Source organism: Nestor notabilis, unplaced genomic scaffold (assembly GCF_000696875.1).
Source record: "Nestor notabilis isolate BGI_N333 unplaced genomic scaffold, ASM69687v1 scaffold11982, whole genome shotgun sequence".
NCBI lineage: Eukaryota > Metazoa > Chordata > Aves > Psittaciformes > Psittacidae > Nestor > Nestor notabilis.
Window position 1 is genome coordinate 1,074 of NW_009918772.1, and position 65,960 is coordinate 67,033.

General features: G+C 40.3%; 1 protein-coding gene across 1 annotated transcript; it reads right to left on the reverse strand.

Moving 5' to 3' along the window:
* Nucleotides 1-535: 535 nt before the first annotated feature.
* Nucleotides 536-60,097, reverse strand: PTPRR (protein tyrosine phosphatase, receptor type, R; the record flags this gene model as incomplete). The annotated part of the gene is made up of 10 exons (XM_010009898.1): nucleotides 536-693; nucleotides 1,853-1,963; nucleotides 8,558-8,695; nucleotides 9,673-9,752; nucleotides 16,268-16,352; nucleotides 22,839-23,025; nucleotides 42,330-42,586; nucleotides 48,931-49,041; nucleotides 56,500-56,649; nucleotides 59,984-60,097. Coding segments are annotated over 10 exons (1,391 nt in total), but the record flags the coding sequence as incomplete, so codon positions are not given.
* Nucleotides 60,098-65,960: the final 5,863 nt, after the last annotated feature.

The following is a 65,960-nucleotide window of genomic DNA, read 5'->3' on the forward strand; positions in this document are numbered from 1 at the left end:
GGCTCTGTCCAGCCTGGCCTTGAACACCGCCAGGACTGGAGCATTCACAACTTCCTTGGGCAACCCATTCCAGTGCCTCACCACTCTCACTGTAAAGAACTTCTTCCTTATATCTAACCTAAAGTTCCCCTGTTTAAGTTTAAAGCTATCCCCCCTTGCCCTACCACTACCATCCCTAATGAAGAGTCCCTCCCCAGCATCCTTGTAGGCCCCCTTCAGATATTGGAAGGCTGCTATGAGGTCTCCACACAGCCTTCTCTTCGTGACTAGGAAACAGAAGCAAAATAATTTTCTAGCTGGTCTTGCAGGAACAGTGTTCATTAGCAGAAACAGAGAATGGTTCAAAAACAATTTGCTAGCAACAAGGGAATTCTCTCCAAAACACAAATCCAGAAATATGAACTGAAAAAAGTCAATTAGCATGAAGAGGATCTGGGGAATTTTACTCTTCCCCAAATAACTTCTTTGTTTAGGAGGATGTGATGTGTTGTGGCCTTGCTTTGGGCATTCATTTCAGAGAGGGATTACAAATTACCTGCAGTGCACAATGACAGGCCCTCTGCCCGGTGATTCCACCCTGTCCTCTTCTACATCCAGCATGAGCTGCAGCAGAGGCTGAGCACTGTCAGGGGTTTTGTGGTCCGGCCAGGATGTGTACCAGTAGTGTTTCACACTCCGGGACTGACTCCCTTGCTGAAATTAACATGCAGATTTTATAAGCACACTGGTAGTGAACAATTCTTTTTATTTTTCTAATGTTATAGTAAAAAGACAGTAAAAATGCTAAGAGAGATTTAACTTGTTTCTTTATTGGACTCTGAGGATGCAATTGTAGGTAACAGGTGTGCTTCCAGGCACCCAATTGTAAGAAGGGTTTTGTGCACCTGAAAACTTTTCTGATTTTCCGGCTAAGTTCCACTCTGTCCATCTGACTGCTGACCTGCTGACTGTTGTTGTCAATTGGGAATTGCCAGAGGTCTGCGTTAGATCAGTAAGAAGATCTAGAGAGATTAGCTTGATCCGGGCTTCTCCTACTTATTATTTATTTCTGCTGCCTTTTAAGGACATCATCATAAGGGTCTGATACTAAAACTACAAGAGTATTTAAGTTAAAGGTGCAGAAGAACTGCCCTCCCAAATTAATCAAACACCTCGGTTTGTCCAGTTATTCTCTCCAAGAGAGGCTGCTACCATTTCAACAAGCAAAGGAGCTAAATATGGGCTACTGTAATTTGTGTTGGACATTATGACTTATGCCCACTTCTTAATGCCTGGGCTGAAACACCAAACAAATTTTCCTAGTTCATTACTGATTGTAATGCTTTGCCAGCAGAAAGAACAATCCAAAAGCACATAAGTGTAATATGGGAAGTAACTCAGAGAAGGAGCATCTGCCTTATTTTACAGAGTTAATGTTTAGTCAGAACCATTAAAACGTGAAGCTTTCCTTATACACTCCTTATATTTTTAGTTTCTCAAATGGGCTATGGATGCAGTCAGCACACAATACAAGCAGCTTATCTTTTTCAGAGTGATGCTATGCTAGTTCGTTCATTAACTAAAATCCCTTTACATTGCTTTGGCCATGCTTAAAAGGCCTCAAAGCAAATGTAATTCAAGGGAGTGGAACTTGCACTCTTTTTGAAGACTTTTTTATTGTCAGGGTGATACAAAGCAGCAGTAGGGTAAGTGTTGCAGTACTTTGGTCTCAATCATATCTTGCAGCTGTGAGCTTCATAGCTCAGTTACTCCTTCTGTAAAAATTTATGACCCTTAAAACCAGCTTTTTAACTTCATTAACATTAAAAAAAGACAGTAATAGGAACAACGCTTCTTGGATGCAGATTGTTACCTTTATTGTAAGCTGACGGATAGTATAGTTCTTGCATTCTTGCACACTGTTAACAAGGACTTCCACCTTCCCATAGATTCCTCTTTTTTCTGGCCAATAAAGCACACATTTCTGGAAAGCAAGCATCAGTGTCATCAACAAGCTGGATCCTGGACCCATATTCATATCTAATTTTTACATAGAATGTATTTGTCTGGAAAGTTCGGATGAACTCAACCAAGGTGTTACTCATGTCAGAAGCATACCCAAATAGGACATTGCAGGGTTCTTAAAGAATGACTTAGGCCTGATTTTCAGGATCTGAGTGTTTCAAATATGGATCTCTATCACTGACCACTTTGAACAGCTGTTTTTATTCGTAAAAGGTCAATGAAATTCAGTTAAAGGAATTATTTTCCACATTCAAAATTAAAGATTTCTTTTTCCTAGAAAATTCTTTAATTCATAGAATTAAATTTATAAAGTTTACTCTTTCCAAATGAGATTTTCTTCTGCGCAAGAGATTCAGAGTTTGTCCTCTCCTTACAAGACTTTCTATATTCTTTACTCTCCTGAGTGCTGATACAACAAAGCATGTAAATGTGCCCTTAGATCTTACTGAATTCAATGGGACTTGATGTGCATGTTAAGGTATATTGCAGAATTGGAGTTGTCTACTATATAACTTACTGGAAATGAAAGTTAAAAAAAATCTACCAGTCTTGCTAGAGCTACACAAAATTATATACAGAGTTCTTAATGAATCAGTAGTGTTACAGTATTTCAGCAATGTACCTGATAAGCATCTACTAGAAAGGAGATGAAGAAATAGTACCTACAATACGAACCATTTTATTTTTCCCTTGCAATAGTTTGCTTATCTTCAAGTCAACTGCAGCTTCACATTCATTTCCATGAAAGTATCTCTATAGTCTACCTGAAAGCAAAGCATCCCTGTCGTATAAATACTTTTCTAAAAATAGATGCTTATTATCTTAAGAGCGTAAGGTGTTTGAAAGCCACATTTTCTGAAATAATGCTGGCCAATCTGACGTGTTCATTCAATAAAAAGAACCCCAATAATTAAAGAAAATATTCTTTTTAATATCCAGTGCACAAGTAAAAAAAACCCAAACCCCAAATGCCCAGAAAACACAGTTCTACAGTAATAGGAATCCCCGAAAAAATTGTTTGTATTTCCTCACAAACTCTTGCTGAAGAAACTAGTACATATTTAGACAGCAGTCTACATTACACAGCTAAAAGAAACAATGCCTTCAATATAACTAATTGCCATAAAGCATAACTCCCAGTAAATCATGCTAAAAATGATCCAAAATTAAATATCAGTGAAATGCAAGGCTTTACTGCCAGGTGTGATCTTTAAGCTGCTACTCGATAACACAACAGCTGACTGAACTGAATCATCTCTGTTGTATAAATACTTTTCTAAAAATAGATGTTCATTACCTTAATAGTGTAAGGTGTGTGAAAGCCACATAAAGCTGGCCAATCTGACTGGTTTCATTCAGATCCTGTCTTTTGCAGCATTACTCGAACATCCTAAATTTGCTGTCTCCCCGAAGACATCAAGAATGGCAATAAAATACTCAGAAATTTGTACGAAAAGAAAGGTGTTCACAAGTTCCACAGTCCCCCCATGTGACACATATAGCTACTATCATCTGCCAGATCTGCAATTCATGCCCCTCCCTGGGAGTGTAGTTTTCAGTGCTAACATGGGGAAAAGAAAACTCTAAATACACAATTGTACCCTGACAATCAACAATAGTTGAGTCAACCCCTGAGACTTTTTGATAAATGTGAGCATACAACACTCACTACAAAGCCTTCAGGCACTTCAGAAGAGTGTTTTTCTTGACTCTTGCCCAGAACTGGAATTGGCAACTTGCTCTGGGTGGACAATGAAATGGGGCTGTTCATTAAAATAACTTTCATTTAACAGTCTGTCTACATTTAGTGAGATACAAAGTAGTATTTTTAACACAGTCTCCGTTCATCTTTTAAAAATACCATTTGTTACTGCTTTAAAAAAAGCTTTGAAAATAGAACTGGGATCAGCTTTCTCGGGCACTTCTAAGAAGACAGATATTTGGGGGAATTAACATGTTTTCGAAAGTTAATTATAAAAAAGGGATAAAGCTGAAGATGGGAGGGATAAAGGTATCAGACATATAGAAAATAAAATAGTAAATCCCAGGAGCATTAGCAAAAATGAGTAAATTGCCTCAAGCCATTACTTGAACCTGAAAGAAAACTCCACTGGTCCCAAATAGGTATATTTTAAACCTGTTCAGAAGCCAAACAGAGTGGCTGAGAAGTCTGCTCTCTAGTCTTAGGTCTGTGATCAGTAGAAGCTTATTGCAAATAGTATGTATCAGAAAAAAAATGAAGAATTTACTTGTTCTTATCATCACATTCTTCTACCTCCACTCTTTCTGCTGGTCCTGATTCTGTTCCCTGTGCTTCTTTCAGGCCACATAGTTTCCCTTTCAGCATATTCATTTATTACAGGACTTTCTAAATAGTTCACACATTTTGTGAGCTTGGGGTTGAACATACAATCCTCTATGTAGCGAGAAAAAAACCAAAACAAAATATCCCAGACAACTTCCATGGCAGCTAAAAGCCTGGGAAACTTATTACTTCCATGCGGAAATTCTAACCTTCCTGCCATCTTTCAAATTCCCCCCTCAGATTCATTTCCATTGGTTAGCTTTTTGCTAATAAATGGTTATTTGTTTCTGATCTGCCTCACAAAAATGACATTCCCTGACCCAAGCAGGAAGTTTATACAAGAAACAGTATCTCGCATGACCTTTAATTGATTTCAGCCTTTGTCCTTCCCCCTGCGACAGGTCTGCAGGCTTAGGCTCCCCCCATCCCCTGTTCTGTCTCCTTGCATGCCCCATCCCACACCCACCAGGTGCCAGGCTTCATGGGACTGCTCCTGAGGTGGATCTCTGTAACTGAGTAGGATTTGGCCCTGCCTTGAATTGTGGCTGGCACCTGCCAGAGCATTTGCCAGAAGTGCTCCTGTTGCAGCCTAGTCCCCCCATTCTGCCGAACAAGGGGCCTCTCAGCTGATCTGTTATTTACCTGTATTACTTTCCCTGGATTTGGACCCTGAACAAAAAGAATTTAACAATTCTCAAATATTTGTGAAGTTGCTTACTTTGGCTGCTTATTTTTCCATACAGCTATGCCAACAAATGCACATATTATGTGTCCCAGTAACCAGGCCAACACACAATAGTAATAAATAATTATAACAAAGCTCCAATTCCAGAATCCCTTTTTACTCCTGCCCTCTATTTACTGTCACTGCTAACTGAATCATGAGGTATACTTTAAAAGGGCTTGCACAATTTGCCTTCATGTACTAAAATCCTCAAAACTAGGACCAAATCTTAAGTTTTTCCAAAACCCAAGGCATATCTATGGTACCAATACTCAACTAATAAGCAATCTCCAAAGAGGCTTAGACAAACACTGTAAAAGGTAGGATTTCTGAGTTCCATAGTCTATTTTTCTGCATGTAGATAAGCATGCTGATAAAGTGAGGAAAAAAATGTTCCATGAAGAACAATATGAGCTTTAAACAGTGAGTTAACAAGATTGTCCTAGATAATTACTGACAACAAGATTTACGTTATCTGAGTTGAATAAACATGCATTGTTTAATGCATCAGTCGGTACTAGTCCTTTCTTCTTGTAGAATGCCACACAGTATTCTTTCTTTATGCTTCCCAAAATATGTTTCCTGGTTAACAGGTCATGTTGCTAGTAAGCTTTTAAGGCAAACTAAATGGATATTAGCTATGGAGTACATAGCATAATTACGAAAAACAGCTGATACAACAGAAGTCTATAAATTTCTCTGTAAAATTATATAGAAGTTTATAAAATTCTTACACTCCACATATTTATCTAAATTCCAGTTGACTAAATTCTGTAATATATGAAGTTTGCATGTGCCTCAGGGATAAGCTTTGCAATAACCTGTCCTAAAATATTACTACAGAATTAGAGACAGTCACCTTCAGTGGGTGATTTATTTTGTTCTCTTTAGAGTGGGATGGGTCACTCTGTGGAAGTGACTACTGCTCTTCAGTGACCATGAAGGGTACCTAAATCACTAGATGAGATGTGATTTTCCTCATATTAACCCTAAAATTATAGCCTAGAATTCCAAGTTTCTCATTATTTGTGCAGGCAGAAGCTCCTTTCTGTGGACTCTCCTTGCACGGGTAGATTTCCAATTTGTTCAGACATTGTGTAGTGTTGAGGGCAAGTTTTACAGATTCTGCTTAAAATACCCACAGCACCCATAGTTCCTTCAGCATTATTCTTGCTTACAAACCAATCTCCTTTTTTTTATCAGTCTTTAAAAAGAAAGAAAATCCAGTAATTGAATGCTCCATGTTTTCTTCATACAGCTGAAATGAGTATTTTGCACAGCGCTCTACTTTCATATTATATCTTCATCCATCTTACAAGAACTGTTACTGCAGCAAGTCTTAACCATTTTTTCCTCTCATGGAAGGAAGTAACTCTACAGAAACTTTTGTTTATCAACATTTCACACAATTCCCATTTTGATTGCAAATTCATCACGAGTATACTGCACTAGGACACTAATGTCCCAAGTAATTTTACTTATGCTAAATAAATGAATTTGTTGTTGAGATTAAGGATTTTTGTGTGTCTCTCATTTGAGAGCTCCCTCGTTACACATTACTTTAGACATGATAGTACATTATAGCTCAAATAGAGGCTGACTGATGTTACACCAACTGAGGAATAAGGCCTGTAACTGATAGTCAGGGGTGGATGTGGATGAGTATGCTTTCAAATATGAAGGAATTTGTATGTGTGTATGTTGCAGATGCACTTCTCTGAAAATGATGGAAATAAAGCAGACAACAGAGAAGAAAAAAAATATCAACTGCTATTATGCTAAATAACATCTGCTCTTACCTTCTCTATAGAAAGCACAGCCACTAGCTAAGCTGTTTCCTTTCCAAGAGCAAGCAAGGTTTCAGGAGGATCCCGCTAACAGCAGGAGAGTTTCTAGGGTTTCTAGACAGGCCACGACAGCTTGTGCAAACACAGCCTCTCTATATAGCCTGGGAACGATTTGAGATTCCCCACCCTTTCTATTAGGAGGAAATTACCACTGCCAGGCCACAACAATGCGGATAAACACCAATGCCTAGAGCCTGCGTAACTCAGGTAAACACAGGGCTTCCTGACATGGTGGAAACCACTGGGCACTTCTTTCAAGTCATTCTTCTTACACAGTGTCAGATGTGAGTGTTTAAACAGTCAGCATTTCCTCAGTGAAATACTTATCCTTTTGGCCTATTAGGCCAGGGTAAATTTTCTATGTTTTCAGGAGTAATCTTTTTAACATAGGCTTCTGGACACTTGTTTGAACAGTCTAGTGCAAAATGCCACCCGGTTTGGAAATATGGCTTGGGATATCTTACAGGACTAACCTTCTTTTTACACAGAGCTTTCTTAAAATCCACTGGATTTTAAGTTCATGTTAGAAGCCCAAACTCATGGTGACAAAGAGCCAAGCAGCAGTCAAGAGCAGAAGAAAGAAGAGAATGTCTACTGAGTCCACATTTACATGGGGCAGTGAGTTTGAGCCCTGGGAATGCACTCAGGATCTCAGTCTCCTGACCACTCAGACTGTGAACTTTGCCTGAATAAACTCTCTTTCTCCATCATCACATGTGTCTGAATTTGAAGAGCAGGGCTGTGAGTGAAGCCAGGGCAATATGGTCCTGGTGCTTGCCTGGCAAGGTCCTGAGATCTGGTTGAGGTACCTAACTGGAGTTGGGAACTGATACCATCTAGCAGTTTAGACTCAAGAAAAAAGTCAAACTCCTTCATGTCTGTCTCTCTCTTGTCCACAAGCCTTGTAAACCACTTCTTTAAAGTTCATTCTTCCCGAACACAGCTTTGTGTTGGCCCTTTGCAAGGGAGAGTGATTTTTGTTCCTAATGTACAGCAGTCACAAATATGGACTCTGGCACTATTAAGGAAAACCTGGCAACAATTTATATGAATACTATATAAAGCTATTAAAGATGTAGTTCGGAATTGATCCAAAAGTCACATATGCATAACAGGCAGTTAGATGGCCATTAGCAATTAAAATACAATTGTCATCTCTACTTGGTACTAAGGTAAATAGCCACATATTTTCATTCTGGCCAAGTCCCTCTCGCGGTATTGGCATCTGGGAGCCAAAACTGTATTTCTGGAATGGTCCAGAAGATTTGTAATTTCTGGAGTGGATTCAAAACCTGCTATTATAGCAAAGTGAAAACTTCGACCATGTCAGGAAACCTCTAACTGTAACACTAACCATCTCATCTTTATATACCAAAAATTAACAAGAAGTACAGAGGTGACCAACAGTTAAATGAGGTGTTTCTTAAAAAATTATGAAGCCAACAGCACACATCTAGAAAACGAAATTACTTTTTGTCTTTTTTTTTAAATACAGCTCTTATGATGGCTATGCAATTGCAGTTGGTGCATTTGGCTACCCCTACATTACTTATCACACTGCCCATTACCAGATTATTTAAGAGCCAGTTATCTGCTAGGTTCCTTCCATATCTGCTAAGGTTCTTTCTACAGTACGCAGCCATAGAAATAATTTCTCAGTTTGGCTAGTTGTCATACCTCATTTTTTTCTTTCAGCTTTGTGATCATAACAATGACAGGGCTGTCTTCTTGCCAAACCATCTGCCAGAAATCATTCACGGTATTAATCATGGGTCCCTGAGTTGCAATGAAAGCCTTCTCTTTACCTCCATATCCCTGGTTTAGAAACAGACACAAAAGCATTTACTTTAAATCCATGTGGTCAACCAAAATTGCAGGTGGATGTTCTAAAAGAGTAGAAAATTTAATCTGGAATTTAAAAAAAACCAAGTTAGTTGAACTGAAACCAGTTATGACTAAGAGTAGAGCAGATCAGAAATTGTTCAGTATAACAGTTTTTCCTCTCGAAACTGGATGGGCTGAAATGGTCCTGAGAATGCATCAGTCCCTCTCAAATTTCCCTGCTTACTTGGCTTCTTCTAGCTTACTCTGTTCTCCAAGTTTTTGGGGCTTTCCATCATCCAGTGGTACTTTAATCCATACTGCTGCAGTGTTTACAAGATAGTTTATAGTCAACAAGCCACAGGAAAAACATGAGAACTATGAAACTGGTTTCTATGAAGATTCATAACAGGAAAAAAGATTTAAAATACATGAATGCTTGTGGAATCAAAGACTCTGCTATATATCTTTGCTAAGGGAGAAGCACCTTTATGAGACCCTATAGGAAGGCTGGCATATCAGCATAGGGAGTACCAAGACACACAAGTGTACAGAAGGTCAAAGAAATGTCAGGCAAACTGCAGGGAAGCAGAGGAAAGGGAAAGGCAATAACTGGTATCTCTTTCACTGTTAAAAGGTAACTCTAATTTCCTTACTATAAGGCAGAAAGACAATATTAAAAGGTAAATACTGATGTAAATAAATAGTAATGTATGTGTTTCTTAATATTTTTATAAACTATTTGATAAATTGTTTTCTTACAGCAATCATTTTAGTACATTCATGGCTATGTGGTCTTTGTTACAAATAGCTCATGAAACTACTACTGTCATACCAATGTAGACAAAAAGATTAGGAATTATCAACGAAGATGGGTAGGAATAAAATGAGCGGCACCTTGGCAAAAACAGGTATTCACTGGAAAATCAAATATTGTTTCAAAAGCACATGAAGAGTGTACGTTTACTTACCCTAATGTAGTTAGCATTTATGTAGGTACTCAGGGAGTCAGATGGATTTTTTGGTTTCAAATACACTCTGCTTAGAGGATCTAAGAGCACAAGGAAGATGGAAATTGAAAAGAAAATCTGTAATTAGAAGGTTTCTCTAGAAAATTGAAGACTTTTTGAAGAAAATAATCTACTGTTCTTTGGGGCTGTCAAGCACTAAAGTATTAGGCACACAACTCTTTCCTCTGCAAAGGATCATTGTGTGTAACTAAGGTAACCTGTATGCACAATGCTGGCTGTGAGAAGTATCCCAGCTAGCTGTGGGCATTGAAGCAACACTATCAGGTCCAGGCAATATCCAGCAAGGTTTAGTCTGCCTATGCTGAGTATCATGCTGACCTGCCTAGACTGTCTCTGAAACTTGTGTCATATCATTTTATGATGCTAGATAAATACGCCAAGTCTTTTGGGTTCAAGTTTGATATCTTTGCCTGAAGTTGTACTGTTCTAATGACTACAGTTGGATTTACATCAAGAAAAGCTTCCTCTCCCTGGGATGAAATCAGCTATGTGTTTTTATACTAATTTAAGTTCACTGTAATGTGCTGGACCAGGTAATACCTATCCTTCCCTTCAGTCCTGTGTTCCATATGATGCAACCTGTGACCATTCATGTGTACCAGGCCGGAGATGCAATGTCAAAATATGGGAACATTTTCCTTCATGCTCTTCTTTCCTTCACTGTCTTGAATGATCTAGAACAGAGCAGGGCCCAGCATTATTGAGTATAGAGCTGTGGGTTTCTAAATGCCCCTTGCAAAGAAAGCTTTTGTGTGCTCATTTGTGATGCTGTGATTCTCCATATATTAATTACCCTTTTGGAATTAAAGCCAGTAAATTCTCAATTGCACAGCATAACAGAAGGGGATAAGGAGGTGGGGAATGAGGTGCCTATGTTGTGGCCATCTAGGGACACACTTTGGCTCTCATCACACCTTTTCTGAAAAAAAAAAATTCTACTGTTAACAAAATGATATGAAATATTTCTGTATTGAAAAACAATACTTTGGCAATTTGCTAAAATAACTTTTGACAGTTTACGAGACATCTATTGGTTTGGAAATAGTCTCTTGACAGCTGCTTTGCTGAGTGCAATCTCAGCAATTTCTTCAAAGATACACATGTGGATGCTGAACTGGAGAGTTGTAAGACAACACTATTATGTGGCCGTGCTGTTTACACAAGAATTATATAATTTATGCATATGTAGTAGCAAAAAGGGATATTTTCAGAGCTGATTTTGGATTCCTTTTGTTACTTTTCATCCTGTTCCTAAGAACAAGATAAAACCTTTGCAAATCAAAGGAAGAGGGGGGATGATCTCAAACATACTGTATGTCATTTTCCCACTGGAGGTCATAGGAGTGTCTCGGACAGGAGTGGAGCCTTTGCAGGACACAGGCTGGTGTTCTGAAACACGTTTCTTAAAATGTGCAAACGAATGTATGACTTCTAGTTCAAAGTCTGTGTGTGGAAGTCTTGTCCTCTCTATTAACAGCACTACATGAACCCTAGTTAGCTTGTGTTAAAATCTCTTTGTACTAGCTTTCCCAACTTTTTCACTTTTTTTCCCCCTTTAACAATATGAGGACAGGAAACCTCTCATTCCTTTTCAGTACAGAGTGATTATTAGCCATTTCCACAAATGCCTCAGGCTACGTGGCCTTGAAAAAACACCCGCTTCCTCTAACTCACACAATGCCTCTTGATTCTGGTGTAGCTTGACCCCTACCTCAAAAACCCTCTTCCAAACAGACTCAACATCCAGTTTAATTACTATGTCTTAAGATAAATCCTTCTGATACTAAGGAGCAGCTAAATCAGTTTCATAATTTCTGAGACCTCCTTCCAACTCCAATCAACGAAACAAACACTGCTTCCGGATGGGAATCTTTTCTAAATTAACAGTCCTGATCCGTTGTGAAATAGGCAAGTGCTATAAACTCAGCCCCGAAATGAGGAAAACCTGAGTGCCCTTAAGCATCCAGAGCCACTAAGCAATCATCAGACACAAATGGAAGTAATTTGCTTCCTCCTGAATGACAAATACCTTGAAGGTAATAATCTTTTCCTCAAAGATGACAAAGTCTGAGAGTCTGAAGCTGCATCAGAAAGACACAGATGGTGGCTGCAAGGCTGAATTCATCAATCTTTGTAAAGCAATCTTGAAATGCAGCAGAGCTGTTAAGCACTTTTAATTACTAATAAAAAATGTCTCCTGCAATTCTGACTGAGGCAAAATTACTGCTGTTTTCTTCCATGTATCTAGGAAGTCTGGGATAGTTCTCCCATTAGAATAGAAGCAGCTTCCTCTAACTCCATCTTTAAAAGATTGATATTGAACTGTATTTACCAGGCTGAGGAAAAGGAAGAGGTAAAAGTGGTTGGAGCTTGCCAACGTGAGATTGCCCAGTGCAGGCAACAAGGAGAGCTATAAAGTGGCACTGCTGGACAGCCTCCCCAGCTGCCAGCAATGCTGGAGATTCATCCACTTCATGAACTCCCCCTTGTCATGAAGACATGAGGCTTTGTCCCATTGCAAAGGCTGTGTTCATTTTACAGTGGGCATGATGTGCTGTGGTTGTTTTCTTCTTTTGACTGCTACTATGTTCTGAATTCATTAGGCACACGTATGTTCACGTTCATAGCATTTCCATGATAAGTCATTTGTAACTCCCAGTCCAGTCCTAGTTGCCTTACCAGCAGTAGGACTGAAGTATTGTGAGAAGGGCTGTCCTCAAGATATGTCTGTTTTGTGAGCAGGAAAGGAAGATGAAAACTTTGTGAGGCAGACTGCTCTCACACTTGCTGCCCAAAAGTTCGTAAATCTTTCAGATATTGAAACATTTTGAGATTCATCCACCCCTATTTTGCCTGGTTTTGTTTGCAGTCAATAAATGAATTACAGATACTGGTATTATTTGGTAAACACTGTTAAAGCAGAATACAGAAGAATCATACCAGACTGCATTCCTAATCTCTGCCAGGTGGGGATTAGGCTATTAGAATAGGCAAATAACACAACTGCATTTTAATAAAAATGCTTCAGCGTGACAAAATTTTACTCATGCAAAGAGAATTTTTTTTTTTTATCTACTAGAAATAAGGTTGCCAGATATCCACTTACATTTTTAACTATGCAGTATGACATAGATAAATGTAATACTGGCTATTTAGAAATATTATAGATGTTATGATGCTGGTGACCACAACATTTTGTCAACTCACACAGATATACAAAATGCTTTGATGAAACCATGTTGAATAAAACCCATGTTGAAGATTAAACAGTTTTTCTCCTTCTGATCTGTAAATATGATTTTTTTCTTTACTTTTTGAAACTTGCTGGTGATCTTATTGCTGCAAACAAGACTGCAGCAAACATGATTGTTCGTAGTCAGGACTGTAGTGCAAGGGAGCTGGAAAATTCTCAGCATTGAATGGTTCTCCAGCATCTGTCCATAAGCTTGCATAATAAAGTGCTTCGTTCATGCAATTTAGATTTAACTCCCCCCTGGTCTTTAGCTGGAGAGTCAGAGGCAGTTTTAGCACAAGTGCTTCAAGCAACAGCTTGTGGTTTGTTGGTCTGACCTGCCAAGTGATTCCTACCTTCATGTTACTGTGCATCTGCTGTTCTGCTGCAAGTGTTTTCATAGAATCATAGAATAGTCAGGGTTCATGTAGGCTTTTGCCCTGAGGGTACTCTTCAGAAAGGGGTAAGGAGTAACATCCAGGTACCTTGGATGTGTTGCACACATGGAGACACCTGTAGTGTTAAGCCACTTGCTCCTTTGTAAGCAAGAGCCCACACATGCCCTGAAGCACCATGGGAATTCTGCTTCTGGTTTGAGGGGGAAAAGTGAGGTAGGAACAGGAAAAGAATGGCTCTGAAGCTGAGGTCCTGCTGCTGGCACATGTAGCAGAAGCTGCTGGAGACAAGCAGGCAAAGGTGAAGATGTGGAGTAAGAGGATGAGGAGGGAGCAGCAGGGCTGGTGTTCTGCCACAGGGATGTGACTGTGGTGGGAGACTGGGAAATCCATGTGTATGACTGGAAACTGGCTCAGGGAGAGTGCAGAGGGAATGCAGCTGAAGATACGGAGTGGGGTTTAACAATGACTGGGGTTGTAGTCAGGAGGGAGGATGGAGAAACAGTGATTTTAAGGGACTGTTTTAGCCACTTGCTTCTGATCCCACACTGTCCCCTCCTTAGTTGTATGAGAATATATGTAAGTGCATATATATATATGCATGTATAAAGCAAGTAACACCTAGAAAACTCAGAGGCCTCCCATGCCTCTTTGCCATAGCTGACGCTCTTGTGCCTGAAGAGGCATAAGGGTGTTGGCTATGTTATACTACAATCGAAACATCTTTCATGTAATGTAACATTTCCTGCCTTTTATAGTTTTCCATATAGAATAATTTTCATTAGGCATTTATTTTATTTCCCATGAGTGTGTCTGGCTGGCAGTGCGTGTTAACACGAACCTGCCCTCACGCACCCTGCCCCAGAATTATCTCAGAAAATGAGAACATCCTCCACAGGGCAGAGGGTGGGGCTGGCAGGACGGGGCATTTTTAGGAGATAATCCATCAGCTCAAACGTCACTTGTCACCACAGGTGCCCTGATTCAGGAGACGCACCCAGCGCTGGAAATGGAAAAGCTGATGCGGGCATGCAAAGCAGAGGGTTGATATCATCTGAGCAGGAAACCTGGAAGGCTGTTCTATTTAATCACTCGAATCATTTCCAAACCCTCGTGGACTGGGTGTGGGGTGTGCGAGTATTTATTACGAGCATGTGCCTCAATCCACAAAATACCTTCTTTGAAAAGGCCTGGTGCTAACACACAACAGACCTTTTGATTTCTGTCAAGGACGGTTACAAAGTGCCTGTCAGTGAGTAGTTGTGGTGCGCACCAGCAGTGTGCTTGGACTGAAAATGCGCCACGGAGTTAGCAGCACGTCCCAGCTAACTGGAGGTGAAAACACAAAGGCATGCTGGTTCTCAAAGCTCATCAGCATCAACCACAGCCCAGCTGTTGTGTCCCAATTCAAAACACATGCTGCAGTGAAGTAGGACTCATCACACTTGCAAGGCATTGCTGAAGGCGATGCTGTGGCTGGGGCAGCTTGGACGCAAGATGCTATGGGAAGGGAGAACTCCTTCCAAAAATCTGCTTGTCAGGCGGAGGGGGGCTTGGTGATATCCTGGCTCCACTGCAGCTGATGGCAAGTCTTGCTGTCGTCAAAGGGGTCAGGACTTCACCCTCAGTGTACATCCTGTTAACGCTGGGCCAGATTCTAAGGGATGCTGAATTTTCTGATTATTTGGTATATAACTTGCATTCACTTACTTTCTTTAATTCTCTTCCTTCAGATGCACAGAGCTATCAGCTGCAATAGAAAAACTAACCTTGAAGACAATGGAAATTTTACTGGGGGCTGAAAGGAAGTGAGGACTCCACACGAGTTGCTTTCCCAGCTATCTACCACATTTCTGAGACTAATCTAGTGGCTGAAGGCCATCAGTTTTCATTAATTTGGCTGCAAGGCCTTTGAGTGATGTGAACAAATTACAATGCATTCAGGTTCACTGAGAAAAATCTTGTGATTTTTGAAGTGTGTGAATTTGCACGACTAACATATAACATAGGCTTACAAGGACATTATAGAGATGATCAGAAAACAAATTTCTAGTTGGTAGGATATGCTGTCATTTTAAAAGTATTCTTCATTCCAAACCTAAACAAAGGGATGGGTTTACATTTTTCTGTGGGTCTGTCTTTGAAACACTGAACTTTTTCACTTTGGTGATGTCAGAATTTATAAAATCTCAACTATTCCTGTCTATATTTAGTGCAATGTCAAAACTTATTTTGAAACTGAACACAAACCAATGTGACTAATAAAAGAGAAATAGAATATCTCATTATGCCCCAGCAAATGTTATGAGAATAGCTGCATTTCAGAGAAACGTGTATTTTGAAGGAAAACTATTCCACTGAAAAGTTTTCAACCACCTCTGATTATAACAAAGCAATTGTTACTTGGTTAGAAATAAAGAATCTGGGCCAATGAAGATACAGAAGCAGCATAGAAAAGAAGTAACAAGTTTACAACAACGATGAGGCAGCACTGTGTGAGAGTGGTTTTCTTACTAATATAAACAGATTTCACTGCAGGACAGTGTGGGCTATGATGGATGGAGGCAAGTCTTGGCCCTCTAAGCATCCAGATCAGGGGAACCACTGCAAGGCATGGTGGACCTCTCTCTACCCATCTGCCTGAGCTGTCCCCCAGAGAAAACCCAGGTTGGTTTCAGTACATGGTTGGAATGCTGCCGAAGCCTGGACCTACTAAGGCATCCAGTGAGAGTTCTGCATTTCCCAGTCCTACAGCACTGGGATTTTGTTATCTTTCTACATAGACTATAAATATGCTTGTGAATAGGTACACAATGATCAAAGATAAAGACAGCTAGATTTTCAGAGCAATCCCTTCTCAATGCAGGACAAAATGTCACCATAGGAAACCAAGGGCTAACTTACTTACTTGGTAAAATTGTTTTATAGCGGTTTTTAGTTCCATGACTCGGGATGTCAATTTCTTTGGGATCCACAAAATTCATTGGTATTTCCTATAAAAAATAAATTAAATCAGATTGGTGTTTCCAAAGGAACCATGCAGGAAATTATCACCAGAAGGCCATCTGCTGTTACACAACTGTCTTTTGACATCAAAGTTATTAAGAAAAAAAGTGGTTCCCACCTCAAGCCTGTCAACACCCTTCCTTTGATAAACACAGGGAGTTGCATTTTGAAGGGGTGACTTCCAAGGAACACTTCTGATGAATTATTAAAAGTAAAGTTTTTACAGGAACTTGAGAGAGGTTAAAATGCACAACAGTCCTAGAAAAGTAGAGTTGAAAAGTGCAGTACTGTAGCAGAAAAGTACAATGTTTTACGTAATTGGGGGAGGAACTTTTAAAATATTTAATTATTAATGCAGGCAAACATTTTTGCTTAAATTTTGTGTAAAGCCCTTAATAATGTCAAAGACTTCACTTGTTTTTTATAGAAATTGCTAGAATGAAGTGCCTTAGTATTTTGCACTCAGTGACTCAAAAGTGAAATAAAACTTTGAAGCTATTTCTCTTGATTCTCATTTTGATCTTTTAGTGACTGATCTGCATTGTCTTCTTTAAATACACAGATGTGCAAGTAACTGATGTGACAGTTTGCTTGAAGTTCCAAAAATGCACAAATTATAAACTCCTGATCAACTGAAAATTACTGTTTTTCAAACTTTTTTGTCAGAATGAAAAGTAAAAATTGTCCAATTTTTCATTGAACAAAATGTTTCACTTGGTCTAAGGGGATGAACAATAATTTCGATTTTGAGGCCCTGAAACATTGTTAGTTTTCTTACGGTTGAATAAAAACAACTCTTTGAAAATGGAAAGATGAAACATGTAGTTTGTTTTTTTTTCCCTGATTGTGGGAGATGTTTTACCAACCAAAACAATTTGGCAAAATCACATTAAAAATGCTTCAATTGACTCCAATCTTCTTTTTTTTTTTTTAATTTTGGCCATGATTATTGAAATTATTATAGGGCAAGTTGGGATTTGATCTTCAGTAAATTAATACTTCTACTTAAAAGCACTTAAAAGCACAGCCATTACTACATTACATTACATTACGTTGCTAGCCTGGGACATTTATACAAAGAGACAGCAGTATATTAAATAATTGCCTCTTACAGACACACCAGAATGGAAGGGTCCTTTGATTTGCACCACTGGAAATTTTATTGAAGGATTTTCCTCCAAAATCAGCAGGTTTCTAACTTCACAGGCACAGGCTTGCCCAGGTCTTTGGCACAGATGGATGCATGGCCACTGTCCTTCAGACCCAAGCTCTGGTCCTGCCCAGCATGACTGGCTGTTGTGGGGATATTTTGAGGAACAGGGATGAGGTCCCAAACAGCTTGCCAAGGATGCACCCAACAGCAGATCTTTACATAGGTTAACCAAGCAGGGAAAGGTACCCTCTTACTTTTCTGGCTGAAGAGAGGGCAAAATAAAGTAAAATTGAGACGGGTCATAACGAATTGCTTTGAATCTCTTCTGTTTCCCAACTTGGCTTCTGAACATTTTACTGCATGAGGCTGCAGCTTCTGTGTTGGTTTTTATTTTCCTAGGTTCTCTGCTTTATGCCCATGTGTTTAGTGGGCCTTCCTTATTCTTCCTCAGTTTCTTCTTTGGTCTCAATCTTGCTCTTTAGCTGACTCCTCGAAAGAACAACTTGCTGCCTCTCATTTCAGGACAACCAAAGTATTGCTGCTAAGATACATCTCCCTTGCAGTTACTTTACACAGTCCATTTTCAACTCATTGTACTGTCTGTGCTAAACACTGGTCTTATCACTTTTAAGACTCCATCCCTGCATAAACCTCATCCTCATTCCTTCAGGTCAAACCATTTCACCTTCAGCCTGCTTCGAATGCCCCTTCCTCCTCCATGAACCTATCAAAATGAGCTCTCACACCCCCGTCATACCTGCCTCTGACTTTCACCCCTTCCCCATGGTGATCTCTGTGAGACTCTTTGCCTTGGCTCTTAGGCTCCAAATCAGCTCTAATGGACAGTGGCTGACCTAGTGGCTGACCTAGAGGTTCCCTGATTCAGTTCTGGTTTGGTATAAACACCACCAGTGCATGGCTTCTGAAAGGTTTCCCCTCTGAACTATACACGAAGACAGAGCAGTACCTTAAGCCTGCGTTTAAGATGATCTACATCTGTCATCTACAGAGACTGGAAAAAGATGTGTGAGAAAGAGTCCTCTGCTTGCATGACAAGAGACAGTGGTCAGTCAGGCTCTTCCAGCTGCCCGGCTGTTTCCCTCTTGATGCCTGCTGATATTTTAACATAGTCCATCAGTTGGCGAGTTACTGACAGATGCAGAAATGCCACTGAGTTGAAAACAGAAACGCATTACTCTGGGCCAGCAAGGTCAATTAATAATATTAATCACTTACATCCTGTAAACACTTTCTAGTCAGTGGGCTCCTCCCAGTAATAAGTACTTGTGGGTCCAAGTCCATAGACAGAAATCTGACAATACACTGTGGATCACAGCCACAGAGAAGTCACATATTCTGAAACTGGCTGTGAAAAGCAAGAAAGTATTCCAGGGGGAAAAAAAAAATCAGAATATTATGGGCATAATGTTCCTGCTAACACGGGGGAAAATAATCCCAGCAGATTGCAAATAGCATGAAGATGTACAAATTAGCATACAAAGTTTGTAGCTATATAGGCAATATATCTCTATTTGTTTTATTAAACATATATGCATGTTACATATGATTAGATGATGAAATAATGCATAAGCTGCACACATTCATGTGCTCAGTTGCATGCATGCACTTATAGATGCGTATACACATATGCCTTTGTTCATGGGCTACTTCACCTCTCTGGGCAGTACTCTTCTAATAATTAGATTTTTACGCTACAACTGTTCAGTTATACGATTATACACAGATATGATTTGAGTCTCTGAAAGCATTCAAGAAAATGTGGCAAAATTTAGGAAAATTCAGGGAGATATTCATTACAGTCAGCCCTCCATTTTGATGAGAACCAAATTTCATAGATTTAGCAATCTGGCACTTTCCCGTGCAAGACTGTATTTTCTGGCATTCCAGTATTTTGGAAATAATGATTTTTTTTTGTTCTGTCACCAACTTCAGACATTCTGTCTTTTGAATGGTATGAGCTCAGGCTACTGAAGAAGTATATGCTGGGCAATTTATGTTTCTTCCTGCTTACAAAACAGGTATATTCTCACAAGATTTTTAGCATTTAAAAAAAAATTGTTAGCATGAAAAAAAATAAAAATAAAATAACTCTTTTTTTCTTAATAAATACTATGGAAAAATATTTTTATGGTAACTTCCCATTTTTTACAACAAAAAATAAAGTTAATCCTCCCTTAACTGTTCATAAAAAAAAGTTAATTAAAGAACTAAAAATAACCTGAAACTGTTCATGTTTCAGTTCTCCATTTAAAACTTTGAACATTTCTCCACTTTTTGCACATTTGGAAGGTTTTTATGAGAACTAATAATTTTAGACTCAAGAAGACTGTCTTATTCTATTTTTTTAGCTAGTTAAAACAAGCTGAGTGAGCAGAACTAGTGAGGGTTATATATTGTGTTCTTTGCATGCCTCAAGTTCCTACTGAAGCTATTATCTGTAGTAAGGAAGATATTAAACAGATACTGTTCAACAGCTTCATCTTAAAATACATTTTAAAAAATGGTTTGAAAATGGAATAGACAAGTCATGATCTTTCAATAAAATTCTGTGGAAATGCTGAATGGCTAAAGCCATGTTGTGTCTCCCTGAGGGACAAATAAAATGTGAGTCTTTACTGCCCCAAAGCCATGCACAGATGCTGTGTGAGAGGATTTAGGAAAATAGAATCCCATGAAGGTGCCAAGCTGTCTGTACAAACTGTCTCCTAACACAGGGGGTTTAAGCACTATGAAATTATTTCTTCTAGTTTTCCTGCCTAAGCAGCAGAATGGCAGAGAACTGATGCATTAGCTGGTGACAAAAGTATGTTGGATGATTATAATTTTTTCCATGTACACTGTCTGACCAATTTTTGGAAAAAACACTGAAGGATTTATTTTTCTTAAGCAAATCAAATGACTTTTACTACAAACCCCAGCTTTTTAAAGGTGAATAAAAGTACTGCTTCATAGGATGCAATTATTCATCATGAAAAACTATTTTTAGAGCAAGACGGCATTCATCGTCTGTCTGTTCTATTGACTTACCTGTACAAACTGAAAACAAAATGAAACTTGAGGGATCACATGCTTTGGCACATTTAATAAAAACTGAATTGTTTGTATGGCTTTGTTAGACCTGTAGCATGTTCAAGGGGTTGTATAGGTCTTCCAGCTCTTACATGCCTTGTTAGGATACACATTTCTGTGTGGCTCTATTTATTAAATTCGAGCTATTAAAGCAGCTTTATAAAGCTTTGCTTGTTTAGTTTAGTTAGGTGATTTGTAAAAGCTAAAAGAGTTAGGCTAAGGTTGAGTTAGGCAGTTGGTTATGTTAGGTTCCTTCTCTCTGGTACCCTCCGATGCTTGGTATCAAAGCATCTGAACTTGAACAGGGCAAGCTTTTCTTTGCATTGCACTGCTTACCTGATACCATTCTTTGAGCATTAAAAACCATGAATAATCACTCCATGTTCACCTTATCCTTGCTATCATGATTTTATAGGCTTCTGTTAGAGCCTCTCACAGTCTCTTTTCTAGGCAGTAAAGTCCTTGTCTATTTAGAACCTCCTGATACAGAAGCTGCACTTACGTGTGATTATGTTTGCCGTACTTCTGTATGTGCTTTGAGATTCAGAGATCAGAGCAGCATGCAGCTGTGAATGCAAAACAGACTTTTCCAGTGTCATAAAGATGTTTTCTGTATTGTTCTCTAGTTCTTTTCCCAAGATTGTTAGCTTTGTATTTCAGAACCTGTCAAAGTATACAATGCTATTTTCTCCCAAATGCGTCACACTTTATCAATCCTGAATTTCCTTCGCCTCATCACTGTCATAAACCTCTTCTGTAATTTCTTTGAGATTTATTTTTAATTTCACTATCCTCAGTAATACAGTGTCATCATCAAACTTTGCCATCTTATTATTTATTCCCATTTCCAGATGACTTAGGAGCATCTTGGTCAGTATCACCTTCAGAACAGATGCTTTTGGGACTCCAATGGTGAACTCCTTTTACTCTGAGATGCAACCAGTCCTTCCAGTGCTACGCTATCTTGATTATTCCCCACTGTACTGCACTTGTTCATATATCTATTGGCTTCTTTATTAAAGTTCCTTCCAATGTCTCTGATTTAGACATTAGATTTCTAGGTCTGTGGTTCTCTGGAGCCCTTCTGAAAAACTGTTACCTCTGTCCCTCTGATTCCTCAGCTGCTGGGGCTCAAGTGCTACATTAAACCTGCCCAGTTAATACATCAATTATTGCACATGTGAACTCTTTTAGGATTCCTGAGTGAATACTAGCTTATTCCAGACAGTAGCTTTTATTCATTTTATTGATTCGTTCTAGAACCTTTGCTGTTAACACTTCAATAGATAGATCCTCCAGTGACCTGTTTGAATCTACTTGCCACAGAGGTAGGAAATTCCTCAAGTTCTTTTATAATCAACACAGATGCAAATAATGCAGTCACTTCTCTCCTACTGTTACAACTTCTTCAAATTCCTTTTCTACTCTTTTGATCATCCATTTATCCTTGTACTCTTTGGTAAGTCTCATGGTTTTGATATATTTGAAAATGGAATTATGATTTCTTTTTAATTCAAAACCTTTTTTGGCCTGCTGAATAGCTCTCACATCCAACTAGCTTCAGTTTATGTTCTGTTCTATTTTCCTTCTAAAAAGTATCTCCTTATTTCTTACAGCCTCTTTCATCTGACTGTTTTTCAATACCAGTCTTTTTCAGGTCTTAAAGTAATATGTAATCACGTGTTTTCCCTGGCTGGGTTTTTCCTGCTCTGATTTGTTTCTAACTTCCCACTGTATGTCACGCTTTCTGTATGGAGTACTTGTTAAAAGATATTTTGGACTGACTGACTGTGGGTGTCCCTGTCTGCTCCAAAAAGTCATTTATAGTTACTAAAAATTTAGGTCTTCAAGTTGCAAAAATATGTGATATTTACATGGGAATAAACAAAATCTCCAATTATTACTGTGTTTTCTGTCATCACAGCCTTTATGATCTCTTTGAAACTGTCAGTGTTACAGTCCTGGCTGTTTGTACCATAGCTCGAATACAACATTTATCCCATCTATGAATGGGACTTCAAACTGAGAGGCATCTGTATTATCCATGGATATAGCTGACTATCTATTTTCAGTGCATAATCATAAAACACCACGTTGAAACCATCTAATCTGCTCTTCAGAAAGAATTTATACCTTGACATTAAAGTGTTGCCCAATTATTTTTTCCCTACAGTTTCTGTTGTGCCAATTAGGTAAAAAATCCACATTTAAAGCTTGCTGTTAAACTCACCATGAATTCTGTTTGAAGTAAATGAGAACATGCAACCGCTTCTCGAAGCTGCTGCCGTGTGAGGATACGACCAGCTGACTGTAGGTATTCCATTGCTACCTTTTCTCGTGGGGTTGGCACAGTGATGAAAGGCTCAACACTTCCCAAACTGCTCATATCCAAAGTCAGTGAGACATTGGATCCTCGTCTGCATTAGAAAAGAATTAAAACAGTTATATTACATCTGTGTTGCTGTTAGTCCCACACTCATGCAACTGATTCTGAGTTATTTATGCACCCTGACTTTCTCTATAGTCCCTGGGAGATTTGGCAGTGCAAAGACTGCAAGACTGTTTTCACTGGTAGTACTGGGTGGCCAGAAATCCAAGATCTTACATATCATCCTGCCTCATGAATCTAACAACCGATGCTGCAATAACAGTGTGCTAGGGAGCAACTATTTGGATTATTCTTAGAAGTAGAAACAGCTCCCTATATGCTACTTAATCATTCTGGATGTCAAACGTGGAAATGATATCTTAGTGAGGAAGAAATGTTTCATAGAAAACAAAAGGGGATATATTTCTAACTGATACATATAACAACCTGGAAATAAATTCACAGTTACATCAGCTTTATGTTTAAGAATCTACTCAAATTAAATATACAGAATGGAGTGAAAAAAAGTGGTAAGATCAGCAGGCATAAGTGGAAAGGCAGTGCAAACAGTGTGACCACCAAGAGAGTGGACCATGTCTCAGGCTAGGCAGGACAGAAGGGAGAGGCAATAAACCACAATAAATGAGCTGCATCCCAGGAGGAGTGGTCACAGAGGGGTTATTTGGAAATGCCAAACACCTCTTGCAGGACAATCAAATCCATCAACATTGCACATTTCTACAGGAACATAAAATTGCATTCAACAACACCTTTGAGCAATGAAAATACAAATAAAGCACACTTGTTACTTTCTCCAAACAACACTTAAGAAAACTGTCTTTTTTCATAGTTTCAACCCATCAATCAAATGTTATCTACGCAAACCTTACCTTCAGGTATATTGATTGCAATAAATCTATGCTTTCTGAATCGTGATGACTAAACTCCTGCTGGGTGAGAGTGGCTGCACACCGCTCCGGACACTGGGATGCTGGTAAGGTACAACTATCCCTTTTACAGTAATACCACATATTATTATAAATATCATACAGGAATCACCAGATAGTATCTGTGAAGCAAGTGTTACTAATATTGGGGGAATGATTTCTCTAGTCTTCAGCAAAACTTGCTTGTGTTAAAACTTGCTTTTTACTGCTTTTTCATTATTAACCAGTGACCCAAATGTATTTGTATGCACACATGTTTGAGAAAATCACTTTTCTTTGCAGACACTGTGACTCCTTACTTAGTGCTGGTATTACTGTTCTGTTTTCTAACCTTCTTCTGCCACCAGAATAAGTACTCTTAGGCTTTATAATTTTCTTCTTTGTTTTTAACTATATGAACACTTTTTTTTGTTCTGACACCACTTAGATGCACTTCCCTTCCTCTTATCCATGTCAACAGATCCTTCAGTAATTTTGTTATAAATTAAACCATTTCTATCATATCAGTCTGCATGAATAGAAATTCCTTCAATCATTCACCTGACCATAAAACACAAAGGAACAATGGCCAAGAGACAAGACCACCCAGTGGAATCAGTGATCCCACATTGTACCACAGTGTCCATAAGCCTATTTCAGCTTAGGTGATGGGGGGGTGATAGCAAGAGCTTTGCTGTCCAGGCCCACAGATGGTAACAGTGAGTCAGTGACAGAAGCAGAGGCAGAAGAGGCAAGATGGAGCTGGCTGCCTCCAGGGTTAAACGAGGACAATTGCTGTTGGTAGAGGGAAGTAGGAGGGGTACAGTTCCACTAACTTTGCTAGGAGGTAGGCAGAAATGAAGTAGCATCCTGAGCAGAGATGACTAGTAACTGATACATGCATAAGCTACCGTAATGCTCTGTGGCTCGTTACAAACCCTGCATCATACTGAAGCCCCAGTCGGCAGTGCCAGTACTTGTACCCAAATCCAGAGCTGTGACAACCTGGGAGGTGGGCATGCCACGAGCCAGCTGTGGTGGCCTCACTCTGCTGGAGCCTATGGAAGGTGCTGGCTCACATTCCCATTCCAGCTCACTGTGGACTGTCCCTGCCTGTGCAGGAAGCCTGTCGCCCAGCTCCATGTTGGGGGAAGCCAGTCCCCCAGCTCCATGCCTCTTCTCAAGGAAAACTTTCTGTTAGACCGCTTTCTCACAAAACCCTTCCTGAGAAAGCACCTCTTCTGACCATCACTAGCGGTTTATTCCAAGGAAAAAGTCCCTCAAACAGGTGTCTCTGAGGGCGTATATAGCAAACCCAGTGTTTTGACAACAATCCAGAAATCCACAGGTGTGTAGCGAATCCCTCCAAAACTGTTTAGGCTGAGAAATGGGTAGTGATTTAGACCCAAACATACTTCTGGGAGAACTTACTGAGATTTCCTAATATAGAGGAAAAGTATTTGCATTGTTCAGTAACAAAGTACAGTGAAAATGTTAATATTTTCTTTGGCTTTTACATTGTTATAACTGACAGTCTTGGCAAAAAGGCTGCTTCCTTTACAACAACAACAAAAAATATACCTGATCTAATTATAACTTTGAGTTTACAGCTTTTACCATTTATGGGAATTACTGATGAATACCGGTGTTGAGAATCAAATAACTTAGTCTGGAGAGAAGAAATAGTTTTTAGCTGCACATTTAACACATTAAAAACTACACACTGAATAGAAACTGGATACGGGCAGAAAATAAAAGATAGCAGGTTTTTTAGGAAGTCCGTAAGAGGATATACAATAGATAATAGCTCTAAAGGTAACTCTTCCATAAAAACAGGCATCTCAAAGAACACTTTTGAAGTATGCTTCAGATAATAAAAGTATTTTAATAATGTTTACACTAGCAATACAACTATTGCCAATATTAATCATACAGACTATTGCACTTAAAACCATGCTGAGAAATAGGGCTGAAAACAGGAGGTATTGTCTTATTTTGAAAGATGAGGGAGGGCTTGAACCCATCGTGCACTTTAAAGTCATAATAGATGCATTTAGTCTCAGGTCCTGTTCTGGACTCCTTTGATTCTCTATGTTCCTGCAACAGTTAAATTCTTCACTTTCTGTAGAAAAGAGTAGAAAGCAAGAATTCTCTTCTCTTTTACTACCTGCATGGAAAGAGCTTAGGAAGTGAGCCCACCTTTTCCCACCTTACTGTAGGAACTGCACAAGGCTGGCCACAGAGCATCAAGGAGGTACTACCTAAAACAAAGCCCAGTTTTGGTAACTGTCCCTTCAGTAGGTTTTGAATAAAGATATCACAAACAGACCAGTGGCATTTCAAATCAGACAACTCATTTTCCTTTGACATCTATATACATTTATACACACACATATACGTATCTCCTGACTACATACGGGTATCTTCCCATTTTAAATGAGAGTGAAGGAGCCATTCACATGGGTTTTCCATTATTTATGAATACTTACAACACTTTTTGACTGTCTAAATAACTTTATATTCTTTATGCTCCCTGTGTTAATAATCTGGGCAAAATTAGAGAAGATTTTGTGATGATACACCTCCCCCAGCAGCCACTTGAGGTTGTGTCTTGATGGGGAAGAGCATCATGTGAGGAATCAGAGGAACCGTAAACATTCATGACAACATTACATTAAAATCAGCATGAGACTAACTCTTCCGAAGTTTCACCAGCTGGGACAGCCACCTCATCACTGGGTACGTGAATAAGTGCAATCAGGAAACCACTTGTGTCTGTGTATTGTCTAGTATCCCAGAGGGGGGTCTTACTACACGTTCACAGCCCTCTTTCCAATTGGGTAATAGGAACAGGTCCACTGATCAGAATCCACTGGAGTATTTTTAATAACACATTTATAGAATCAGATTTTATAACAGGCCATGATTAAAAAAAAAAAAAAAAAATTAATGCAATGTTTGTTTGAAAACTCTCAAAAGGAAGCTCCACCTGTCCACCTTGGAGTGCCACCAGGTTACTAAAGCCTATTAATCATTACTGAGGTCATTTCCAGCTCTTCCCTGACCCTAAAATTAAGCCCTAGCTGGTGATTATGAAAACCCAATTACCCCTCACGTTTTCTCAGTTGTTTATTTAAGCTGGGTAATTTCTTTAAATACACATTCCCGTGTTTATTCAGCGCTCCTGAAAAATGCAGTGCCCAGATTCCCGGTCCTCAGCTTCTCATTCTCTCTAGTGGCTTTGGAAGTGGTGGTAACGGCTGCTGCCCTCCAAGAGCCATTGCCCTCCGACCCCGGCATTGCAGACGTGGGAGGCGCTTCCTTCTGCGCCCTTGCTCCTCTGTCCCAGTGCCGAGGTTCTGCGCAGCTGAGGCGGGAGCTATGTCAGCCGTGGAGGTGGAAGGAAGCCATTAATTAGTGGGAAGAGCAGTGCTGGCTGCGGCTGCTGGGGAGGGACCTTGCTTTGGGTCCTCAGACCCCACTTGTACCAGAGGATGCTCCGCAGGGCTACTCTCCCTGCAGGGATGACAGGCAAACACCATGGCTTCCCTGTGCATTCATTTCTCTAGAGCTCACAGACTGGCTCTAGACATGGGTCCTGATTCTCTTCCCTTGCTGGTCCATCTCATCAGTAAATGCACTGAATTCAGGTGGGTTTTGCAGTGCTGCAGTTGCACTGGGAAAACACAATTAATCATATGGTTTCCACGACTTACTACTCTACCTTAAGCAGGTGCCAGACTTCACCTCCTTATCTAGTTTTATGTTTCAGTAGAGTAATTCAAAGGAAAAAAATATAAATTTGTGAAAGAAGAGCAATGGAAAAAAATAGAGGTCTCAGCATTCCCACTGCTTTTAGCAAAATAGTTAAGAGAAAACATGGTCACGTAGATGAAGAAAATGTGATATGTAAAGCTGTGGTGGGGTAATTTCACAAGTTACCTTAAGTCATTTTGCAATCAATTGTCATGGGTGGTCTTCTCTAAAGGAAATTACTTCTCAACTGATTTCAAGATTCAGTATTATTTATGTCAGTCATTTACTTAAAAAAAACCCACCCAAACAACAGGAGAGGAATACAAACTGATTTTGATAGAAAATCTGTAACTATGAATTTAAAATGACTGATTTACTTTTCATTAAAGGATAATATGCATTATGGCCAATGTAAATTGATACAGCTCGGTACCTTAAAGGACCTATTCCACTCAGCTCATGTCTGGTCATTTTGCAACAACTTTACTATGCTTGAAAATGACAACTGCAGAACCAGAGTTTTACCTTCAGCACTTTGGTGTGCAAGTGGTCAAAACTTGATTTCCTCCCCTCCCCTTCCTATCCCCTGACATACCAGTGCTACTTAAAACACAAGAAGTTACCTACTGACCTCCTATCATGCCTAGAAACAGTGGACTTTCTTCTTCTATAGGGTCCTGGCCTCATTTCCGAAGTCTTATTCCTCCCACAAATTAACCTTACTCTAGCTCTAATTTTTCCTCTCCAGAGGGAAGATCCTGGACAAATAGGTAGATACTAGCCTGATGTTTCCACAAGAATGCTTAGTAATTAAAACAGTAGTAATGTTGACATTTATATTATTTCTACTCTGCCTCACAGTCATCTGCATTTGAGGCAAATCCTCTAGTCATTTGAATGGGCAGCCTACTTTCACCAACTAGAAGACCTCAGTTACGGTGCAGAGGGAATAATCTGGATGCAGCACTGAAACTAATACCTATCACCAGCAAGTCATAGATGGAAGCTTGGGACTACAAGGGAGGCATAGGATGAAGTACACTGATCCTATGCATCTTCTTGGAAAGAACCTCTGCCATGTCTGCTCTCATTTGCTCTATCACGTAGCTTTCCTCATAGTATTCCGGTGTTGCATTATTATTGTTTCCCACCTAGCTGTCACTTGAAAACCTGATGCTTCCTGCCTCTCACTCCAAGGAAGGGGTCTGGAAGTGATGACAGCAAGCTGTGTGTCTATTGAAATGAGAAGAGGGATACATGGCTGCTTTGAGACAAGACTTCCAATGCTCTGCAGCTTCCTAGATACAAGAAACCTGGCAGCACGCAGTAGCATCCTCCAGCCCTCTCTGAGTCCCTAGAAACTGACCAGCAGCCTCAGCTGTAAAGTTTAAACAGGTTTTCTGGAAAGTGGAGGCCCTTCATGTTCTCTCAAGAGGGTCTGGTCTTGTTCCCACAGCCACGAGCAAGAGCAGGCCAATACCTCTAGCACTAAATTGCAAACAATGCTCAGGATCTACTCAGAGCTCAGCATGTAAAAATGAACTGAGGAAACGGTTTTGACAAGTACTTCTGGACGAAATTTTAAGCAATCAGTATCTGGTTAGGACAGGAATGGCTCAATATCCTGTAGAGGAAAACAGCTGACATGAGAGTAGTTTCGACTTTCCCTCTTTTAATCATGCTTTCTAATGTACTGCCAATTCACTCCCATTCTGCCCTCGATAAGGCTATGCCGCTCAGCTACGGGAACTGACTGTTCAAAAATGCAAAGCTTATACAACCTCCCATCTTTTCCTGTAGATTATTTCTACAATCAAATTTCATTTTGTCACGCAAACTTCTCTCTTCAATAAAATTTGAACTGTAACATAAAGCTCTATTTCAGATTCATATTCACTTATGTGTGTTTTTGCATGCGTGAAAACTGAGTTAAATATTCAGAAGTAAAAACAAATGAAGATGCTAATTTGTTGTATTTATTTGAGCTGCTTTTTTTCAAAGAGCTGAATGAATGTTTACTAATTTATGGGTAATTTGCTTTAAATGGTAGAGCTTTAGTTGAATGCAGTCTTATTTATTGCCAGTATTATCTACTTGCATTGCAGCATTGCTGTATTTCATACTGGGGGCCTCACTGCATGAACATACTGGATGACCTGTTCTCTCTCCAGTTAATGCACACGCTAATTTAAACCAAGCTACAACAAATATAAACAAAAGGGATTAATAGATTAGTGGGGAAAGGGAAAAGAGAATGGAGAGGAATAGTAATTAGCTGCTAGGGCTGCACAGATTAAACAAATGCATACGTTAATGAGCTCAGATAATGCATTTATTTAAGTTAAGCCAACAGGAACTGTTTAAAACCCTACGTATTCTGTCTGCTGTATCTTTTGCTTGAAATTTTTTTAAAAAATCCAGTTGCAAAATATTTTTTGTCATATTTGCATGAGTTGCCCTTCTACAATTTCAGTTCATAAGTACCTCCATGATGCCTTGGAGGAGCTGGAGCCAGGCACCACCATTTCCCATTTAGATCTCATGCCCAGGTGCAAAGCCTGGTTACTTTTCCCAGCACACACAAGGCTCACTTCTTTGCTGAGCACTACAGCATCTCCAGAGGGTGCTTGCCTGCAACACTGAGAGATCTGTAGCCTAAGAGAAACAACCTAATAAATGAGAACAGAGAGGTGCAACACTACAGCAACAGCTTCGAGGAAGTGTTTCTTTAAGACTGCTTAACTGAGATTTTTTGCTATTTAGTTGGTCAGCCCTGTGGTAAACAAATAATGGACTGATCTTAGATTTTTTTCTGCTTAGGCTAGAAGCTTTTGTCTAAAAGAAAAAAATAATTTTGTGGTTATTTTTTCTTTTCATAACAGAAGCTTTATCAATAAATCCATTTAGCTTCATTTATTACATACTAATTAATCTCCTAAACACAAACTCTACCTCCATCCTGCACCTGCTGCTCATTTAAGGAATATAATCTACAACCCTTAAATCCAAACAACTATATAATCTATTCACACATTAATGTCCTTCAATACTCTTTTGAGGCTTGAATACTCAAAACCAGCTGACCTGAAAAAAAACATGGGTAGGGGTATTCTTGATGTAAATGGGCAGCATTTTCAGACAGTATCAGTAAGAGAAAATTATTTTTTATTGTGACTTGAAGACTAATCAGTGCAATGAGTTCTTTCCTGGTGAGTTTGCCATTTGGAAAAGACAGGAAGGAACATCTGGGAAAAGTGGCGTTTACTACACCCTGTCAACCTTAAGATAATAAAAAAGCACATTCCTTGTTTATTTGACTTGGTCTTCATTATCTTTAAACTACTGCAAGTGTCACACAGAAGATTGCTAAGCAGACAAATGAATTGTTAGTGCACTTTGAAGAAATTACTGAACAGCAGCAGTTCCTGAAGAAGCCAGACCCACACCATTGCTCAACGGAGCTGCGCCATCTATGGACATTTCTAAAGGGAGCCGGCAAAACTGCTCCACTCAGTCACACAGTGGACAAAGCATCCAAGGCTGTCTGTACTGACCAAAAATACCATTGGCTCATGCACTTTGGAAGGCACAGTCCCATTTCCAGACTGACTTATGTGCTACGAGTTGATGGGATTTAGGCTCTTAGAGGCAGGAACCATATGAATGCACTTAGGTCTGCGATTTAGCTGCTTCTGAAGTTTCCAGAGCTGACACCTAAGTTGGGTATATAAACATTTCTCTCTTCCCAGCCTTTTTTTCCTTGATTCACTTTAGTAGTATGGCTTTCCAGCCTTGCTTTCTATGGGAAGGCTTGCTCGAACATGTATATTAACGTGCAAAGTGCCTGGATTCCCTTTGAAAATAAAGTTTAGGAAATCTGCTTAGGCTTGCAATTTGACATGTGCACTGCTTGAATGCTTTTAAAAGACAGCTGTAAATGTCTGCATATCGAGGTGTACTTTATCTTGCACTTCAGAGAACAGATAGACCTTTAAAATAGGTATTGCCAAGCTGTACAATCCCATTTAGGGCTAAGCAGCTGATGTGGCTGATAAGGAACAGACAGGTAAGTGACCTGGAGGTCCTTTCTATAGAGCTCAGCAGATCCCTTGAAGGCCATGGCCCTGGCCACTGCCTGCCTTAATGAGACATATTTTATAGGGGAGTGCATAGGCTGGGCTCTAGAGAAGGGAAATACCTATGCCCAGAGATGAAGGCATGGGCCAGAGCAAAGTCTTTCTGGATTAAGTCTTCCTCACACACACCCACCAATGAGTCAGCACAGACTGGAAATTTCAGAGTGAAACAATTATAATTGCTTTAGATTCATAGCTCTCTATTAGCAAAGGATTCACGGCATTACATTGCTTGATTTAAACTCACTTCTATGAATGTGAATAGAGGAGGGAAATGTGTGGACTCCTGATAAAAGCGGTGTTCCTCTAAATGCACATTGCATTATGAAATAAAGAGAAAGGAGAAGTCATATCTGAAAGACAGACCGGTCTCCCACCCCGACCAAACTCCGCTCCATCTATCTCAGTTCAAATGCTCTCAACACACAGGGCTCCATACAGGTAACGATGTAACACGGGTTAGATTAACATACATAGAAGGGAGTGATGTAGAAATATGAATGTAAATTTGGTGTACTATGTAAGAACCAAAGGTTGACCAGTATCCTGTTTTCAACAATGGCCAGCAAGAGGAGTTTTAGGGAAAGCACGTAAGAACAAAGTGAGCAGGAATTAGTGATTACTTAATTAACACTGTTACTTAGTTTTAGGATGCCCTCCAGCTTCTGGCAATCTGTAGTTCAGGAACGTTCTGAACCAAAGGTTGCTTCCACATCTTTGTGTCTGGTGTCTTCTCTTCTGTGATTTTTCCTTCAGACAGCTTTCTTAGCTCACCTTATGACCTCTGCACTGTCCCAGGACAAAGAGCACCATAGTTGGGAGCCAGGCAATAGTAAACAGTAAACATGGGGACAAGAGGAGTATTAAGGCCATCTACACTTGGGAAAATCCTTGTGATGAAGCAGAAAACATTTATTTTATCCTAATCTTATCAGTAAATAGCAAATGCATTCTCTGTAGCCAGAGGATTACCTTTGGGATTAATTACAATACCAGCTTTCTGCTTTTCACAATGCCGCCTTCTTTCATGAACCTATTCAGTATTGTGCTTTGTGGGCCAAATTCTCTTCCCAGATACCTCTATAAATCCACTGAGACAAAACGAGCTAAATAGAGTCTAAAGTGAAACAAGATCATGCAAACTGGATTTATTAGCTGTTGTGTACTTTCCTGCTGTTCTGACTGTTTTCCTTCATTTGTTGTATGGCTATGCTGCTACATCCACTATCAAATCCAAGGGAAAGGAGCTGAAAGCCTCTGGACTACACAGCAGTCCTCCGGTGGAATTTGCTACAACTCAGGAAGGACTTGAGACATGCCAAAGACAGGAGATGTGGCTGCCAGGGGGATGGTGGGAAGCGGAAGCACCAGCCCTGGCAGAGGGGCAGGCTTAGCTGCCTTCTGGCCAGCATCAGCCCCATCTCTTGCTGGCAGGATCGCTTTCCAGGGAGCTGCTATTGGTCATCCTGAAGCATTGGGACAGTGCTCCCTAGAGAAACATTGTACTTAACGACATTTTTCTGTGTGGGAATTATATACAGTACTTCCCCTTCTGATGCCTATCGCATATTTGAGCGGTCATTTGAAGCGGCTGTGTTCTGTTTTGCTCCTGTTATCAAATCACAATACTAACATAACAGGGATAATTATAGCTACCATAAATTAATAACAACAATACATTCTATTTGTTAAGCATCAAAAGTGTATTCTTTGATAGGGAACATAAGGGAAGTCCCTGTCCCGGAAAGAAATATCACTGTTGTAGCCTCTTACAGACTCCCTGGTTAGAGAATAGAGTGAAGATTTCAAGGGTCAGATATTTATGAAGATAGGGCTCTGATTTGCAACATCATCTTGGATCAGCCACTTAACCAGTTAATGTCTCACTTGCCTGGGTATGAAAGTCGTAGAAACTGTTCCTGAAACATTGCAGCCATACTCAGCTAAGGTTCAAAGTCAAACCAAACTAATGTATCAGCTTGGATGTAATGGTATCAAAGCAGACAAACAACTCTAGCAAGAACCTGTCTGAAATGTCAGTGTCATATGAAAACAGCTACTGCCTCTGGGCAGTATTTCATGGGCTGAGCCATTCTCACGGAATACTCTGGGCATCCTCATCTCTGCCACGGTGCTATTGCTTCTCCATTTCCTAAGGCTTGCCTGACTGTCTGTATGCGTCTACTACCTTCTTTGATGTTTAGATTTTAAGTTTTTTGGATAGAGGATCATTTCATCTTTGTGTGTATACAGAGCCTTGCACAGAAGGATCTGATCTGTGACTGAGGCTCTCCAGTACTAGATTAGTAGAAATGCTAAAGAGAATTTGCCACAAGAGCCGAGAAATAGTCTGACCCATACATTTACAGGCAGTATTCTCAGAGCAAAGGTGCATTTGCAAACAATGGGCATTTCTGCTGGCTAACAATATTAAGCTTTCTGTACATGCTAGCTCTGACTGCGTGAGAGATCTCCACTGGATTTCCAGAACTGGATTTCTCCATGAAGCAGCAGTATAATTAGTCAAATGACAATGCACAGAAATAAAATGAATTATGATTGCACTCAAATAAGAGATTCATGGGCTGGAATATTAACTGGTGGCTACAATATAAGCTAGCTGTAAGTACTGTCCAGTACAATTCAAAGATATACTTGGATATCTTACATTGCAGTTTTGGAGGCACTTTGAAGTTTTTCTTCTATTTCTTTAACTATGTTCTGTGTCTCTTCCTAACATTTTAAATTAAGGGGAAAGGAGCTAAATTCAGCTTTAGACTGCCCTGCAGAAAAGCTGGCCAGAAGGAATGGCATGATGAGTGCGAATTGCATTCCAAAACAGTAAGAAAGGTGAGTATTTTTGTTTTAATTAGAAGCATTAGCCTTTTCAGACATTAGTGACAAACAAGGAGATTTTTCTATGAAGACCCCAAACCTGAAAAATCAACTTTCTTTGTAAATTCTGTATCAAATAAAAAAAAATAAAATAAATCAAAATTCTGTATATCTGATATGGATGTTCCATTCTACATTGGTTGGTTGTTTGGCTGAAACCAGTACCTGTGGGTTCTAGTCAGGAGCTCAGGAGATGCAACGTACGGCATCCTGCTTACAACCCAATCTCATGAAGAAACTCGTGCTTTTCTCTCCCGCTCTTTGTCCCTTAGCATGGCATTTCCGACCCGCTCAAGTGAAAAGGTGATATATTTAGTTGTAAATGTCACAGGTACACACATCTTGCTACAAGCTGAGCCGAGATACTCTGGGCATTCAAGTCCAGCTAATGCACATATCCTCACTTTCCCAGATGTCCCACTCTGCCTGCAGATTAGGACAGCTGGTGAAGCAGTCACAGAAACCATGCCTGGGATGGTCAACCACAGAAATGAAGAAGAGGCAGAGTGAAGCCGAGGAAATCAGTCACAGGAAAGCTGCCTCAGAGTTTAAAACTGACCAAACAGCACTTAAAAACCCAAACTTGCTGCTGGACCAGACTCACACAACAAAAATTACTCATGTGCCCAGGGCAACAATGGCCTCTGTGATTCTAGCTCTCAAGAAGCATTTAAATATTAACATAGATATTTCCCCTCGGTTTCTTGTGCCGTGTGTGACTTTTCAAAAGATCGGCTGGACGAATCACTGCAAAACCACCAAAACTGTCTACCAGATGGCGGCCACTGATTAATTTGTCTTAACTTAAGCCAAAAAGGAAGAAAATGTGATGGGTGGAGCAGTAAAGACAAGCACAATCAACATCCGACCAAATAGGGTTTCCTGTCACCTTGGGAACGACACTGATTGGCACTGCAGTTTCCTGTGTACAAGCTAAAACCAGTAGCAACTGAAGTAACAAGAATAAACGCCAGATAAGAGACCTGGAAATATAACAAAATGATTATAAAAGTCCTCACTAAACCTCAGAAGACAGTAAAGGCAAAACCAAGGGTAACCATGGGCTGTGTGCTGCACAGAGCACTCTCTGGCACCTGAGAGGACTACAGAGCTGCACCAGAAGAATTTCTATGAACAAGGGTGATTTGCCTAAAACATCCACTCCCAGAAATGAATGTCACGTGCTTTGAAAAGCCTTTAGTTCTTCGCAAGAGAATTAAAAAGGGATGTGGGACAATTTAAAGCAGAGAGTGAGCTAGGAGCGGAAACGTACCGTCTACCCACGCTAATCTGAAGTAATTCGCAAGATGTGCTAAAGACACAGGGAAATGGACTGTGGGTGTAAGTTTGGGTGATGGTACATGGTTACGTGCACTATTTATTTAGATCATAACGCCCTCAGAATTCTGCTTCCAAGAGCTCTAACCACAACCCAAACACATTCCCAACCAGCCAGGAGTCTAATAGTTAAAATACAGTTTTTAAAGGGTCTTTGTTCGGCTGGTGCCTGAGTTCACTTCCCCTCCAGAGAAAGGGGACAATTCACATTCCTGCCCTCTTCCTACACTGCAGATAAGCAAAGACGTCTGTAATGGGTCGGACAGAACAGACCTTTGTGCAACTCAGAGGTTCAGCACTCGCAAAAAGTTTTCAAGAGTGACCGTGCACTAACAGAAGTGGTACACAAATGCAGTTTGGAGGTAAAGCAGTACTCTCTCTAGTCATGAATCCACATGCCAGAACAGACCTGTAGGGCACTGAGCTGGAGGCCTCAGAGCTGGATCCCACGTTATCTTCCCTGTTACTTAGACCAGCTTCCCCCACCTCGGCAGCCCAGGTTTTCAGCCCTTGCCCTTATCCTGTCACCCAGAGTGCAGGTGTCAGCAGCCACAGTGTGGCCTGAGGAAGAGGGAAGGCACAGTGCCAGGCTGCAGGGAGACCCTGCACTGGAAGGGGCATTGCTAAAAGGTACAGCCTGTAAGCAGCTGCTCATGATCAGGACTGCTTCCCTCATGTCAGCTGCTACACCAGCTGTGCACTTCTTCATGTGCAAGCTACCTCTAGAAACAGAAGTTAAACAGGGCCAGGAAACAATCCCTGGCACTGCAGCTCTGTAACCAACACTGCTACGTATCAAGCCTTGTTTTTAGCCTTTGTCAACAAGAGCGTTCCAAAGCAATCCGCTGGCACAGTTTGGGAACCAGCACATGCACAAACCATTCCCAGCAAGCAGTCTGCATCCAGCCCCTGGCCTTTTGGAGGTAAAGGGAGCTTGGCAGTGTAGACACAAACTAATCTCTGCTAACTGGCCTCAGTGCAGTAAGTGTTCCTCAGAGTATTGAATTTATTAGTGCTTCTTACAGACCACGACAGAATATAGCTGAGAGGTCTGCCAAATGAGGGAAATGTATTTTTAAGGTCCTTCAGAAAGTGGGCTTTTTTCACTGTATTCTCTCACTCTTAAATGCTGTGGACAAATAGTAGCATATAGGACTTTTATTGTCCTTCAGGTTAAGGTTCTCATCTTTGCTACCTTTCTTCAGATGGACATGCCAGCCAGTCAGTCTCAATCCAGAGGCTAGGAGCATGACTGGAGGAGGTTCATGTGCTATGGCTAAAGTGCTGTAATGACTCAGTGGCAGAGATGGACCGGAGCACAGAAATTCCTGCCTCCCACCTCAAACCCACTCTACTGGTTCCTAGTGCTTTGCAAATTCCTTCTGATAGGGTATCACCGTAAAATGATTCTCCAGCCAGTACTTTCATGTTGGCACAGAGCTGTGCTTTGAACAATTACACTGACATTTTCCTGAAAACAATCCCCAGGATTTAAACTAAGAATGCAGAAAGCATATTCAGCTCCACACAATAGGGTAAATTTATCCCCCAAATCTATGCAGAGCTAGTATATTTTAGCCAGGAAATTCAAGGCCTCTTCCTGTAAATATATTAAGTTCCCATGCTTGTGTCATAAACTACAAAACCTGGCGTGTTTACAGCAGTCCAACTGCAAGGTGCTACCCTCTGAACATTACTTGAAATGATTACTCACAATGGACAGCTTTGTATAAAGATAACAGATCGGCAAGACCATAATTGTATTTGCAGTGACTGTGCTCTGTGATCTAAAAATCAGACCAGAACCAGAGAGAACTGTTGGAAATTTTTCTCATCTGATATGGTTGAACAGTGATATCCTGAGATGCAGCTGCCATTATATTAATGACGTAAAAAACACATTAGGCTTTTTACCTTGGTCCCAACATTTCTTATGAGATTTTATGTGCTATATGGTACTGTTAAGGCAATGATTCATTTTAATGGATACTGCTTTTCTGACACCAGGAAAATAGGTATTACAGTTAGCATTTGTCATCCACAGCATTTCTCATCCAGATGGCAATTGACAAGGCACAGAATACATATAGGTGGTGAGAACAATAGTTCAACTTGTGTGTCTATGCAGATTAACTAATAGAAGAGAATAATTATGAATATCAATGTAGGAATTTTCTTTCACCTCCAAACTTGGAGCGCAAACTGTCCATGATTTTCTCTGTGAAGGTGTCAAATACAAGATGTTTCTGAGGAAGGATGCCAGAGGCAAAGAACAATAACTGCTCTCATTGTTTGTGTGACTATATGTGTGCGTACCTCTTGCTCATACATTCCTGATTCAAGCTTTATCTTTTGGCAGTAAGTTCCACAGACTCCTATGGGTTATCTGAATCACTTTTTAAAAAAAATATTTTAAAGTATGTTGCCTTTCTTTTCCATCAGAATATCTCCTTTTCTCATAAGGAAGTGGACAAGGGCATTTACCAGCTTTATATTGTGCACTATTTCATTATACTTACAGTGAGCTAAACTCTGAGTATAGAAAAGAATTCTGCTGTCACTTTACAAGCATCTTCATGATGGTAAAGAGACATCTCACTGGTTACAGTCTATTAACCTTGGCATAGGGTTTTTATAGTATTGTTCTGCCACGCACAGTTCTCACAATCTGAGTTCAAGCCAAGATTCAGTCCTATTTGTCATGTTTGCAGGGAGTTACACTTGATGTTGACTTAGATGATTTCCCCCCACTAGTCTCTATTCTGATGCCTACTGATTTTCTCTAGAGGTTTCAGACCTGGTTGCACAGTGTATGTTGAGTGACCTCAGTGAGCTGCCCTCTCCCCTCCAGTTTTGCTCATACCAGCATTCAGTGATGCCTTCTCTTTCAGAGAGTATCTTCTGTTTTCCTGTGTCCCTGCATTGCTTCCATACCATTTCAGAATTCTTTTATTTAAGTAGTAGTTTATTATTTCAGTTATCTGCCAGGTTTTTTCTCTATTTCTTTGCCATTTTTTTTTCTATTACAGTCTCAACTCTTTTGTATTTATTTGCAGAGGAAAAAAAAACAACAACAAACCCACTAAGCACATGTAGAACGTTACCTGGTCTGAATGAAGGTCCTGCATGTCCCTAACATCCTGATATGTGAACATGAGGAGCCCTCCATTTCAGAAAGAATAATTTTCCAATGAATACATAACAGACTGGGAAAACACAGTGCTGTGATTTTTCCCACTGATTATTTAGATGTAATAGCCACAATTTTAGGTCTTTGTGGCTAGGATGGAATACAAATGCTTGAGAAGGCTTCCCAAAGCACTATTTGTGGTTTTTAACACACATAGAAAAGCTATTTTCCACATTCTCATCCGTGCATTCTTGCATGCTAGATAGCAACTAATTTGAACAAAACACTACATTGTGCATTAATTGGTCGAAATACAGTTGTCCTAGTCACAAATAATATTGGAACTAAAACTCACAGCAGCAGTGGCTGGATGAAAAGTAAATCTAGTTGTAAACCAAGTGAATACTGTGCTGGTGTGATAGCTTACTTATATTTATATCCCCACCATGCTTGTGTTTTAACAACTCACTGCTTGTACTAAGAATTGTCAATGCTTGATATGTCAGAATTAAATTTAAATTATCACATCCCACACCACCAGATTCTGATTTTGGCTGGGACCATTCATATCAAAATGAATTTTGGGCCAACCAACAGAATAAAAGGAAGCTTTACTCTGCTGCAGGAAAAAGTATATAATATTCGTATAAACCTATAAAAGCCCAAGTAGAAAAATAAACATGGTTTGTCTGCCTCTGTACCAGCCAATGCTATTCCTAGTGAAAATGGAAAGGTTCTGAGAGCCGGATACTGATATGAAATCTCAGTTCCACTGCAATATTCATGGATATGTTAACGGAAGAGAACAGGATCATTTGCATCCTAAATTCAGGCATTGGTGCTATGATATTGTGACAGTTCATCGCCAAAGACACCCACGGGAGAGCATTAGCTCTCCTACTCCTTGGGTCAGCAACAGCACTGTGTGGGTTGCTGATGGAGAAGGTCTCTGCTGCAAAGCAGGAGCAGTTGTGAAAACACCAGGAGAGAGCAACTTTAAATCATTCTGTACTGAATGATCCAGAGGATGCCAGGAGGCTCTGAAAACAGCACTTCACCCACCTGGCCCAGCGTCCATCATTAGTTGTAATAGAAAGGGGTCAGTGCCACTTTGTTCTAACAGCCTTCTCACCTCCACACCTCAGTCCGCTCTTGGCCACTAGCACTTCATCCCTTCCCAGACACATGCTGCACATAGGCATGCATCCCCTAACACCAGCCAAGAAAATAACTCACCCCTGAGGCCGCTGTGCCAGAAACAATCCTGACTTCGTGGCCACCTTCCCTCCTCCAAAAGCTACAAGCCAAAGAATCGGAAATGCAGGGCACCTGAATGCGGGGAAAACGGGAGGATTCTGGGGGGAAGGCTGCAGTGCCTCCTGTCGCCTCTAGGTGTCGCTGTCCGCTGAGCCTCGAAGCACGAAGCGTTTCAAGAACCTGGACTAACTCCCAGCAACGTTTTGATGGATGTATATACCCGTGTACAGTTGGCCATCAGCAGTTTGCCTGCCTCTGTACCAGCCAACGCTATTCCTAGTGAAAATGGGCATCACAATTGCTTTCACTTATTCACAATGGCCTATTAGTGTTCTTTTACAGCAGAAACTGAAGTGCCCAGTTCCTTCTTTTTCCTTAGTAATAAGCTGAAGTGCCTGATCTATCTCATCAAACATCAGGTTTAGTTTCCTCTTTGTATTTCAGCTCTCCATTTTCACACATCTGACTCAGAACTTTGTCCTTCCAAAGATTAAATTTGGTTTGGGAGTATTAAATGCTGAGTTACTATCTGTGGTGGTAGAAATTAAGACCCTAAATCAATAGTGGTTTTTGGTTTTTTTTTTTTGAGCAATGGAAAAATTTCTTCCCCTATCCTTAAGTACAAAGTCCCTCTACAAATTTTTTCACCCTAATCCCTCTCAACTATTACATATGCTATGTTAGGTACTAGGTATTATACACTAGATATGTGTTCCCATGCTCATGTGCTTTATTTTTAGGATCTTGTGGAATGATAGCTATTATCAGAACATATTTACTTGCTTCTTCCATTCCTCCATTTTTTTTTAGCTGCAATGATATCACAACAGATTTTATGACAGCTCTGCCTTTCAGCATTTTTTATCACCCTCCCTTAGCTCTGGCTATAGCTCCTAAAGCCACTGATAAAACCTCTGTCAGTGAAATCCCATGGTTCAAGCTGAATCAGGGTTACTGCTCAGCTCTGAGAGTCCTCACAGACAAGGCTCCACTTTCTCTCCTTTTCATTCTGATTTCCCATAATATCTGCATGGTTTCTGCTCTTTAATTTATTGTCTGTGGAAGAGTTCGGTTGCGCGGCTGCATGCTATGTTAGTTATTCAGAGCACTGATGCTTTATGAAAGCAGCCTGCAGTCATCAGGCAAGAAATGACATAGGTTTCTAACAGAGGAGAGACAGATGTCAGTGCATTCTCCTGTGGGAAGAATAACTAGTTTCATAAAAAGAGCACTGGCCCAGTTTTTGAAAGGTAGGCAAAAGGTTTGGTGCCCAAGTATTTCTGAGGAGCTGCACACAAGGGTTGGTTTCATCACAGATCACTTCTTTCCCTGTTTTGTAAAGGCTGCAGATCTTGGACTGTATCCCAACCATCATGGAAAGCTGGATTTAAGAAGAAAAATTATCTAAAGGTGATAATGGAAACAATGTATAAGATTGGTAAATGCACCAGTTGGTGTAAACACTGGTGTAAATTTACACCACTTGGTGTAAATATTTCTTCTTTCTAAGTTTCTTATGTGCTAGGGACTCCCTGACAGGGAGAACATCTTTTACTGAGAAAACACAATCAACCCTTGTGCCCTCTGCCAGGACCTCCAGGATCAAACCAGGCAAAAACCAATGGAAAATGAAAAACTATTTCTTTGGAGTAATTGCTGGAAAGAGGAAGAAACAAGTTAGCAAAAAGAATTCCAGTACTGAAGTTAATCTCAGCCAAAGTTTCTGGACCTACATTCATACAAAAAGGAAAGGAGAGAATACCCATGAGATAGACATTAACACACCAAAATCCCACTTCTCAGATGTTTGCATGACACAGTCTTCCATTCGTTGACAGAAGAGACATATATGAAGTCATGCAACATGAGTGTAACAAAGCAGAGTGAATCATGAATGTGCCAGGCACCATCCTACCTTTCCTGAAGCCCCACAGGTTTCATTCTGAAAGGAGACGGACTGGCACACAGGGGAGGTTTGAGCTCAGGAACACACTGGCCTTGAGGGTCCACTACAACATTGACAACCTTTGGAGCCTGTTCAGGCTGGACCATGCTGCTGGTGGTCTTAGACTGAGATGTTGGCAGGGGAAGGGGTGAGAGGTGGATCTCCTGCTTCTTTTCCTTCTCTGGTCTCAGTGACAGCTGGATCTTCTCCTTTAATCTGTACAGAATCTACAGAAATAAAGGGGAAAATCCAATCTCAGTTCCCTGCTAAACAATGTAATGAAGGTATCACAAATGCTGGGTAAAAGGTTGGTATACGTGGCTTTCATTTATAGAAGGTAAGCCACAAGTTGTGTTATACAGCATTTCCCACAACAGGGTAAGTATTTCTATTGCATAAACCACAGTGTATACACATGGGCAGAAGGGATTTTAAGAGTTCTTATTGTAAGCCAGTAAGTATTTGTAATACCAGCAGTTGTATTATTAAAGGAGCAAAAGACATAGAACAGAAAAGAGTTAGAGAAGGCACCGTGAAGAAGGAAATACTGATAAATGAAGTAATTGTAGAAAAAATTGTAAGAATTTTAACACAAGAGAGACAATGGCACAAAATAAAGTAGATACTTTGGATATATACGTGTCTCTAATTATAGCAGCTTCAATTTGTTTTAAAGCAGATGTTCTTAAAAGCTCTTACTCAACCCTACTTGGAACACTGTGTGCAGTTCTGGTGTCCTCAACATAAGAAGGACATGGAGCTGTTGGAGCAAGTCCAGAGGAGGGCCATGAGGATGATCAGGCGGCTGGAGCACCTCCCATATGAAGACAGGCTGAGAAAGTTGGGGCTGTTCAGCCTGGAGACAAGAAGCTGCGTGGAGACCTCACAGCAGCCTTCCAGTATCTGAAGGGGGCCTACAAAGATGCTGGAGAGGGACTCTTCATTAGGGACTGTAGTGGTAGGACAAGGGGTGATGGGTGCAAACTTAAACAGGGGAAGTTCTGGTTAGATATAAGGAGGAAGTTTTTTACTGTGAGGGTGGTGAGGCACTGGAATGGGTTGCCCAGAGAAGTGAATGGTCCATCCTGGCAGTGTCCAAGGCCAGACTGGACAGAGCCTTGGGCAACAACGGTCTAGTGTGATGTGTCCCTGCCCATTGCAGGGGGGTTGGAACTAGATGATTTTAAGGCCCTTTCCAACCCAAACCATTCTATGATTCTATCATTTTGCATGGAGCTGATGGTTGAACAGAGTAACTTTACTAGGCTACATTTTCAGTGGTAGGCTGCTACTACTCTGAAATACTCCTCAGGATAAGGATGTCCCTCAATATCCTCAGAGGAACATACCTTGTTCTGGAATAAAGCTGAAGCAACGTGTAGCCCATGAAGCTATTTAAGCATCTGTTCAGAAAAGTGTGTTTTACAATTACCAACACATTGATATCTCATCATACTGTAATACCAGGATTCTCTGTCCACCTATTGCTTATGAACTTGGATGTCAGCATCTGCAGCAAAAGCTTTTCAGAATTTGTCCTGATCCTCTTTCACTGAACTCCACACTGATGTTGCTGTACACAGGCTTGGTGAGGGCTGGCTGGTGGGTAGCATGTACTTGGTAATACCATTCCAGGGGAACCTGTATTATTTCTATTTAACACATCTTATCTCTCTTGAGAGGAATGCAAAAAACAGTTTCTGAGCTGTAGCTGTGCCATTTTCAAAATGTGCCTTACAACCTATGAAACGTATGAGAATTACTATGGCAAGAACTGTGTGTGGAGGTGGGTGAAAGGCACTTTCACAGCTTTTTGAAGGTGTCTGCAGATAGCTTTCTACCTTCTACTCTGCTTTATCTGTTGCTGCAAAGGATTCAAAGTGAATCCTGGTTTGCAAAGCCATAAAGACAAAGCTTAGTCCAAAGCATTTTTCTGCTGCTCTTTGGCAGCTGTTGTTCTGCTAGCACTGCATAAAGATCTATCACTATCCATAGCTTTCCACGGAAGACAGGGTATCTCTGATGGGTTTGTTTTTTCAAGATTAGCATTAGAGGTTTAGCTGGGAACTGACCTAATGTCATTAGCAATATACCCATTAAACAAGACTTAGCTACGTAAACCATCTGTTCATTCAGAAGAGTTTAGAATTAAATTACACGGATAAGATAAGCTGCTCTTTGCCATTATTCTGCAGAAAAAAACAGCCCTACTGTGAAGCAAGGACACAGGTATCAGTAGAGATAAAACAGAAGCTTGAAATATTTTAACTCTTTTTTTCCTCCAGTGATTGCTTTGGTCTTATTTTTCTGGTAACCCACAGAAATATAGCTCAGGCATTCATGGTCATGACAATATTAACCATGCCTTCTTGTCAGTGATATATTTTGACTTAGTTTTGTCCCTTGGAGACCCAGAGAATTATGATTTTGACTTTTGTCCCTTGGAGACCTAGAGAATTACGATTTTGACTTACCTGGATGAGTATTATTTCATATCCTTTTCAATGCTCTGTTATTAGACCCTAGGAAAAAAGATAGCTTGCAACCAGCAGAAGTTGAAGAAAAGCTGAAGAACAGCATTTGATCTAAAAGCTAACACACTTTCCTCATAAAGTGTCGTCAGGGCTATCATGTTTTCAATGAATTCCATGTGAAGGTCAAACAAACAGAAATGGCCCAAAAGATCAAACCAAACAGCCAAAAAGATCAACCCAATCACCAAGCTCTGTGAAGGGAACAGTTTAGTTGTACTCATATTTCAAATCAGTTTAAACACATCTGTCGGTATGGGTGGAAACAGATACAAACGCCCGAAATTAGGAAAGCTGACATTTTACTGATACCTCAGAAAATTCATTGTGATGCTAACCAAGAGGCATGGAGCAACTGAACACCACAAAGTACTATTTTGCAGGACACACAAAGTGGGTCACCTATGATTTTTTCATCTATTAAGCCTAGGGTTCAAAGCCACAGTCCAAAATGAAAATAAATCTTCTTTCTGCCTCCTTTTCGACTCATATGGAAGAATGACAGGGTGCTGACAGCATGACATTCACTCTTCGTATCTCTGCTCAGATTGCTGCAAAGGAAAGCTGACATGTTACGCCCTAACTTGGCCAGTACCTCCTATGTAGCCGTTCAAAATGCCAGTGGAAACTGCTTTTATTCATCTTCAGAGATTGCCAGGAAATCCCAATGAGATAACTATGTTTCCAAAATGAAGATCTTGGCAATGCTTATGTGGAGCTGTGATATGAAAACTCATCTGCCTAGAGACATGTAGGACACCAGGACTGTATAGTAAAATCTCCCAGAAACTATGAAAATTCAGACAGTTCACTTGTATTAAAAGTGCTCTCTGTAACAAGTACATGAGCAGAGAGAGCTATTGTGCATGTGCATTCATGTGTATCTTTCACAGGCCAGGTTGCTGGAAGTTCACATTTTTCATTATTTTAAATGAAAAGAATTCCACTTTTTGATTTATTTGTTTAGTGTGAAAAAGAAAAACATTTAGAAAACCCTCATAGTACAACTTGCTACAGGCATGACATAATCTGAAGACGATACTTCCAGACTACTCAATGGATACTTATATGTGTTTGTTTTTTTTTTTTTTTAAAAGGATATGCAAGCATACTGGTTTATTAAAACAGAAATATGATAGCAAATATTTTAACCCACTGTCAAATATTGTGTTATTTAGTAAACTTGGTGATGGCTCAGTTATTTCTCTATGTAAATCAAAATAACAAAACCTGTTTCACGCATAGAAGCACTAAAAATATTTATTGTTACTTAGCACTTTGCTTGGCAAACTTTATACATGATGTTCCCAGTGGAACTGAGCCCATGGTCAGGCCATGATGAGGATAGCAATGAGCTGGATGTTGGCTTCCACCTATGACAAATCACTCCTGGGATGCAAGAGGTTCCCATACTATGACAACAAGGACTAGCTGAGTAAATACATAAAATTACCTCAGAGGCAAAATTTACAAGGCTGAATTTATCTCATGTGCTGCTGTATTACACTGTTCAGCAATACTCTGCACTGTAGATTTTTGTGTATAGAGGCCAGGTATTTTTTAAATTCCAGCCAAGCATTAAGAAGCCTACAAGCTGTTAATGCACAGTCCACTGTCAGTGAAGGGAAGCGCTGTGATTTGTAAAACCCAGTTAAGGACAAGGCTGCACGTTTTAAATTTTCTGTAGAAATTACACAGAACAAAGCAATAGCTGACAATTCAGCTGTCTTAGACTGATCACTGTTGGGCATTGTAATCATCACTTAAAGTACTTCCTGCTCCACACTTGAAAGGACACTTCGAAGTCATCTGCAGAGTCTGGCTAAGCTTTCTGCTTTTGGACCCTCTAAACCACAAGTATCTACCTATGGACAAACAGATGCCTACCCTGTAACTTTAAAAAATAGGCCGCATTTTGGTGCTTTCATACGATTGCTACAGCTAAAGCTACTTAGGATGAGTCCTAATGCCTTACTAAAGCTGAATGGTCTGATAGACTGCAATGGCTGAATTTGAAATACTGAATACTTTCCATAAATCTGCCACACTGACACACATAGAGTGGGATGAAAAACAATGTGAGATAGATAGTTTTTAGCCGTATAGATTGCACATGTATTAGCAGATCCTGGCAAAATTTGAGACAGTGTCTATTTGTGCATGTCGCACATGTAAAGATGCAGGTTGGACCTGGGAGGGGTCAGAAAGAGCAATGCCTTCAGAAAAGACCACAGCATCATAGTAAATCCATCATGAAGGGAGTTCAAGGAGTCTACTAGTATTCATCTTTCTCCTAACTCCAGATGAGCTGCACTCAAACTATTCCTGACAGATGCTTGCCTGAAACCTTAATGGGTGAAAACTCCTGAGCTTCCCCAAGCAATGCACTCCAAGGTCTAGTGACTTTCGTGCAATAACGAAGTTCCTTCTCATGAGACAGCCAAGTCATCCTTTCAAAAATTTTGCTTCTTTTTCAATCCTCAGTGGAGAAAATATTACCTTCTTCCTCACCACAGCCTTTGAAATCTTTCCATGTTTGGGAATCATTATGTTTGTCCTTGCTCTTCTTTGTCACCAAGTCGAATGCAGGATGCAGAGATCATATGCTCATTTATACATCTCAGGGCAAGAAGTGTATTTTTTTGTAACAATGTGATGTTACTCATTTACCTCAGTGTGTGCTCTGCACTACTGCTGGACCCTTTCCTACAAAATTCTTGCTTTGCCACGTATTTCCTACATTGTATTGATGCACATGATTAGTGCTCTTGTCCCTGCAGAGCATCATTCTTGTTATTTCCCATGTTTTCTCCAGCACCTTAAGAATATTTTAAGTTCTGATGCTGTCCTCTACAATGCTTGTGATTCCCAATACCACATACGTGTTCCAAATAAATAATATAGAATTGTGTAGTACCAGGAAAAGGACAGACAGCATTTCCTATACCCTTCCGGTTAAACAGTCAGTATGACCAAAATACCTGCTTCTCCAAAGTAGAAAGTCTCAGTAAAAGTACTGCTACAGTTACCCTACCATTTTTGAGTGAGATGACCTGGAGAAATGGAGATGATTAGGCAGTGGAAAAATGAAGCAACAATTTTTGTGAGAAAATAAGTGCTTTTCAAATCTCAGGGAGACCTTAAAACCTTAAATAAGATTTTGTTACAAATATGATGGTTTAGTAACATCTTCAGTTTAAACATTCTTTCTATCTTAAGGTTGTAAGCGGTAAATCCATCTAGGTTAAAGAAAATTAAATGTGTTTGAAAGCAAAATATCCCAAAAGACTCCAAGATACTAGGTATTCATAAATACTGAGAATTGTCATAGAATTCAGCAAACCCTCATACACCCCAGAAGAAATATACAATTCAGAGAAGGAAAACAAGTGACAATATTGGAAAAAATGCACAAATTACCCCATGAAAGTCAGTGGTGGTGCTGTGTTCTTCATCTTCTGTGTGACTCTTGCACATCTCATATTCACCATATCAGAAGTGGATGCCCAGAAACCTGGCCACTGAAGTCATACAATGCGAACAGCAAAGTTTTTCAAATATCTGATCACTACTTGCTGTACTTATTAGTCATTTCAGTATAAAATTCATATATTCAATATGTGAATACCAACACACACACTAACAACTGTGTGTCTTGACAATTCTGTATCAATGTGGTGTTGCTTTTACTGTCCAATAAAACTGAAATACAGGCAGCTAATGCGACTTCAGGGATCCTGGGACTTTGGTAAGAAGACTGAGAAGTCATCATTCATGTCACTACACAGTTACTCTGCAGATTTAAGAGCCCACTATTTATTTCTCCAGCTTCCTGCTAGTTACATTCTTCAGTTGGACTCAAGATATATCAAGAAATACGGATCTTCAAACTTAGCATTATGAGAATGACCACCTCTTACCTTGCAGCTGAGTTTCTAACAGCTTTGAGAAAACACCTCTCATGTAAAGAATGTGTGACTCTACCCTTCAGACTGAGAAAAGCATGAAGAACAGCAAAAGAAGGTAAAAAGGCAACTTACCATTAAACAAGTTACTAGAATGACAAAGATGCTGAGAAATATGACAACCGCATAAAATCCTTCTTTGCTCCAGATTTTGTCTGCTTCATGCTGGCCTTGCAAAACATTTTTCTTTTTGAACCAATAAAACAGAAAGAGGAAGAGAAACAAAGTTACACAGTAGTGTGTGCAGATTAAATAGCTCTTGCCAGGCATTAATCACCCTCCTCAGCTTTGTCACAGTTCACATTCCACAGTATATGGCACACACTTTGAACGCTGCTATGTGCATACCCACCTCACCTGCACTCCCTGTGTCTGTGTGTGTGCATGCCACCCAGGGGTTCCAGTGCCACACGAGGTGATATAAGACCTCTTCTGTGGCTGCTGAGAGAATAATCCTCCACCGGGAGTCATGGGCTGGGTGAAGGTGAGCAAACAAGACCCGTGGCTTTCTTGGAAACTACCAAGCTCATTAGGTAAAAGGGCTGCGGGAACCGCTCAGCCTGTTTCTTTCTCCCCACTGTTTATCTCCAGCCCACGTGCCAGCCTCCCAACTGCTCACACTTGACACACGAGCAAAAAGCAGGTGACTTGCTGGTTTGCCTTTGTGAGCCAGGAAGCCCCGACACTGTCACCTTCAGATTGCGCACACACATACGTGTGCATGTGTAAAAAAATCTGATTCTTGCTGCAAGTAATCTTGTTATCCATCTATCCATAATTCTGGGTTTGCTTGAAGTAATTGTATGGTCTTTGGGTTCTTGCTGATCGTACATTTCTGAAACAGCTGTGCACACTAACATTTCCAGAACTCCTGGCGATAATAATAATTCTAAAAGCGTTTATTTTTGGCTTTACTGCAGTGTGGGGACTTGGCTGAGGTATTAAATGACCAGAATTTCACTGTGTTTCCAAACAGAGATTTGGTAGTAGAAACAGGGTACTCATACCCTGAGTTTAACTGCAATGTATTATTTAGAATAAAGAACGTCATCTTTTGTTTCTGCAACTGCAGTTCAATAGATGTTGCTTTCCCAATTTTTGGCTACTTGCTTTTCCTAATTGTGTATTTTCAGTACTGTTCCTAGACAGTAAAAACTACTTTCTTAAGTTCTGGTTTCCACTGCAAGTATTCAAGGTTTTGGTGTTTCCCTTTCACTGAAATTCCCTAATGGCTTTAATTAAACTTCTTCTTTAATTAGTGAGTCGTCTTCCTGTCTCAAGGTGGCCTTTTTTCTGTCTAGGGACACTGAGTAAGAGAATTGGGAGTTTTACACAGAGGAAGGAGTTCCTCTCTTCAGACATGAGTGGCTGCTCACCGGACCTGTGTAACTGGAGGGACCCTCTTGCACTTTACATGGGTACTGCATGCTCCAACATCTGTTAAGCCACTCATTAGCCTGCTCTTTTGAATAGTTAAGTATGTCAAGCAAACTTCCTGTATCCATCAGCCTCTCAAACATAAGAAGTCATGATGAAGTGGAATGCATGCGGAAAGGCTTGCTGAGGAGGAGATCATGGGCTGAGGAACAGAGGACAGGCTGACAAAAACCTGCTGCATGCTGGATGCCTACAGAGTTTTCATGGTTCTCCTTTCAGCACAGGTTTGTGCCCTGCTTGCTTTGGAAAGGGCCAGGACAATGGAGATTAAAGTCAATGCAGATGCGTGACAATTCACAGATCATACTGCCCCAGAATGCAAACATTTAGAGAAGCATTTGGTACCATGGTTAATTTATGGAGAGTTGATTGCTAAAAAAAATGCCTGTGTATAACCAGGACTTGACTGCTTTAGAACTGAAAGCATAATAAAGAAGAGTTTTCTTTGGAAGTTATAGCCCCAGTTAAACCCTTCACCCTCTTCTGCTAAACTACAGAAACAAACGTTGTAAAATTAGTGTATTTGTGTGTGTGTGTAATCATGCAGTGTTTCATAGCCTGGGCTTAGAAGCATTGCAGGTATCCACAGTTTAACAAGGTTTCTGAGTGTCAGTTTGACGTTTAGTGAGCAACTTAAAAAACAGGGCTTTAAAGATAAACTGGAAATCCTGCCAAATATTTCTGCAGAAACTGTTCCTGGACACATTCGAACAGCACTGCCACTACAGCAGGGTGCAGCTCCTCGTGCAATCTGCCAGCTCAGCACAGTGAGGTTCTTCTGCTGTGCTTATGGCACAGGACACAGGTCCCAGTACTGGCTCACAGCCCAAATCCGCAGCTGCTCCACACTCAGCACTGCTCCTGTTGAGCTCCAAGGGAATCCCACAGCGGCAGCAGCAGCTGCAGCTCTGGCCCATTAGCTATAAACTGTTTGACCCTGGGTGGGTTACCCGATGGCTTTCCAGTGTTTCAGATCCCTTAGGAGGAAATCCAGATATAAAACAGGAGCTGAAGGGGAATTGGCTGTGCTGACCTTTTGTAAGTGAGTAAATGGGTTTGGTTTTTTTGTACCTCTCCACTGAAAGGACAAATACACTAAAAAATAAATGAAAAGCAAATAGGATTTTTTGACTCAATGGCAAAATGAGGCACTTACTTAAAATAACACTAATTTATTAGCGTCACAAAACTTAAAATATTTTATAATAGGCTTTGTATATGTAGCTAATACTAAGAGAATTAATCTCTACGACATCTGCGTGTTCAGATTCCCTGATTTGTCTTTCTAAAAATAAAGTTCAAAGAAATGTATGCCACAATTTAAACTTATTTGACACACCATTTTGAAACACTTTAATAGTATCTTCACTTAAGCAAGGAAGTCTCTTCCCAGATCTAACTGCAGGACAGCAGAGTCATTGCTGAAGCTGCTCCCTAATGACAGAAGAGGCTTTGACCTCCAGTAACTGAGTCATCTCACGCCCATGATAAGGAAGGAATTGCCTTCTGAAACATTAGTGCTCATCATTCAGAACTTTGTTCCTTGGCCTGGGAAAACTGGTAAGAGGGATGGCAACTGCCACAGTTGCTACAAATTGTTGACACCCAGGAAACAAGCTTGCAGGATGGGCTAATCATAGAACCATAGAATGGCTTGGGTTGGAAGGGACCTTAAAGATCATCCAGTTCCAACCCCCCTGCCACAGACAGGGACACCTTCCACTAGACCAGGTTGCTCAAAGCCCCTGTGTCCAGCCTGGCCTTGAACACTGCCAGGGATGGGGCAGCCACAGCTTCTCTGGGCAACCTGTGCCAGCACCTCATTTCCCTCATAGTAAATAATTTCTTCCTAATAGCTAATCTAAATGTAACATGTTTCACTTTAAAGCCATCACCTCATTGAGAGGACTCCTGTCCATGACCATGGGCAATGAGCCTCCCACATGAAGACGTGTTTGTTGTAGCTCAATTGACTGATGTTACTCTACACTTCTCTCACTCAGTTGGAAACCTCTTCCTGCCTGAGAATCCACTAAGAGTTCTGGATAGTTTTGAGGAGTGGGAATGTACCACTGCCATCAGAGGGCAAGAAGATAAACTCAGATTAAGCTGCAAAAAGCCCTGAGGAAGGCAGGGGAATACCAGAGCAGGTGGGATGGCAGGGGAGTTCCAGTAGCTCAGGCACCATCAAATACCAGAGTAATCCTGGCTTCAGGGAGGAAGGCTCATCATCATGTACATCATCAAGAGCTTCGTCACCTTGTGTTTGATGCCATTCCCTAAGGAGTCTCTGCAGTCAGGTGAGTCATTCATGCAGAATTAGCCAGCGTAATTTAAACAGTTTAAATTCAGTATAATTCAAAGTGGGGAAGAGTGAATGTATTCTTAACAATCCCACACTATCCCTAATCTTGTGGAAGAGTGCCTGCAGAGGTATCTGCTTTGCTCTGAACTGGAACAAATGTGTTTAGAAAAATTATTTTATGCATACATACATATATATATTTTAAGACATTAAAATGGAAGTAGTCATTGTAAAATCTGTGACTGAAAGACCCTGCCAAGGTATCAGAAGCTGCCAGGAAAGGCAAGTCTGCACTGGAAAATAGATGAATTTACAGATTTTGTCAGTTAATCCCAATTAGTTCCTTGGGATAAAACACTAATGAAAGGATGGCAAGCTGTAGTTCTGAGCTCAGAGGAAAGCTTACAGGGACCTGGGGATCCAACTTAAGATCATAGATTCACAGAGTCATAGAATGGTTTGGGTTGAAAAGGACCTTATGATCATCCAGTTTCAACCCCCTGCCATGGGCAGGGACGCCTCACTCTAGGACATGTCACCCAAGGCTCTGTCCAACGTGGACTTGAACACCACCAGGGATGGAGCATTTACCACTTCTTTGGGCAACCCATTCCAGTGCCTCACCACCCTCACTGTAAAGAACTTCTTCCTTATATCTAACCTGAACTTCACTTTGGGTTTTTTTCTATTATTTTAACTATGTTATCTAATGCAGGTTAGGAAAGTCTGCCAAGAAATCACTTCCACCCACAGTGAAAACATGCAGGAACATTCATGACCGCTCAGACACTGATACAGTGTCCTCGCAGGACAGTGGATAATAGCCACTTGGTGTGTCCTGTGACAAAGCCTCCCCAAAGACTGTACCTTACACGCATGTGCAATTCAGTGTTGTGATTTCATGTCAAATCTGGGAGGCCTGCAAGGCTTTTGAGCTGCTCTGGGTGCATATGTGCAGGTGTGATGTTAGATCTGCCTTGCCTGATGGCAGGAGCACATCCTTGTGCTCTGCTTTGTTTCCAGGACACCCTCTTGGTCTAGGCTTTTGTAATTTCTAAGCTACTAGTTTCAATCAGTTGTCCTTACAATGACTTACGGTTTCTGTATGCTTTAAGTGCATGACTGCTTCCTTTGATTTCTTCTCTAAGAAGTTAATATCACACACTTCAAAGGCAACCAACAGAAGCTTTGTGCAAGAAGGCTGTAACAGCACATTTTCAGATTGCATAATTTTGGCATGATTTCTGGAAATTTCTCCTTCAGAGTGCAGTATCTCCCAGCTGGCAGTTAACTCCTCTCTCAAAAGACAGTAACCCTCCTTTTACTTACTGTAACTTCAGTTATTTTTGTCATTCAAAACCACTTCAGGTTCTCTTCTACCCTACTAAGTTCTGAAATCCAGTAGAATTTTCTTTTTTCACTCCAAGCACAATTTAAAGCCATTTGGAAGGTGTGATTCCCACGCTACAATAACGTGGACTGCCTGAGTCATTGAATGTGATCCCACAAACAAGCACCGATTTGGTAGTTCGTTCTGGGGAAGTCTGCTCCTGGCCCTTATACACACCATGGAGCGGAATATGATCCTAAACCCCACTTCAGCCACAAACTTAAGACCATAATAAAAAAGCAAATGCTACAACTACAATAGGCCATTGGAAGAGAGGACATATGGAAGGTATTGCCATTGCCCTGGATCCCTGAAATGGCAATGACTCCATTAAATTCATTTTTTCACATTCCCACAGGTACATGTCCTGTTCTACACCAGGCAGCAAAGGACTTTAGTGGTTCCTACAGCAAAGGTATATAGGGAACCTGCTCCTTCAGCTACTGCAGAAGAAGAAACTAGGATACTGATTTTGAGAAAGGTAATTTAATTGAAAATATATCAATATGTGCTTAATGCATCAGCAGATTTGAACTGGCAAATTATTACTGGACTGAATGAAAATGTAGTTCCAGTCACCTACATCCACCAAGACTTCTGCTGTTTGTGGTATTGCATGGGCGGAGACTTTAAGCAGAGACCTCCTGGTTTACACTTGGGTTTTCCCATATAATCCTGGTAAAGTTTCTTAGGACAGGGTAATCTCCCCCACCATTAACTCTCTACAGCTGGGGGTCTAGTTTAAGCTAAGCCTTGTTAGAAAGAGTCAACCAAGCAATCTCAGGAGAGGTATCTCAGAGATGAGATGAACTGCCTCATGAACATAACTCTTCCTTTTTACTGTAGAGAGAATAGTAGACTTTCAAGCCTTCAGCAGCTCATACTGAGATAGGCAGCTAAAAAAGAAGACAAATTCCAGCCCTTACACCTCTGTGTCAGCCACCCACCTAGAAAGATGTGGATAATGTTTCCTTTCTGCACAGACACACTGACTGCACATACGATACTGGTTATGAAGCATTCAGACTCTTCAGTGGAAGAGTGCACGATTTATTAGCTCTTTATTTTATTAGGATTGAGCACACACACAATGTGTAAAATAATGTGTCAAAGGTATCTAAAGCTTTGTGTGAATATGTCTTCCTTCAAAAGTTTGCCTGTTTTGGTTTTCTTTGCTGTTACTTTGTTTGGAATGATTTGTTCTTAGATCAAGTTGAGAGAAGAGTAAATTACTGGTAAGTAGCCAAGCAAGTAAAGATTATATATTGTATTCTAGTAGCTGTTTTCTGTGAAGGCTTAAACATGTAAACAATATATTGAAATCCAAAAGGAATAACTATTAGTGAAAAGCTGCATGATTTTCTAGGTGTATAAAAACCAGCCTTAGCTGTATAATCTGCTGGAACTGAAATATTAAAATAATCTCTGGTTTCTCATATTAGAAGAAGTTAAGAGTCTGCACAACTTGCATTCTAATAATCCATTTCTGAATGATTCCATCTGTTTGTCTGCATTGTTTTTCTAGACAGAAAATTCAAATACCTAAGCCCTCCAAGTTATTGAAATATATCTAACTCAAGATGAGATCTTGGGTTCAGCACTATGTTTTTTTTCCAGCATCTCTTCATAGCTTGATGACATTTCTCAATTCATCTATTATTCATATATGTTCCTGTCCTACGTCTACCTGAAGTGTTATTTGTAACTGAAGTACTTGGAACAGATAATTGCATCTATCGCAAACGTCAAACTCATGTGCTTCAGTAACAAAGGAAATTCTGACCTAAAGGAAGCTTAGCTCAGGTCACTGAGAAGTGATTTAAAGACCTGATTTGACTTCTGGACAGCACTGCTTGGCTTCTTTTTGCTTTGGCTTTCTTTTCTTTGAACAGCTAAAACCTGAGAATTTGCTCATTTTCACAGTGGCAGGCTGCTGTAGTAGGGCATCTAAAATTGCATTAAACTGGCCTTGGGTTTATGTTTTATTTTTTGTACCAAAACCATCTTCCAGAATCTTAAACAAAGTTAGAATACTTAAAATGAGCAAAAGGACTTCTAATCAGTAGATATACAGGTGAACATAACAGCCAGTACTAACTCAGAAATGGCTCTAACATAGGTTTGGATTTAAAATCCCAGGAACTCTTTACCTACAGGGGGAAATACAGTTCATCAGAACCTCTCCTTTTTTTCCATTGTTTTGGACATAGACATCTCCTCTGTCAAAATGGGAGCTTCCATGGAAAATGCTGATTCTTGATAACGTTTGAAGTTATTCAGACCTTGCAGTGAATTCTGCAGGTCTTTATAAGGTAAGGGCTTCTAAGACACTAAAGAAAACGCAATGTGACGAGGCCAGGTACATGATACCAGCAGGAAAAAAAAAAAGGAATGCCATCTTAGCTTATACAATTTCTGCCTCATGCTTAAGAAACTCAGACTGAAAACTACCAGGTATGTAATAACTGCCTAATCTGTTGTTGCCTAATCGATTAGAAAATTGATAACCAACCTCAGGGGAGACCTCTGTTATTCCAAACTGGGATAAACTTTGATGCAAAATGTTGATATTAAGGGAACGAAGCACTTCTTCAGATGGGAGCGCCTCAGAAATTCCTGGCTTTCGGTTCAGTGGGGACACAAACAGTTCCACACAGTTCTTCTTAAAAAAAAGGAAAACAAAAAAAAAATAAATAATTCAGAATCATAGGAAGGGTCTGTGATTAGGTAATCTCTGCTGCCTATAGATTGTATCTATAACTCTTTAAACAAAAGCATAGAAAATAAAGGCTGCAACCTGCTCTGTGAGGAGAGTATACCTATTCCCTGATTCCTTAAATCCCACCTGACTGTTCAAGAAAATGCAAATACCATATGGGGGCATGTCTGCTTTGTCCCATTCACTATTGCCAAGATACCCTCTTCCTGAGTCTAATACCATTGAATGAGACAGGTCAATGTGACATGGTGAGGGAAGGAGCCATGGGATGGGGTCAAGGGCAAAGTGCCAGCAGGGGTTTTAGCACTCAGTTGTCTGATCTAAGCTAAAATGCAGTCTTATTTTAGAAGGTGGTCTTTAAATAGGAATGCTTAATATCATAGTGTAGTATTTTGGCACTGCTTTCTAATCTCATGCCAGAACATTGCAGGCACATACCACGATGAAGAATAAAGTCCTTTTAATCGACTGCAGTCCAACTCCTTAAAAAGGCACAACAAAATGAAAGGACCAGAAAAGTTGTGTTTACATTTAATAGGTAAACTGATAATTCCTGCTCTCCCCACTATTAATTCCTGCCCAGCTGTCTTTGATGCAGTCCTGGTAGCCCAAGGGGTGCTGTATTAGATATCACTTTGTCATGAGGGAACAAAAGTAGAGACTGACAGAAGGTTCTTCTGGTCGCGACAGACTAGAACAACACATGAGACCAGTGGCCCAGACAGTGCTGATGTCCAAAACAGCGTGTGGGAACCTGGGTTTCCCAGGGCTATGGCCAACTTAGCAGAGGCTGTGATGTAGAGTCCAGACCTGCGGGATTCCACACACTTAAGGTAAGCATGGAGCTACCTGCATTGCTGCCTGCACAGGCAAGAACCAGTCTGGTTATTTGCTATTCATTATTATAGGATGGGAGAGATCAGTTCAAACCAGGATAATCACGATTTCCCCACCTCCTCCCCTTCACCTTGAATGTGCATCATTATCTTTTCTGAAGTGAAAAAAAGACATCTTTTACTATTTTTAGAATACCTAGCTTTGCATTTAAAGTAGAGTTGCACAGAAAGGGACGCTTTCAAATCTGCCCTCTGTGCTCTCGCATGTGCTGCTGGCCCATCTGCTTGATAAGATTTATAAGGACTTCAGCTACTAGTGGGACTAGGCATTTCTCAGTGGGACTATTCAGGTCAGCAAGGTTATAAGAAGTTAAAACAGACCTACAGGTCTGGACTGTCAGTTCAGGGTAGAGACTTTTGTCAGCTGAAGAAGCTGATTTGAGGCCGCAGTCCTACTCAGTGTCTGATGTGGGTAGGTGACTGGTTCTGGGTGTAGGTGGCAGGCACAAGTCAAGGCTTGGTGGGGACACAACTTTCCTGGTGTTTTGTGCCTCCTCTTTTTAGGAGTTCCTCTGCTCATTAAAAGGCCTTTATGGGAGAAGGATTTACTGGAAAGTAAGGAGACACTGGAAATGCCCAATGAATATTTCCTGATACACTACATGTTGTTATATCCGAGAGGCTAGCAGGCCCTCTGTTCTCCCTGTGCCCAACCATCCTGGCTGCTAGGCGCATCATCACTCTTGAGAGCTACTCACTTGGGATGGAATCAGTTTACCTCACTTCAGTCATCTAAACCACCTTGAAAGTCAGTGGAGAGAGACTGGCATCTCCAGGGAATGATTTAATCCACCCTAAAATAATCAGGATCAAAATGCCTCTCCTCCTGCAGTTACCCATCTCTATATTGCTTTTACAGGGAGCCTAGATGAGTAGTTTCAACTAGGCTGAAGTAAGGTGAGATGAATTTTGATGTGCCCTGCTTGCTTGCCAGCACTCTGCATGAGAGGAACTGTCTCATGTTGGATGCAAAGTGGGAATAATGTCCCTTAAGATATTTTTCTTCCTCATGAATTTTGACTGTGTGATTTTTAGAGCAAAGAAGGCAAAAGTTTGCTTGCTTTCTTATATCACTAAAATATTAACTGATAGCAGACTTTACAGATGTAAGACTAATTAATTAATGGTATGTACTGTATTTAAGCTACATGCAGGTGCAAAATGACATTTTCTTTTCCCTTACATTACAAGTAAGAGGAGAAAGAGAAAATCTATGGAGCCAGTAGGAAAATAAACAGCATTTTTCTTCTGCTTAGTTACATAACTTCCACACAGCATAGTAAGAAAGTGACTTACCATGTTGCTGTGTTGAAATACACATCCCGAACTCTGGAACATTTCTCATTTAATTGTACTTTTCTATGAGTATGTCTTTCAACCTTTCATTCTGGTTAATGGAAGGGACAAAAGAGATTTAGCATCACCTGTCACAAGTGAGTGACGTCCCTTGCGAACATGAAAAGGGTTGCATTGCGTTCCTATTGATCTTTTCTGCTGTATTTCTTGTGTGATCCTTTCTCACAGAGACATTATTTGAAGCAATTTTATAATCCTTTTTGATGTATAAAATCCTATCAAGGTATCAAGGCAGGAAATACTTCTATGCTGAAGCTGTCAGTTTTCTTCCCTAATATTCAACCTGCATGCAGAATAAACTAAAATAACTCTTCTCCTCTCCACAACGTGAATTGAATGCAATACACACATGATATTGGGTTTTTTGATTCATGGCAAAACTGTCTTAAATAGACAACAGTGTTAGGAATGCATGCTCTTAACCATACATAAAAAACCACACAATGACAATTGCTTTTAAAAGTCTTTCTTGCTAGAAGCAAATTTTTCGCCATCTTTGGCAAATGTGATACCATAGTCTACAAGGTAATTGTTGAGCATGCATTGTTACAGCTGAATAGAAAAACATTAATATTAACATTGTGAGGGCACATTTAATTTACTAATGGAAAATCTGAGGATAGATTGTGAAGATGCCTTTGAAAGGCAGAATCACATGTATTTTTTGAGCAATATTCTACCTTTAAGAAAAAAACACCATGAATAAGTGTTTCTCAATGAATGTGATGTAGAACTGCACTGGAATTAAAACTAGAGGATAAGCAATCTGCTTATGAACAGGACACAAAAGAGGTTTATCTGACTTAATTTTTTTCTGGATTGCAACTGAGAATGCTTTCCTTTCAGAAGAAAATTTTAATCCTTTTGTAATGGAGATCTATTTTTCTGCAGTGCAGTTAAAACATTAGAAAAAAGTATTTTTCCATCCTATTTTATTGCACTTTTTCATAGCGACAGAAAAATAAATTTAAGAGAATTCAAAATAACCTGGTACATTTTATCATCCATAGCCCTTTGGTACTTACAATGAGTCTGTTGATATGAACTTGCTGAGGTAACAGTCCTAGTGCTGCTGCCACTCCTTGGCGAAATATCCGGAGCAATGTGATATTCAGCTTGTGTACATCCATTTGCAGTGTCTGAAAAATAAAACCAGTTCAAATGGAATCTTTCCTCAGCACATTCAGTTCTCAAGATGACTGATCTCTGCGACTGTTTACTAATTGTTTTTTTCCGAGAATGATAATCTGTGCAATGTATTGCATTGCAGTAAAGAATAAGTCGAAAGGAAAATTTAAGCATTTTAAATGCTTCTCATTATCAAAGTACCACCTTTCCTCAACTACCTTCAAAAGAGGTTCCAGAGGTTTTTTGGCTAAATTCCTTGGACAAGACATAGTGTTCAAGCTAACACAATTATCACATTAAGAATTGCTACATTAAAAAGTCAAGCATTAGACACCAATTCACCTTTCAAGAATGAGATGTTGGGTTTACACAATGAAGATTTGCTTTGAATATTATCTTAACATTTCTCCCTGCAGGTGAAGAATGAGTCAGACATAGTGAAATTATAGGATTTTAATTTTGATTAGCTGTTTCTGAGATCAAAAAAGAAACGTTCTGGAACTTGATGATCTTAAGGTTCTTTCCAACCCTGACTATTCTATGATTCTGTGATTCCACATGCTTGAATTCCCTAAAACTTCCTCATGTGTTTCAGAGAAGGCTATAATGATGAGTGGTGTTCCTTAGGGGTCAGTGTTGGGATCAGTGCTGTTTAACACCTTTGTCGGTGACATGGACAGTGGGATTGAGGCGCCCTCAGCAAGTTTGCCGACGACACCAAGCTGTGTGGCTTGGTTGATACACTGGAGGGAAGGGATGCCATCCAGAGGGACCTGGACACGCTTGTGAGGTGGGCTGATGCCAACCTTATGAAGCCAAGTGCAAAGTCCTACACCTGGGTCGGCACAATCCCAGGCACAGCTACAGGGTGGGAAGAGAATGGATTGAGATCAGCCTTAGGAAAAGGACTTGGGGGTGGTGTTAATGAGAAGCTCAACATGATGCAGCAATGTACGCCTGCAGCCCAGAAACCAACCATATGCTGGGCTGCATCAAAAGGAGCATGACCAGCAGGTCACAGGAGGTGATTCTCTCCCTCTATTCCACTGTTGTGAGACCCCACCTGGAGTACTGCATTCAGCTCTGAGGATCCCAACACAAGAAGGACATGGACCTGCTCAAGCAAGTCCAGAGGAGAGCCATGAAGATGATCAGAGGGCTGGGGTCCCTTTCATAGAAAGACAGGCTGAGAGAGTTGGGGTTGTTCAGCTTGGAGAAGAAAAGGCTCTGGGGAGACCTTAGAGAAGATTCCAGTGCCTAAAGAGGGCCTATAAGAAAGCTGGAGAAGGACTTTTTGCAAGGGCATGTAGTGATAGGAGAAGGGGGAATGGCTTTAAATTCAGAGAGGGGAGATTTAGATCTGATATTTGGAAGAAATTCTTCACTATGAGGGTGGTGAGACACTGGCACACGTTGCCCAGGGAAGCTGTGGCTGCCCCATCCCTGGCAGTGTCCAAGGCCAGGCTGGATGGGGTGTGGGGCAACCTGGAAGGTGTCCTTGCCCGTGGCAGAAGGTTGGTTCCTTCCAACCCAAACCATTCTATGACTCTATGATTCTGTGATAATTCTCAGCAGAGACCAACTATTTTGCTAAAGCATTTTCTTCCCTGTGTTAGCATCATAGTGAAATTTAAATGTTTCCTCAAGTTCAAACCCTTCCTGTGAAGTCAGTGGAATTTTACCCAGGTAATTATTTAGGTTCAAATCTTCTCTTCCCAAGAAGACCTAGGTGTGGGGTCTTCAAGTGGCGCCTAGTGGTACTTAGGGGTCCCTTTCTTCGCTTCCATATCTCCTTTGCAGACAATATGTAGTGGAGAAGGAAGGGAAGAGGAGTATGTCAGATATCCTAGAAGACTTCCAATGTTTCTGGCAACTTCTGACTTAAGAAGTCAATAAATTCTGACTAAGCCAGTTGACTTGAGCTGAAAAACATTATTTTAAACTTCCTATTTAAAGCCATAGGCCAGTTTGCTGCTTTGAGGGTCCAAGCGAGAATTCTTTCCTAACCAGGACTGCATAAAGAGAATTAAATACCTATGGGTCAGACATCACACTGGGAACATGGCTATGGTCCAGATAGGAAGGCAACCTTTTTCTCAAAGAAAAGCAGCATCACACAGTTTGACTGTTGTTCTCTGTCAGTAAGGATTTATAAGTTATGATGTAAACCCATAAAAGATGTGCTTTCCTTTTCTCCTGCCAATCTGATTTTTCCTTCTGTACTGTTTTTATTTTTTTTCCTATTTTCTCATTTTTTTATACTAATGGAATTGTCAAGTCCTGACACACCAACTGAGATCTGCTCTTACCACACAGCTGAGGTTTAACTCAGCTGGAAGTATTACAGGATTCTTAATTTTAAATTACCCTTTCTACCCTGGCATTTTCAAAATGAAAAATCTTCTTCTCTTTGCTTCTTCTTGAATTACACAGACAACCTGAGTGGTTACAAAATTGATCCAGCTTTTCCACTGAAACAGAGAAATGTCTTGAGAGGGGACACAGGTAGATCTAACAGATCTGAGCACCACTTTTTCTGTTCCCAGGAAGGCTTGCTCCAGCCATGGCACACCTGAGCAATACAGCAGACAAGAATTGGTTTGAAGCTGTCACTACTCTGAAATTTGACAGCCTGGTCTGAGGATCCTGGGTAAATGAGTTGTTGCTGAAATAGGAAGGCTGTTGTGAGTGTCCCTAGAGATCTATCAGGATGGTATGAAGAGTGCGAAACTGCTGACCCTGAGTTATGGGGATAATGCTAACTGTTGTTACTGAGCAAAATTAGCAGGCATAAAATCAAAATACATTCACTTAAACATACTCAAACCAGGAAGCAGATCACATTAATGGAGTTGTTAAATAGTGTGTTAAGAGCTCACTGACTCAGAAATTAAACAGCCAGAAAAACATCTATCTTGGGACGAAACAGAAGATCTTAAAGAGCCTATAAGGAGGTAATAAATTTTTATAGATTTAGTATGCTGGGATCACGGTTCATCATATCCAGGGACAATAAAACGTGGTGAAACTCCATTATCTTCAAAAGAGCCACATTTTCTTCTACCATGTCTGAATTCCTCCCACTGTGTCCTATAACAGATAGTTATAAAAGGCTGCAGAGTGTGTGTGTTTCTGTAACAACTGTCTTGTCCTTGGTGGTTCTAGGGGAAGCCTGAAGACCACAGGACTTGCAGTGTTGGTCTGGACTTAGCCTGCTGAGAAAGATCACTTGGCATCGCAACTGGAGATTTCAGGACCCTTTTAGGAAACCTCCTAAGTGAGTGGGAAGAAATTTGTCCTTAAGCCTCATCTCAAGGTGCTTCTTGTGCAGCATTAAAGACTTTTTGTGACTCTTGAGAAAACTAAAACCCAAGAAGTATCTGGGTTCCTCAGAACCCAGTATCTGAGGAAGAGAAAGCTCAGATTTTTTATAAGAACCTTGCCTTGCTGTCATTCTTAATTGCTGGTGTTAGTGTGAAGCTTAGTAACTTGACAGTTGTAGTAAAAATTAAGTAAGAGTAACATAGGCTGCCTTTTTCTACATCAGGCAGCACAAGAGAGTGCATTTACCTCTTCACATAAGAGGAAAGTTAGCAATCCTGATTCTGCCACTTTAGGAATGGGATTTCTAACTCAATCAGTGAAAGGTAATGTATAGAAATGCTTGATGGTACCCCAAAAGCACCTGCTTTAGAGTGAGCAGCACATCACAAATATGTTCTGTGCTCTCTATTACGCCCTTACTTGTACTGGATTCATAAAAGCATAAAGCAGGAGTGGAACAGACTAGAGACACATCAAGTTCAGTATCCTGTGGCCAACTCTGGATGCTTATGGAAAATTATAAGAACCAGGCAAGATTATACTCTTTTCCCAAGTTCCTTCTGACAAGTTCCATACTAATTTATGCCTACTCAGAGCTAAAAGGCAATGGGTCTCCTCAATTACATGAATTTTATCATACTGACACTATAAAGATCTGGGACGAAGGCAACACTTGGGGCATTATATTCTCAATCTGGCATGTGCACTCCCAAAGGTGACAGAAATTTAAGTCTGACCTGAGGGTCTGGTACAAAATCGCCTTTGCAAATTCTTAACTATGACAATTTTTGTTGAGAAAGGTTAGTCAAAGAAAGGGAAAAAAAAAAAAGAAAAAGAAAGAAGGAAGATAGAAAAGAGGAAGAAAAAAATAAAGTCCTAACAATTCCTATCAGTAGAAAACTTCCAAAACATTAATAAAATTTAATATTATTGTGCCATACTGATGGCATGCTTAGATACTGTGTTGACTATAGTCCATATAGGTAAGGGATTAGCATAGAAAACTGATAAAGGATTAATTACAAATGCAACAATGCCTGCACATTAGACAAACAATATAAACTACCATTAAGAGAATCACTTCTAGACTGGAAACCTGTCCATCCATTTACAGATTATAATTACACAGAAGAAATCATTATGTAGTCTAACACCACCTGTGATAAAATGTGAAATTAACCCCTGCAAAGTAAATCCACAGAAATAAATAAAACCAAGCATTAGCATAGATACACAAGTTATGTCTTACCGTGTACCTCTAGCTGCTCCTTTCGCTTTGGAAAAGATAGGGCTGAAGAGTCCCAGTTAGACAGCACTAATAATTTACCCTTTGCTCATCTGCAGTGTTTATCATGGATTGCAACGTGGTCCCAAAAGAGTTCACAGTTTTGAATCTGCTACTGCTGTTGGCAATAGCAACTTGTTAAGCCTCGAGGTGAACACCCTGGAGGACCCATTTCCCTGAGCAGTTACGGACCTGGATACTGCAGCTGCAGTGACAGTTTCTAGGTTTACGTGATCCAAGCAAAACAGTAGTTTGAAGGGAAGGAGTTTTCTGCTTGCAGTGGAAAACGGGAAGACAGAGTTCCAGGAAAGGAAACTCAGCACAGAAAATGCCAAAGGCCATTCACACCTGAGATCCTACAGGGACTTTTTTATAAAGATTTTCATGTTAAAGAAAAAGAAAAAAAAACAACATGAAAGGGATGAATGCATAATACAGTTTCTGAAAGAATATCTATAACATTGATATAATAAATTATAATTTGCAAGTCAAATTCTGCTTCTCAAGAAGCATTCAGAGATGACTCCCTATCTTATCTTTTCCTTATCATCAGTGATATCCTTTCTGCAGTGACCCTCAAATATACCATTCCTTTTCTAAACACTGGTTACTGCCCTCTAAACTCCTGACCCCACCACCACAGGTGTTTTCTCAAAACTCCAGCTAACCTGAGTATAATGGAAGAAAAATAATCAAGAAAGAGGAAGGTTGAAGTAAAGTCTTCACAATACTTGTATGAACAAAGATTAAAAGTAAATCAGCAAATTATACATACTAGGAACTTTACATATTTAAGAGCCAGTAACAAGTAACAAGTTCTATTTTTGTGCTACAACCAAAGGAAGTCTACTTAAAAAATGAAAATAAAAATAATCACTCCTATTTACTTAGGCCAAACGAAAGAGAAAGCTCAGGAAAGAGTTGTCTTACCTGCCTGTGCTCCACTTACTTATTAAGAAGAAAGTCACCAAAAATGCTACAAAATGTTTTTTGTTCTAAAGCAAATACTGGACTGTGATTGGGCTGTGGGTCCCTCCATCTGAGCACTCTGCTCTGCTGCCTGCACAGTGATAGTGTCTACAGTTCATTAGTGTCACCATGTTCCATCTTGTCACCCTTATCAGACAGGCTCAGTTGTACAACCAAATAGGATGCACTAGGAGTGAAGGTGAAAGTGTTGCAGCTGTATTTGTACAGTTTGGGTACAGGACTACACAATCTCTGCCAACAAATTGTGAAAATACCTGCATTTTCTCTTTTCTTTC